Consider the following 72089-nt stretch of genomic DNA (forward strand, 5'->3'; position numbering starts at 1 on the left):
TAACACAAAAAACGTGTTGTCAAAAATCATCCCCAGCCTCAGACCACTTACATCTGCATTTGCGCCTTGTTTCCCCAGAGGGAGTGGAAAAACTGAGCAAATGTAATTGCACAAAGGAGCGTGGAGAGGAGAGGCCAAACGAGAAGCAAGAAAATCAACAAATCACTGGAGGGTAGACTAGGGCACATAAAAAAATCTGTTAAGCCAGCAAAAAAGACCCCAAAGACACACTGAAAATATGCAGCGATACTTCATAAAATTAGGTCGCAGCGTGTTGGAGAAATAAAACACTTGATATCATAGACAGAAAATGCTGGTACGGGTATTGAGATTAGAAAAACATCTTGTCACGTGAGCTTTTGAGAGGTTTCCTTAAAATAATTTGTTGTGAGCAAAAGTTGTCAAAAAGAAAACAGTGGTTTTAGGCTAACAAAGAATGCTAATTGGCATTGCTATTAGCACTGTTTAAAGAAGTTTCAACATTTTCTAGATTGTTCATCTGGCAACATTTTTGTTGCCCTACAGAGCAAAAAAAAAAAAAAACACTGTCAGAGAGTCAAATGTTTTTGCCCACGATGGGAAAACCATGATGGACTAACCATTAGCTGCCACCAACTACAAGCTACTTCACTGTTTTACAGGCAATCTGAAATCTTTTGCTGTAAATCTACAATATACTTTGATCAAACCTGAACCTGATAATACAGAAAGATCCCTTAAAACCGTGTTAATTTATGACACCTTCATTTCATATATGTAGACATTTTGTAAACGTTTTACGAACACCCTTAAAAAACAATTTTTATATGGACTCACTGAAGCTGTTCTGAATGGTACTACACTAATTACAGATTGTCATTTATTGAGGTTAAAACTCAACAATGTTTATCATCTTTGTTAGCTTGATGCATCATTATACCTCTGGAATAAAGATTACATGAAATTCTATTTATAGAATAAGTATAGAAATATTATTATAGAATAATTTATATATAAATTTCAAGAACTGATACTGTTTTGGCATTATTTTTTTTTTTAAAAATGGGCAAAACTCATAATTTTCTTCTTATTGGCACAGAAATCAATTAGAAACAAGGCTGTACTCTTCCATGACAGGGACCGCATTAAAGACAACACAACTGTGGAGCCAAAAGTACATAGCTTTGTACAATAGGTAGATTAAAATCAAAGTCATGCACAGAAGGTGCATCATAAACAAGTCCCGTAATTCACAGAGCTTGAGTTGTTGAAAAATGGCCCGTAGGAGGAAGAAGAGATCAAGCAGGTCTAACAGGCTTGGGAGCGCGGCGCCAGCAGAGCAGCGGGCTTATCTTCGTTTTAGAAATCAAAATAAATAAATAGGCTGTTAAAAGACCACTAGACACGCTGATGTTTGTAAGATGAATCGTTTCGTTATAATGTGTCAATCTGGCAGAATAGAGCCTCCAGTGTGAATACATGGCATAATAACTTGTAATTTTCCCAGGCTGTTGCATAATTGATCACTGGTATGAAAATATCCTGAAGGTAGGCGCTGTGAGCCAGACAATTGCTGTCTAATCATGCTTGTCATCGCTCAGCTACTGGAACATACTTTTTTTTTTTTTTTAATTTCTGAAGCGTGAACTGCACCTTTAATGTTTTGACAGGATGCTCACAGGTTTCAGTGAGTCAGCGTGAACCGTGTCAGGTCAGTGAAACTGACCCACTTCAACACAGTCATTTACAATATTGTCAATATCATCCTGAACGTTTTCCTCCAATTACATGTGGAAAAACAAGATCACTTACTGCAGTTATTAAAGCCTGTTGACTCAACGCAAAGGTATCTCGGCACCAAGGGAAAAAAACACAATCTACATCTTACATGTTTTCCTTGTAGAGGTCTGACAAAGTGCATTCCCGGTTTATAGTGACGGATTAATGAGCAACTAAACTGCAACAGAGCGTTGATAAACACAAATGTCGAAACATGCGTCTGAAAACTGGCTGTGGTTAAAGGCAGGCGTTATAGTTTGTATTTGATCAGTTGATTTTTTTATTTTTTTGGCTAAATGGGGGGGCGGGGGGGGGGGCACACTACGCGACTGAGTTGGGGGTGAAAATCTGCAGCAGTTGGGGCCCAAAAATATGTCGGTGTGAGAGGAAGTGAAGAGGGGAACAAACTCTACACAAGTAGAGACAAACATGTTTGAATCTATTTTAGCCAGAACTGGACCCGGTCGGGTAGTGTGAACTAAAGTGCAAATGTGCAACGCTGACGACCAATGAAAAAGAGAGGCTGAAGTGTGCCTCAGGGTCGAGCTAACTTTTTGTTTTGAATTATTTGTAACCATAAGAGCAGAAAGAACAGAAGTTCTCAGCTGTTCAAGATAAAACCAGTAAGAAATGAACGGTACTATTGAAATAAATCAAACAGTTCACACATTGTAAAGATAACGGGACTTAAAATAACACATTTAGATTTCTAAATGAAATATTTCCCATACAGGATATTTATAATAAATCCACTATGTTTTGAGTGACTCACAACATGACATTGTTGTTTGTTCAGGTAAAACACTGGGTTTCCCACACCTGTGTATTATAGGCCTGGTGGGCCACCAGGCTTTACTTGCCTCCCCACCAGGCTGAGCGTTGTTTGTTTATTTTGAATAAGGTTTTTTGGATTGTTTTAATCTAGGTTTATAGATGACTCATTGAACTGGGTGTGCACCAGTTGGGCTGTCTCTGCGCCTGCATGTTGGCCTCACACGGTATATCTCCAAATTATGACGCCTCCTCGTGTATCTCCAAATTATTGTTAAATAAAATTATTTATTGGCTCTAGTAGCCTTTATTTGATAGTGAATTGACAGAAATGTGGGTAATGAGAAAAGGGGGAAGAGATGCAGCAAAGGTCAACAGACCGGGAATCAAACCGGCAACGGCTGCGTCGAGGACTAAGGCCTCCTTATGTGGGCTGTGCTTAACCCATGCGCCACCACAGCACCCCAAATGTTTGTAAATGTTGACATTTTTAACACAAAAACACGGTGGGCTGCTAGTGGACTGCCATAGCGCTGCTACCACTTAGCAGGTCTTCTGGGGGAAAACCCTGGAACATTTAAAGTCCAAACTCAAGCCACCTCGCACCCACCAATAAATGCTCCAGGCTTTCACACTGTTAAATGCATTATATTTTATTCTGCATCTCTTTCATTTTAGAGGGAACAAGAATAACACGTTCGAAGTCTAATTGCCAAGCAGTGGCACGTTTGTTCCTGTAAACTCTCACCATCTTGAGATAAGCGTATTTTTAAGTGTGCAGTCCCAAGTACTTTAGTCGTGAAGCAGAAACCAGTCTGTCAGTGTGAACACCTAGTTAGATCTGTGATGACTAAAACTGTCGATTTTATTCTCCTCCTTATACAGATCGATTACTAAAGAAGTTTCATTTCTCGATAATGTTAACATGACATTTATTTCCGTGCCATAAATACATTTAAATCTCACTGTGTTTAAAAAAAGCGTATTAAAACCTCACTACATTTAAAAAGAAATGTCACTCACTGCTGCTGCAAACCACTACTTTACCCTATCTGGTTTTTCTGCAGGACAGCTGTGAAATGCAACTTCACTATATTAAGAAAACTACAACAATATTCAAACAGCACAAACCCTAAACATAACATCGCCGCATCAGTTATTGCTAAAACTATATCTGACAACACGTACAGCCAGAACTTTCAATAAAATGACATTTTGCTCAAACAGTGAGCTAATTACTGCTCTGCTTTATACCAACTTGTTTTAATCAACTTGCTGTATATTTGATCGTGGCTCCAGGTAATTGTGTTTTGACAAAAAATTTCTTCTTGTGTGAATTCTCCTTCGTCTGTTTTTCCTATTAAACGTGTTTTGACATGAACATATTGAAAATGTAATGAGAAATGTCTCGGCTGTGTTGTGTGCATCCTTCCTTCCAACACCAAGAGGTGTTCGCCACGGGAAAGCAGGTCACATGACAAACCTGAAGGAACCGTCTCTTTCACTTTCAACGTCATTTGCAATAGTGAAACACGGCTATTATTGTGAGAGAAAACACCGTTTTGTTAGATTTTTAAAATGTGCACATAAAGTTTTACAAGCTTTGAACACCAAAATAGGCTGTGATTGTTAAAAATTCACTCACTGATGCACGTCTGATAAAAATCCCAGTCGACAGCCGATATCAGGACTGGAGTTTTGCCAGGGACACGGATCAGATTAAAATGTCTTGATTGGGACATCTCTTAACTGTAACATCTGCCACGTGTCCAGGACAAACAACTTTGCTTTTCTCCTCGTCTAACAAAGGATAAAGTACGTCAGGATGTTGCAAAGATTGGACAACATTGAGAAATTAAAACTCAGAAAAAAACAATCTTTTGAAGCCAATAAAAGTAAGTTATAAAGCATAAGATGTGCCTTATAAAAATCGCAACGCATCAAATGTTGTTGTTTTTTTTTTAAATAGTACTTGAAACTCACTGAAAGAGGACAGCTATAAATGTAATTGAAAACAATTTTTTTTCTCTCTTTTGTCACAGGTTTCAGATGTTGAAGATGCCAGGAAGGTTCGGCTTGTTCCCACACGTACCGCAGGAAATATCTGAGATTCTAGGTAAAACGAAACGCTTTCTCTGATTGCACCTTCCCGGACAAGCAAACCCGTCTTTCCACATTGTGTTCCTTCTCCAGGGCCTTTAACAAGGCTGCCAAAAATAAACTAAAGACAGAGCCATGGGACACGCCATTAACCAGCGTTCACGACAGAAGCAGACCAGCCTGTTTGAAGGTTGATGGTGTAGAAGCTGAACGCATTAACCCAACGCCTCACCTGAGTCAGCACAAACACCGATCATTTAGTGCTTCCAGTAGTTTTGTTACTTCATCACTCAAACGAACAAGTTTTTATGCTGTATATTGGCCGTATTTCCAGACAAGCTTTAAGCAGGGCAATGCCATTCATGTGAAGGGGGAACGTTACAGATCACAGACGGAAAGCAGGAAGAGATTAGGAAAAACCCACACAAACAAAATTTTACTTGTTAGATTATAATCTGACAATTTGGTGCGTAGTAGTTACTGGTTTTACTTGCAGAAAACATTAAGAGTTTTTACAATTAAATGACTTTATATGTACAAACAATGCGTTAAGTTGAACACGTCACCAACAAATTGGAGCAAGATGTTTGAGGCGGAGTAAAAAGTGGCATAATTAGGTTGACCGCTGAGATGCAGGTTTATCTTTATGGACCAATTTCTTTAACTAAGAAAAAATTGCAAAGAGTCCAAATGTTTTTCCAAAAGTCACAAACTTGTTATTAATCTAGTCTTTGGTCTTAAGACGTCATTGCTGGGGATGAAAGAAAAAGATTGTAATGTCTTCTGAGCCTGCCAGATCTGAAACTAGAGATAAACACTCAAAGTGTCATTTCTTGTCCCCAAGCTAAAACTGATTTATTTTTTTTAGTTCAGTACAACAGGATAAGTGTGGACGCATGGACAGAGGCTGGACAGCAGAGACATGAATTAGCCAAGCAGAGCTTAGCATAAAATAAAAAATAAATACGCCATCGCTTTGTCACTAACAGCTGGAAGTAAACAAGCGCCTGCTTTGTTTTTGTTTTGTTGTTGACCGTCGCCTTGACAACGTGCCCAAAGTTTACCTGGACGTACTTGCTATACAAGCAGGTAACCTTCTTCCGCTTATGAAACAAACCCACTTGTCAGTTGTGAAACCTGAAGGCCGAGCTTCTGATGAGCGTCTGAGCACAAACCTTCATGCTGTCATGAACGTATTGAAGACTACCGCCAACCGCCTGGGCAAGACAAGATCACGTTGCCATGACGAACTGGCGGATGGACATTAAGTTGAATTCAAATTCATTTTCACGCTAATAAATATCTAAATATGCAAATAAGACCAATGGCAATGAAAATAAGAGGATTTCTTGACCAAAAGCCTTAACCAGACCAAACTCAGAGTATGTGGTCACAATCTGCCGAATTAATACATTTGGTCTTTATGAAGAGAAACAGGGTGAATATTTTGTTAATTTTTGAAAATTCAAGGATTTTGAAGTGAGGATAAATTAAGCAGTTAATATCCTACCTGCTGTAAGTCACTAAGTTAGATGAATTGTTCAGTCGTCTGCATGTTTTTAGTGGGTGGTTAGCTACACAGAGGCAGACACTTATTTAAAGAGACAGTACCAGTAGCCAGTGTGCCATTTTTGATTTACCCAACTTTCAAATCAAACAGCAACTATTTACGTGTTTTGTTCTCAGTATTTGTTTCACACAGGAAGACCGTCGTAGGGCTACGGCCTCCTACTCCATTTCCAATCATCAGCTTCTATCTAAATGACCACCAATAGCAAACATGACAATGTTTTAACGTTTTATGAGACAGTTTTCACCTTAACCACCACAATGTCTTTGAGATCAGAGTTGGCTTTGTTTTAGTCATGTTTCCTCTCAGCCTAAAGAATCAACTTACAGAGGATTCATAATAAATGAAGATGCCAAGCTAGGTTTATACTACAAATCATAATTAATTAATTTAACAAAATCTCACTTAAAAAATTCAGAACAGTCGCTAGAAGGGGCTTTCTATGCTTTTCCACTGACATGATTTTTCTTTTTTTCATTCCTGGTCAAGTAAGTAAGGCCTTTTTACAAACATTTACCTCATTCTCAAACCTTTCTGAGATATTGTGCCTTATTAATGTCTGTCTTAACAGTTTGCCAGTCTACTTATGTGCACAAACAGGAACTAAACAAAGAAGTATTTAGTTAAAATTCGTAGTGACTGGCAAGAAGGTTGTTGTTTTTCCCCTAACAAAATGCTAATATCCAAACTGCACCAGATAAACAGATAACAGTTTACCTGTTATCTGTTTATAACAGATAGATAAACAGTGATCAGGTTATATTGGGATGCAAAACGACAGAGATAAGGAGATGCGTCTCTTGACAAACAGGGTCAAGAGGTTGCATCTCCTCCCCATTGCTCCCCTGCTTCTCCCACCGACTTCTGAAATCACGTCAGGCCCGCTGCACCAACGAGGGAAGGATCCTGCCTCCGTGTGAGAGACGGAACATCCGCATTTGCTCTGCGTGCATTAAACAGGGGGTATCCATTTCTGCCTCGCTCACAGTCCACAAAGGCTTAGTTAAGCCTGACAAAACAGCCTCCGAGCCAGAGGAGTCAAACAGGATGCCAGGTCGTGAGGAGGAGCGGCTGCTTGGGACAAAGAGACGAGCAGTGACAAAAGCACAAAGGCATGTGATGAGCAAAGCCCTCAGTGCCCAGAACTGATTCTGCGAATAACTGAAACACAAGTGTGTGTGTTTGCTTGTACGTGCAATTAAGAGCAGATGTCTTATTAACAAGGTTTAGTAGAATATCGGGGCATTGCTTAGTTCTTGTTTTTAGTTATGCCTTGAAAGGCTTGAATATGATTTTTCTCAGGTAATACAGAAGTGCTAGCTTTAAATCCAAAAGTAAATGAGTGTTACACCATTGTCTATGTTTAGCCATCAAAACATGCCTGTAATCTGAATTTTGTGATGATTACCGATCAGATTTGATAGTTTGAAAAACTAGTCGATTCTGACCTCTGGCTGACTGCCTGATGCGTGAACTGGAGATATCCGAGTAATCCCAGAAGAAAAAATGTAAAACAAATGCGACCTCTATAAATGAACATGTTTTCTGTTGCGGTTCTTTGAAAAGAACAAAAAATAACTAAAAAATAGAAAGAAATCAGAGAAAACCTCATTTGTGCATACTTTAACAAGACTACCAGCTACATATGATGTCTCATTTCTCTCAAATGTAGCAGAACATGAGAGGAAAAAAAGATAATTTGTAACAGTAACAAGCAGCAGAAGCAGGGTAGTGTGGATCAGGAGTAACACCAGTTACAGTTTAGGAGCTTGATCCCGGCCTGCATGTTGAAATGACCTTAGGCAAAATACTAAACCCCAATCTGCCTCTAGACCAGGGCTGCTCAATACGTCGATCGCGATCAACCGGTCGATTCGCGGGAAGGTTTTGAGTCGATCTCGGCAGTAGGTGACAAACTGAACGCCGCCAGGACGCTGAGACCAGCACTTCCTCTTCTGACAGGCTTATCAAAATATTCACTAAGATCCTAAATGTTTGTAGCTTCATTATAGAATAATAAAATCAACAAAACGGGTTCAAATTAATAATCTCAGTAATTATTGTTTCAACAAGGTGTTGCGCAATTCAGTGCATTTCGGTTCCATTAACAAAAAAAAAATAAAGGCGACTCAAAGATAGACTGACTAGCAGAGCAGGAGTTTAAATTAGCCAATCAACCATCGCTGTGTTCAGGGAAATGCTTATTAATAATCGAGGAATAAATATCAAGCCTGGAAACTTGATATCGTAACGGACTGAATGTTATGTTTTTAACGTAATCTCTGCTGGGCTTGCGGGGCGCAGGCGGTTGCCACGGTAACAGGCTGTGCTTAAACTACAGAGAGAGAGAGAGAGTAAAAAGGTAGGAGTGGTTTTGAGTTGATCACCTGTTCGGGTTATTTTACCTTTATTTCCCTTTGCTGTGGCTCATTACAGCCGCTGTAGTTTCTAAACGTTGGACTAATTACCTCTTTCGTTTGTGAGTTTACGTCATTCACAACAAACATCAAATACAACAAATATTTTTCATAAAATCTTAAACAAACAAATGACTTTTACCGCGATAATTATGTGAAATTAAATTAATTATATCCCAACTTCAGAAGATTTGCCTTTACCTTTACAGAGCTCTTTGGTTCCTCCTGTCAGTCTGTAGCTTCTCATATTGACGTCATCAAACCAAATTTCAGATCTACCATAACTGACTGACGCCTGCTGACCTCAGGTTTGCAACCAGCTTGTGACTGAGAAACCAGTAACCTCCTCCCAGTGTCAGAATCTCACTGAGGAAGAAACTGTGTTACAATTTTTATGTCTCCGTGTCATGAGGTAGAGCTCAGCCGGCTGGTGAGAGAAAAAGTAGAACTTGGTCTCAAAAGGTTTGGGCTCCCCTGGTCTAAGACATTCAGAGGCACTGCGCTTATTCTCACTGCCCATTATCAGAAAGCCCTGTAAGAATAGGTCTGTGCAGGTGTAATGCAGTCCGATCTCTAATTGAGGTGATTTCATTGCACTTGTACAAATACAAAACTCAGCTTTATTATTTCAAGGACATGACTACGTTCAGTGTTTCTTGTTAAATAGTTCACCATCCCTGCAACCACAGCCTGTCCTGTTTGCATGTGCTACCATCAAGTGATCGGCACAGAAAAAGGCAGCTCCTCTCTGAGCAGATGTTTCCGCTGTATCCTCCAAGCAAACCACAATGCCCCCAAGCCTGTATTGACACAGCAGTAACTGTGGGCGGATAATGTTACCTGTGCTCTAAAGCTGCGCTGCCTCGACAAAAAAACAAAAAAACAAAAACACAACTGCAGACTGGGTGACTCAAGACTTTTGCAACCAGTGGAGGGAACATTTCAAAACACGGTCATGCGCTCAGAGTCATCGTGGGTCCGGTGTATCGGAAGATGTTGCGGTTTCAGAAGGTCGAACGAAGGCAGTTCCTTTAAAGCCTCACATTTTCTAAACGTGGCTTTTATTGACGGGATGTGTGCGCGTGCCGTTAAGGCAGGCACCTTTGATATCTCATAATTACAGACTTTAGTCTCAGCTGTGCACAACATAAACAGACCCATTGCCAGGTTGAAGCCACGGTAACCAGAGGCGGCTGGATGTTGTTTTTCAGGTCAAGGATAAGGTAGGATAAAAATTAACAGGATCGGGAGAAGAAGAAAAAAACATAATACTAACAGACATAATAGTCCCTGAAATGAGGCTTTATGTCCAAACTTAGCCAAATTACAGTCCTCTTGCTCTTCATTTTAGAAATAAAGAGTCGACATTTTAAAAGTTATTGAACAAAGGCATGGGCCGACTATCAGAGTCAAGTTTGAACTTTTAGGCTTTAAAGATTTAAAATCATCTAAGTGAGAAAGTATGAGGATGAGGTACAAGCACTAACTCTCACCCACCTGTTCCTGCACACTGCCCATCAGCTGACTGAATGAACAAAAAAGGACTGCCACTCGTTTCATTCCCTCGCAAGCAGAAAATAACTAAACTCAATTATTTGGAAATAAAACACATATTGATCATCCTGGTTAAATAAAAACAACAATATTATTATTATAATAATTATTAATAAGAAATTCTGTGCTTGTTTTTATAGAGAAGAAAATGTATATCTGGTTTTATGTGTCGTAATAATAATACAGCACAGCAATGTATATGTAATAATAAATTATATGTGGTAATGCTACTGTTCTGTTTTGCATAAAAGTCTTTAGTCCGTGTTATGTTTGTTTTGTGTAAATACTGATGTTTTTTACCCAAAAGGTCGAGTCTATATACTGCTCAATCTAAAGAGGTTTATTTTATTTTTTTTAACCAAAATACAGTAATTTTTTTAAGGAGACTTTATTTTATGAGTTTTTTGTTTCAGCTCGAGTTCTTCATGTGAAACAACAGACAGCGCTACCAGGGAACACGACATCTCACCACAGAAACGTTTCACTTGGATGTCACATGATTTATCACAGTCTCTACTCGAAAGTTAACAAACCAGCACAGCGAGAAGAACCGAGAGAGGAATTTTGCTCTCTCTTTTTGCCACGTTTTGTTTCGCTGTGAAGCAGAGAAATAACAATCTCTCAACAAAAAAAAAAACTGTCCTACATAAACACGGGCTTGTTGAAACCCGCAAGCACAGGTGGATACTGGACTGTTGTCCCAATAATAAAAACACCGACTTTTAAGTTCCACTAAAGACGGAAAAAGTTCAATAACTCACCTCTCTCTTCTCAAACTGTGGACCGACTTTCTTGGTCTTGAATTTCTACCAAATTCAGACTTTTCCCGAAATCCCCCGTCTTAATTTAGCCTGCTTGTGAGGAAGTGCCTCAAGTCTCTGCTGTCCTCTCAGGATCCTTTGCGGCTCTGACTGCCAGCTCGTGCCGCGGCTCATTAGGAAGGAGCGCGCGGCGCGTGACGTCAGCCAGGTGAATTCCCGAAGACTCGAGACGCGCCGGCGAGCACACGCAATGCGCGGAAGGTCCGAAGCGGCGACACAAGTTCCCAGTTCGCTTGTCTTTGACGTGTGCCGGTCATTTCATTTAACGCCTTGGTGGGTTTCAGGTACTGTATGGAGTCACCTGCCACGAGATGTTTAATACCATTCCTGTACAACGTTTAGATAACCGATAAGTTATTAATAATCTATTCATGTTCTAAAGTAAGCAAATTGAGTTATACAACGGAAATAAATTATATTTACCTTGGTGGATTTTATATTATTTGGGTCTGATCAGTGGTAGCCAATTCAACTGGCTCAAGTCGTGGTCAGAGCCACAGGAAGTCACAACACAAATAATATTTTTAGAAAAAGGTTTTTTTTTACCATCTCCAAAATTAAAGCACGGTGGACCTCTAAAATGTATTATTCAGCATATCACTTATTTGCTTATTTTCTTCATTCGGTAATAAAAAAACAAAAATAAAGCTTTGAAAGCTGAAATACCTCAGCACAATACCACGTGACACACCATGACCTGGTTACATTGCAAACCAGCCACCAGGGGGCGACAAGGAAGACTGTAGTGCGTATTAATGCATATTACGGTACATTTGATGTTTGAGCTATTAAAATAGGCAGCTATTAAGGTTTTTCGAAGCGTTCTCGTGTATTTCATGATTTTGTCTATTTGCGGATGGTTGTGGTCCCCTAGCTCCCACAAACACCAGGGGTCCCCTGTTACCCTTCTAACCAAAACAATCTACCAGACAGAGCTTCAGGTAAATGGGTCCAAAATCATTTATGAGAACAAAAAGTATTTATGAGTCTATTCATTAAAACCTTGCTCATTTTTCATGTTCTTCACACTAGGACTCTATTGGCTACAAAGGAAAGAAAATGTTCTTATTCTCAGAATTGGATCCATTTATAACATCATGGTTTTAAGATACTTTATTGTGTCAAAGCTTGAGTTTGATACAACACGAGAACTTTAAACCCACAACCAGATTGAGAATTTATGGTTTTATTTTTTTTTTATCTTTCCATTTAAACAAAAAATAACAATAATAATTGGAGTGTGACTGGCAGACAAAAGAAAATCCACCGATGTCTCTTAATGAATGACTTCAGCGGTCCACATGTTTCCTGATTAGTCCAGTTGCACCTTGACACAAAGTGGCTTGACCACTGTGCTGCCAAATGATCCGGGGCACAAAACTGAACGGTCATCCTAAGCTCCAAAAGACCTATTTAAGGTTTCAAAGGAAGAAGAAAAACAAAACAAAAACAAATGACGTACCCGGTGCAGAAATGAGGGCCTAAAGATTAACGCAACAAAACCCTGGCATTACTCATCAGGTTACTGCCGTCACAAACCGTTGGAAAAAAGGGAGCTTAAAATAGCAACTCAGTCAAATCTTTTTCAGTCAAATTTGACCTGTCTGTTTGTTTCTTCTTCTTCTCCTTCTTCTCTAATTCGTCACAGTCCCTGTGTCTGCCGAAATCCTTAGCATCCTTCGCAACTGGAAGAAGAAACCTGAAAGTCATTCAAAAGGAAGTACTTCTGCTTTCACTTCTTTGAAATGTTTCTATCGTTTACCAGTGACTTCATGTTTCTGCACCGGGAGCCATAAAAAGAATATTCCATTGTGTAAAGATTCTCCTGCAGAGTTAATTAGTCACTTCTGCCACCACTCCCACCAGGAAAACCTGCTTCTTGCCGTCCAACATCTAGTGGATACGTCACACGCCTCCCTGTGTTCAGTCAAACCTTTCTTGCTCTTGCTCAATGTGAACGATGCTGCTTTAGCAGAAAAACCCCCCAATAAACGTTTCACGATTTCCTCCCGAATGAAGAAATACAGGTTATGTATTGCTTATATAACACCTGAGCATTGCTGTAAGTGGAAAAAAAGAAAGAAAAAGAAACTATCTCTTGCATCTTGAGGGCTTAAAATAGAAACCCATTGTTGGCAGTGGGAATTCCACCTTGAGGTCGTACCTGCTGGTACACTTCAAGAGGAAAAAAACTCTTGAATCGCTTGCAAAAGTATCCGTAGCCCTTCATCCGCTTCGCTTTTACTCAAGCTTACTCCACAAACTTCAGGATTTTAGACAGTGCACCGTCAGAAAATACTGGATGGGTGAGTGAGAGATAAAAATCAATCCCTTCACAAATAATCAGAAAGCAAGCTGGCACGCATTTCCATTCAGTCTGCTCTGAGCAGAAGGCAGTGCAATCAGCTGGCTTCAGAAATCACTTAATCAGTCCGTTTTATCCACTTGGGTGTAATTAAATACGACGGAAGTGTTTACAAATGCTAAATTCATTCATCCTAATTGAGGTTGAGCCAATTTGTAAAGAAGGAGATATGAATATTTTAATCTCTTATCTGTGCAAAGTTGGCACAGACGCACCTAAAAGGAGCTGTAATTGCAACTGAAGGTAGCTTTATGAAGAATTGACACAGGGGGGTAAAATACGTTCTAATTTTTCCGTAATAAATCTAGAAAAATCATGTCTAATTTCCTTGTACTTCCCTAGTGAGCACTGCTTTGTGTTTGTCTGTGCTTGTAACATGAAAAAAAAAATGAGAAAAACTTCTCAGGGTATAAAAAGCTCCATCCGGTGACAATCATGATGTAGTTTTAGAGCAAACAACAGTGAACGAGGGACAAACAGAGAGGAAGGAAGGATGAAAAACAAACCACTGAAAGAGGAGAGAAATGGTCATCTTCATCTAGACATGTACCACTGATTAAATTTGTTTTTTTCTGTCATGTGACGGCACTAAGTTTGTGAAACACTCAGACGGCTGATTTTTTTGCCAATCGAGAAAATTGCTGCACTGTCACAACATCCCACATCTGGCCCATCCAGGGTGTTCGTGTCGTCCTCTGGAACTGGAGCGGGACTTTTTGGCCGCTCGTGAGAAGCTGTCACTCATATTTACAGTAACCTGCCTCGTGTAACAAGCTCTGAAAGTCATCCTCTGCAAATGACTGTCAGACATTAGCAGGAATCATTTCCCCTTCAGAAAGTCTCCAAACCTTTGCAGATTGTGGTGTAGCATCCTGTTGGGGCGTTGCTAATTCTTCAGGTGATATCACTCAGAAAGGAGAGTAGAACAGGGATTTTCCGCGTGAAGCACACTTAAATAGTTATCATGCTTTCACCATTATCATAAGCGGTGAGCTCTTATGGTTCAGCCTGATGCTACTGTCAGGTTTATTGTGTGAGCTTTTGCCTCTGTGAGAGAAATGCAGAGAGGCAGTGCAGAGAGACACCCGTGTTAAATTTCCGACTCACTATTAGCCTCTTGGATATGGATTAGTTTGCTTCCATCGGCACACAAGGAGACGCCGTCCTTCTGCTATCTTTAGAGGTCCTTTGCTCACAATATGCTGAGGCTATGAAACCGAAAGCTGCGGGTCTCCTGGCTACTAATGGAAAAGTTTTGTGTGTGTGTGTGCGGGTGTGTGTATGAGAGAGAGAAAAAGAGAGAGAGAGAGAAACTGTGGTCCCACTATCTAGCAGGTCCTAGAGCTTAAAGCAGATGAAAACCTTTGCCTGCTGCCCCTGCCTTCCCCCCTACTTTCTTTCTTTTGTTCCCTTAAGTATCGGGTCATTGACCCTCCTGGGATCATGGAGCCGAATCTTTTCTGTTCTGCCTGCTGCCTCACCATCATGTGTATTTATCCTCTCGTCTTGGCTAAATTAAAATCTGTATGCGATGGCAGTGACCTCAGCTGCTGCTCTGCTGCCTCGCTCTCTTATTTTCAGTCTGAGGAATGTCTCAGATGTATCGATTAGATGCTCCGAATGCTGCTTTTATTCAGTCTTCCTTCAGTAAACTTGCCGATCACAGGTCTTTGAGGCCTTCGGAGAAAATGTTTTTGTGATGTTTCCTTGTCTTTAAATATTCATGCAACGACTTCACGCTGCTGTAGAAACGACCGATTAGCACAACTGAAGTAGCTTTCTTCTTCGCAATTGTGGTTTTTTTGGCAACATTACATCTGCATCAAAGTGAACAGTCGTCGTCTGTTCGCTTGTAAGACACATCGGTCTTATTTCCATAAAATGTACATGTCTTCAAGACTTAAGTAAGGCCAGCGAAAGTGAAAGTATTTCCAGCCCTGGCAGCCAAGGACCTGTAGATTTTCTAACTGAATTCATATCTGGGAAACATTTTGTTTTTCTTCTGTCGGATAGAATTACTTGAAGCTAGTTTACATTACGTTTGCATTCAACTTTAGATCACTTAAGGACAAACAAAATCAGTCTGAATATGAACTAAATGGTTTTTGTGTGTCTTAAGTAGTTTTTTAGGGGCCCAAAAACAAGTGGCTCCTGGTGAAACATTTTGCTTTCAAACACAGTAACTTGCGAAAGTCTTCACACCCCACAGACTTTTCCACATTGCGTCACATTACAACCAGGAACCTCAATATGTTTCACTGAAAGGTTAAGTGACAAACATAGAGCAAGCTAATGAAGTAGAGGGGAAATAATACTTAAGAAGAAAAATAGTGTAGCTCAGGTATTCAGGCTCGTTTAATCTGATACATACAGTCTAATCAACTGCCTACATGCAAAACACCAAGAGTGAAGGGAAAACGAAGCTGCGCTTCACCCTGACTGCATGGGGCGTGTTTGTGTGAGCACCGGTTGAAACTAAATACAGAAACGTCCCGGAAGAAAACCAGGAAGATGCTGCAGAAGTCTTGAGACTGGGACAGAGGGTCACCGTTCAGCAGGACAGCAGCACTCCACATTCAGAGCAAAACTACAACGGTTTGGTTCAGATCAAAGCGTACAAACATGCAACATTCAGCCTGAGTCAAAGGCCAGATGTTAGATGTGCAACAGTGGCAATGGAAAGGATTTCCATGGCAACAGCCAGTGATGGTTCTACAAAGTATTGACTTGAATCCATTCCGAATTTTTCAGTTTCATTAGCAAACATTTTTGAAACAACATATCATTTTTGTTTAGCTTCACAGTAATAAAACACTTTGCACTGGTCTCTTAGATAAAATGTCGCTAAAATACACCACCATCTGCAGCTGATGTATTGTTTTGGCAATATGTAAAAAAAAAAGCCATGAGGTATGATCACATCACCGAGGAACCGCAGTAGAAAAGCGATGGCTTTGAATCTGTTGTGTAAAGAAAACATCGCTGAAACAAATACATCCTAATATTTAACATTTGTTGCTCCGCCAAACTGAGGCAACGCAGACCTGCTTCACGCGTGTTAAGCCCTCTGGGTTGCCGTAGTTAGAGCCGTTACCCCCACAAAGAAACGGGTTTGAATGTCGGCTGGGCAACTTAGTAAGGTTATATTTCCTCCCCATGCCATTCAAAACTGTATTCGGTTTATTGGTTACTCAAAGGTGCCCTTCTGTGTATTTCCATTTCCTGTGTAAAACAATAACCACTTCCTGTGCAAAGAGTATGATGGTTTATACGTTTATAAAGCACTGTATGCGTCAAGTGCTGATATTCTTCAGATTGTGTTTAGCCCCTCAGATTAGCTGTTAGCTTCAGGACCAACCGATCTGAATTCATCCCTCATGAAGATGCTACAGAGTGACATGCCGCAGGTGATGACCGCCTATGACCTGAACAGGAAAACGATTCGGATATCCATGAACGGATGATGCAAACCTGCCCCCTGCTGGTGAAAGACATACTTACCTCACCTGTGTTTGCCTATTCAAGACACAGACTGTGCTCATCAGCCTCACACCGGCATTTATTTATCATCAGCGGGGTAAATACCGCTTCTTTAAGTGTGCACTCTGTTAGACTGAGAGATGTGATGCTATTATCCACAACTGCATCATATTTCACCAAAGCAGCAAATCTCTTCACGCTGCAAAAAACGACGTACATCTTTAAAAGTTTATTTCATAATGCTTCTATGTACACAAACATTTACAATGCCCTATATGACTGAAATACAATCCCTTATCCTAACTGATGTAAGGAAACAGGTAGAAAAACTGGAAAAAAAAAAAAATGTTTTAAAGATAAAGCTGTGAGACGGCTTGGAGTGTTACAGATAACTGCTTATAAATCCATTAATGATGAAAGATGCGAACGTCTGTGTTAGTTACAGCAGAAATAAATCCAGGGTTCTTTCTTCTGATGAAGGCAGATCACTTTGCTCCTGCCGATAATACTTTACAAAGAAAAATGCTTCAATAAAAAAAAATAAAAAAAAGCCACAATACTATATTCTTGTGTGTTTGAGTTTCAGTAACTGAAACAAAAAAACAAAAACATGTTTTCATACAGTACTGTGATAATATAAAGGATAAGGAACACATTTGATTTCAGGCACATTCAATAATAATTATAATTATAGCAAATGTAACTGCATTCAACTGAGTTGGCACTTCAGAACAATTAGATTTTGTTATGTAGAAACTTACACAATGAAGTTCAAAGCATAGTTCATAACTTTTGTCAACATACTTTTGATATGGAGGCATGCTGAGGGTCATGTTTTTTTTGTTTTTTTTCACAATGAGTTCAGTAAAACTTCACATGAAACACAATGTTTTTATACAGTGAGGAACAACCCTTACTCAGAGTATCATATGACGCCAACTTTATACAAATAAATCCGATATTTCACCGTAATATTCGGCATATTTATATTCATAACCGGAAGTAAAATGGCGGTAAATAGTTTCTCGTTTACACCGTATGGATGTTGCTGTGCAGCTGCTTTTTACTTTCTGCTGGTCCAGTCTGATGCTTTTTTAAATTTTATTTTATTTAAACTCTGAAATAAGCTAAGTCTTCTCCTGCAGAGAGGTAAAAAACCTTTGGATGCTTTTAGAGATTAAAATACAAAGTAATAATCTAAAAAAAAAAAAGTTGGTAGATCTGTCCAGTGAGCTCTGTCGTAAAAAGGTGAAACGTAGAAGAAAATAGCTTCTGTCTCTGGCTTCTGCTTTATTCTTTATTCTGAAAAGAAAAAGGCTCCCATGGGTTTTTTTTTTCTACTTTGTTTTGCCTGAAGAGTTTATAATTCATCGTGCAAAAACTCATCTTCTTCACAGGCTGACACTTTCAGATCCTTGCCACCGGGGGGCAGCCTTCTCAGGAATCCAGTGATTTTGTTTTTCTTCCATTTGACATCAGACCATTTCTTGGTCAGTAGGTAGTTTTGTTGTGCTAGCAGCTGCACACAGCAGGTGTGTTAGCCCAAGGCAAGCAGGTGCTATAAAACTGTGGCCTCCTCGATGGCGTTGACCCATCTGAAACACAGAAATGAAACATTTAGCATTTTTTAAAGACAAGTCTCCCTGTTAGTTTGGATTGTAATATTTAGTTTTAACTATGTGATGTAGTCAGTTTTGGTTCTGCAGCTGTGAGGTTGGGAACGGGAAGGGTACAAGTAATATTAACATGTTAAAACTGCCCAGTCAGACTTGAATCTGACAGAGAACATATGTGGAGGGAGCTAAAAGATTAGGGTGATGGCAAAGAGGACTTCCCACCTCAAAGACTTCGACCTCTTTATCTTAGATCGGTCATAAAATACCAAACGGTAAACGTGCAAAAAAAGCTGGTGGGTGATTATGAAGAGCTTGCTTGTCGGAGAGCAAATAAAAGATTTTCCATTGGTTGCTGAGTGGGGGTGTGAGTAATTATTCATTTTAAAGTTGACATTTTTAAAGAGAATGTAATTAAAATATACAAATAGCGTTTTCTTCAAACTGATTTACATGGTCTTGTTATCTTTTGAAAGATGTCCGCCTCATTTCCAACCAGAACCTGAGCCTCGATTCGAAACAAAACAAATGTCCATATGTAAATCTGCCAGGATTATGATTTTTGTCTCATTCTTTATCATATGTTTGAGTTTTTGGAGAAATTTAATTGGATTTTTTTTCCCCACAAATTTGAACATTTTGGTTTCAGTTTTCATTTATTAAACGATGAGACCTAACCCCATCTCTTAACCCTAAAACAACGGTATGTCAAAAATGACTTATGCCCTATTAAAAACACATGTAAAATAAAAAATGTTCACCAGTTTATTTATTTTTTTGTTCATCTTTATGCTTTGAATATTTGACAATTTGATGAGATGCAAAGAACTTCTTTGCCAACACCCTAATTTTTACATCTCTCCACAGATTCCACATCAGATTTAAGTGAAGACTCAGAATGGGCCACTCCAAAATGCCATTAGTACTTCCTGTTAGTAGAAGTATGAAGGTAAAATAAAAAAATTAAAAAAACTGCTTCAAACCAAAACCTGCTGGCAGTATGAATGAAATTTAACTTTACTGCATGACCACTGTTGAAAAGCGACGGCGATTAAAAACATGCACCAATCCTGCGGCTTATAAAACACATAAAACAAGTTTTATCATCATTTGTGAATAAAGGTTGAAACAAATAAACAAGTTGTTTCATTTAGACATTTCCAGAAATAAACTTAGGAACATTTTCAAGAACACTGTTCCTTCATATTTCCTCTTACTGCTTTCATTTTCTATCACTTAAAAACGTAACTTTTAGAGTATAACTTTAAATCAGCTTTTTTTCATCTAAATATTTATTTGAACAAAAACGCGACGTGGCTGCAGAGTTACATACTCGAAACGACTGCATATAAATGTATCTACAGAAACAAGCCCCTCCACGCCTCGGACGGCGGCGCCGACCTGCGAGCGGTGTGCTGGTCGTCGGCTCTGAATGTGTAGTAGAGCGTTTTCTTGTGGTACAGCTGGAACACGTTGCTGCTTTCTTCTCCGTCTGGCTTCTCCGTCAGCTTGACGGTGAAGCCCCGCAGAGGTAGACTTTCCGAAGCCACTTTATCCTGAGGAAAAGGCACAGTTGACAACCGTCAGACGTGGAGCAAAATCACAAGGAGCGGCGAGCGGCGCTGCTGGCGAGAGCGGGAAGGAAAGCGGCTGGTGTTTTACTTTTTCCAAGAAGAGCAAAGCGGTGCAAACAAAAACAGCCTGGGCATTTGCGAGGAGAAAGAGCGAGAGAAGAGAGAGAGAGCACAGAGAATCCCCTCCATTAGTGATTTACCGGCGAGACCAAAAGAGCTTGAAGAAAGGTTGAGAAATGGCCCCAACATCAAGAGGAGGGAGGAACAGATGTTGCAAAGAAAGAGCATGTCCTTTCTGACTGAGCCAGAATGGATTTAGATAATGATAATGGGATCGTGGGAGTGTTCTGGGGCTGGTGCGGGAGACTCTGTGCCCCCTCACCTCACGGGTTGTGAAGGTGTAGAGCACCTTATCTTTGAGGAGGAACCACAGCCTCTTCCACTTCCTTTTGCTCTTCTTCCGGCGCTGCAGGCTGCCGCTCATGGTGGAGCCATCCACACCGAGTGACGCCTGGCGACGTTGACGCGGCAGCGACAGAGAAATGACACAAACATTCAAGTGAAACACTAGAATTGGGTGTTTTATGCAGGATGACTTTACATTAGAGGTGTCCAAAGTGCAGCCTAGGGTATTATTTGTACTGACCCTATATAAAGAAACTGATGAACATCGAGACTTTTCTGTATGAAACTTTCAATGCCAAAATGATATCTTAAATAGACAATTTTAGCTGCTAAACAAGTGTTTTTTTATGTCAGTAGAGCCACAAATCTTCAGCGACTTACTTAGTCACATCTAGTAATTAAAACGCATCAGTTAAGGGTTTTCAAAGATCTCATTTTTGTTGCCAAGTCTAAACTAAAAATTATATTGTGACCAACAAGTTAGGAAACTGTACAACTTTGAAAGCTTTTGTCAAACATTTCATTAAAATATCACATGTTGAATGAGACAGAATGGCAGGGAGCTAACAGGAACCCGGCTGACAGCTGCTCAGCTCAGCTGTCAAGAGAGCCAGACATTCCAGGTGTCAAGGGAGCAACTCAACTCCAGAGCTCCCTGGTGGTCTAGTGGTTAGGATTCGGCGCTCTCACCGCCGCGGCCCGGGTTCGATTCCCGGTCAGGGAACATTTTCTATTTTCTGATATCTAACAGGCTGCATATAGTGGCAAACAGTGAAGTGGACAAACAACAGTTGGCCACCTGGCTGAGGTTGGAGCTGCTCTTCCTGGACTTCCACAGACTGGGAGGCTGCAGACTTTGGAAGACAGCGGAGAGCGGCCGACTGGCCCGATGAGTCCGAGGGCTTGAGTTACCACACGCTCCCGATATGCTGCCGCCTGCAGACGGCATGCAAAACATTTAACGTCCCGCCGACTCCGTTCTCAGCTATGATCCTTAAAAAACAAGGGGTCACCTCTTTTCCTGAGCTCAGCGTAGCAGTGGTCACACACTTTGGCCATTCTGTCCTTCAGGTACTTCAGAGGGTATCTGTTCCTGGAACAAGCGCGACACACCACCTGCTCAAACACATACAACAGGATCAGTGTGCTTTATGTTGAGATCCTCAGGACAAAATGGAAATAACTGCAAACCTACACAGCTCATTATCAAAACATTAATAATCTCCTACATAGGCTGAGCTCAAACAGTAGCATCGACAGAAATGAACCGTCAATGTTGTGGTTCATTTCCATGGCACTGATGAAACTCTTGAAATAAACTGTAAGCAGATTCGCACACCAACAAAGCGCTATGATAGAAAGCATGTCTCATTAGAATACATACTTCAATGCTCTTACTTTCTGAGCAGTTTATTGAAGCCTGGATCTCTACTGTGAACTTCTATCAATGTTTTTTGAACTAGAATATGATACTGAAACTCGCTAAAAAGTTAATTCCTGCCAGTTTTGAGGAGAAATTAGGGCCAAAATGTCGGCTCGGTATGTTGTCACATGTTGTAATTTTAGCTATTATATCACTATTGTGTTTAGAAGGAGAATTGATTTTCTATGGTATCTTTTTATCATGTTTTATTGACGCATGCTAATGTTAGCATACAGCAGCTACTCCGCTGCAGCAATGGTGGTTTATCATCTATTATAAAAGAAGTGAGCGCAGCATTTGTAAGTGATAAGAGAGCTTTTAGCCAATAGAGAATGAAATGCTAATGTGGCTCCATGTCACTTTAATGTTAACATATGCTAACATGAACAAAGCTGTTTGTTTTGAAGAGACTGTAGATCGTGGAAGCTCAGCTGAGAAGTAGTGTGGATGATGTCATCAACCTTAGCAGAGAAAAAGCAGTATTTGACATCTGTCTTTCATATAGCTAGCATAAAAAACCCTATCCTTTCTTTCTTTTGTATGAAGATGCGGCGTACCGTACCTTCCCACAACCATTGCAGTGGTGTCGTCTGAGCGTGAGGCTGAAATCTGTGGTGCAGTTCATGCACATCATCACCTGGGAAACTGGCAGAAGCACAGGCGCAGCCTCACCAAGAGCCATCCACAGTTTCTCACGGGCCTGTGGGAACAGCGTTGGAATGATCCCCAGATGTTACAGCTGAAAACGCTCCAATTAATAGAACTCATTTAGCTAATTCCAGCAGACAGATAACCCAGAGACAAATTGCAGGGTTGTTGTTGTTTTTTTTGCCACTATCTTTAGGGTCTTTCATCTGTAATAGTTAACTGAACATTTAGAGGTTAATGCATGTTTGTAATATAGAAAACGATTTTATTTCATAATTTCCTACTTTACCTCACTGCATGGACCACCAAAGGTGCAGAGTCCTGCAGCGTGGTCTGCGATGGCTCGACTCAGAGTGTGAAACCAATCCTCTCGCTCTCCAACAGAACTGAGAAAAAAAAATATATATATATATATATATATATTTTAAACATAAAAATCATGTTTTTGACTCATTTAGGTTTCTAATAAGGCTGCTACAACACAAAAACTATTATTCTTAGGGGATTTTCTGCTATGAAGAGCATTAAAAAGTCAGCTGGTGACTTTTAAGTTGCCCCAAGCCAGATAATGATGCCTGGAAATTGAATAAATGTAACATTTTCTGATCTTGGACTATAACAAGATAATAACAATAATGTGGAAATTGTTATTGATGGGGGGAAAAAGGCAATAAAAATGACATTGTATTTTCTAAGACAAGCCTCCTGTTCATGTCGATAAGAGAAAATGAAAGACTTTCAGCGGAAGGCTAAACATTTTACAGCACAGCTCCTCTGTTTGTGAAACGTTTGTCTTTTATGGAGAACGCTGAACGTGGAAATGCTGGCAACCTTTTGAAAATCTCCGTTGTAAAGAAAGGCCCTATCCTCAGAGACTCCCGGTTAGAGATGCTAGCCAAGCTAACTTTACTTGTTGCTAAAATAAGATCTGAATAAAATAAGATCTGAAAACTATTTAGTTTTTGCCTTGAAGCACAAGTACAGGGTGACTGCTTCCTCACACACGGCTCTCTGCACTTAATATAAATAATCGATGACCGCTCGCGGTAGGAATACTAGAAAAAAAAAAAAATTGGAATGCCATGTCCTTACATCGCTCAGAGAGAAATAAAAATAAACCAAAACCTGCAGTTGCTGGCGTCGCTCACCTGGCAGAGAGAGTGATAGTGACGTCGGACACCTCGATCCGAAGACAGTTGAGCACGTTGTCCACTACGGGTTTGCTGACCTGTGTGCGCACAGCAGAGAAACAAAACAGGGAAGACAGTGGGCAAGTGTGTGTGAGGAAAGCATAAATGAAAATAAGTCATCAGAAAAATGTGCTCACCTTCATCCCTGACAGGGACAGTGTGTTTTTAAGTCTGTATTTTCCGTCTTGTTGTGGGTAAGTATACAGCATAATATCATTCATCTGTTTGGGAGAGAGAAAAAGAGACAATTGGAGGAATGAGATTGAGATACTTCTAATCGGACAAACGGGAAGACTTAAGATTTATCAATCATAACGTATGTAATGCATGTAATACCTCCCTCCAACACAAGGTGGCGGTGCAGCTCCGCTTCAAGAGAGTCTCTATTTAAAGAGGTTGTTCCGATTTTTTTGGTTGTGTTGCAGTATTTATGAGCAGTCAGTGTCTTACCTGCAGTGGTCAGCAATCCGAAAAGCAGGAATCCCTTCATGATACGCGGCTTTCTACTGACTTCTCAAGTTTTAAATGGAACAACAATACAAGCAAATTAAAAAACTATTTTTCAATTTAGCTTTTTTGGGGTGTTTTCTTTTCAGTGGTACTTTAAATTTCCCATTCCCATGGCCGCGCACGGCAGAACTTTAAAGCAAATGTTTGTTTGGATACGGGAATAAAGAGTTCTAATAAGCCCTGCACGCCATTGTTTTATGAGAGGTATTTCATAACACAGACAAAAGAAATGACATCATTGGTCACACCTAATGTGTGCTCTAAGCATCTGCTGGGGCCCGACGGCCAGCATCCAGAGTTCCCCACCCTGCTCCGGACCCCCCACCACCCTCACCCTTCAGAGGCTTCTCAGGCTACAGAGGAGCAGGACTGGGTGGAGCCTGCCACCTTCACCACAACAACAACACAAACAGTCCCACTAATTTTTGTTTGTTTGTTTTGCTTCTCTTTTAGCTAGGTGGCCGGAGACAAAACAGTGCATGGCAGCCAAGCCGGAGCGACCTTTGGGCTGCGGCCACCGGGATTTTTTGGGAGCTCCACCCTGCGCTGCTGGTTTACTGAAAGATTCCTTCCACAGGGACGCGGACGGGAGCTGAGCAAACAGACTGACCCAGGAGTACGCAACCCTCTTTGTGCTTCATATTTCATTTTTCAGCTGTCCACTTGCCTTCTTCCTTCCTGCTGTTAATTCCTTGCTCAATCTAAGGGCTTTTTCACACCTGATAGTCCAGTAGTCTCGGCTCGACTGGGGACCAAAAATGCAATGTTTGTTACATTTTCAGCCGGACTGGTTAGCTTTCCTACTGTGTTGAACAATATAAACTAATTGTTTCCTGTTTCCTCCCTCACCTGTGGTGGCGCTGCTCCAAGAACTTACTGAGGACGACGACATAAAAACCTCTGAAGAAGACATGAGCGCAATTTCCTTCTTCGCAAAATGTAAACAAAAGTGGACCAACGTCAGATTTTTAGTGGTTGTAGTTTCTCCTTGTTGTTACAAGCCATTTCTCACACGTTTGTTTTGGTAGTATTTACCCAGAATGCACTGCGCTATGGTCTGCATCCTGTTTCTGGAGGAGTCTCGGGTCCGCTTCCATCCACGTTTGCAATCGAACTGCACCATCCTTTACTTGAACCGAACTAAGACATAGGTTCACACCTCCGCAAACGGAACTGGGCTTCCTAGGCAAACACACTAGAATTCGATTAAAGTGGACTAAGCAGGGCTGGTGTGAACACACCCTAAGCTGGTTTTATTTCTTCTCTTGGCCAAGGATTGGTTTCACCTTTTGTCTATCTCTGAGCAGACTGATAGCTTTCCATCTTCACAGTTTGGAATCTCCATTGCTAAAAGCCCCCAAAATACCAACTAAGCCTCTGGTGACGGCAGACGTCAGGGGGTGGATGTTGCTTTACAGAAAACGTGTTTAGCTGCAGGTGGAAAAAGACAATGGAGGACGTGTCGGGACAGAACGAGAAAAGACAAATTAATCCACGGAGCATCTTTATGTTTTAGTTGGATTAACCAAGAGAAGCCCAAACCCTAAACGCTGCTCCTGCGGATGTCTCGCCGAAGCATATTTCATAACATGAGACAGCGCTGATTGCACATGGAACAATAGAGTGGGCTTCTCCATTTCACATTATGTGTTTGTGTAACACCCACGTCCCTCCTCTGCCGCCTCCTCCCCACATTCTACAGGGTGTCTGGCCTTCACTTCGCTGTCAGTCCCCCTCCCAATACACAGGAAGCCGGCATCCAGTGACCCACACCAAACATCCTGTAAGGAAGCGGGGCCCTTGAAAACAAGTCCTGAGAGGGGTGGAGAGGAGACAAGTGGAGAGGGAGGCCCTTGCTGGATGGGTGTGGTGCTTAGTGGAGGTCCAGCAGCCTTGGCCTCGCGCCCCTCCACCCTCACAAGCTCACCTACCTCCACCCAACATTCCTTGACACGGATAAAGCCAGCAACCGATTTCACTCGCGACTCAATGATTTAGCAGGTGCCTTAAACAAAGGGTCCCTAATCAGACTCATTAGGTCCTGAGATTCTCTACAGAAGTGCGTCCTAAGCATGAAAATGATTATTGTAAGGTCTTTTTATGTAAAAACTCTGAGTTATCTTTTGGTGGGTTGGAAGGTTGTACAAACCACTTATGTGAGGACTAACTGTGGTTAATGTGCCAGGAGTATGTGGTGATAACTTGAATGGGTGTACATCTATGGAGAGTGAAGAGTGCCAAATTACAATGAGCCAATAACTTATGAAATAATTATTCAAATATTTAATGAAGTTATTAAAACTGGAAATAAATTCAGAAATTATTTATTAAATATAGAATTAATTGTATGTGCCTCAATCATATATTGATTTCTTAAAAAAAAAATACAATAAAATATTGACCTCAGAGTCACAGCAAACTTGGAAGAAGTTGCCTTGACTTGCTTTGTGCAGCAACCAATCAGACGTCAGAGTCTCTATAGAAGAAGCTTTGATCCCGCCCACTGAGGTCGATGGTGGGGTCGACCGTCTAACTAAATTTACGATCGGCACGGGAACCTGAAATAAGTGAGTCACTACATAGATATATTGTCTTTATAAGGAAATCGATACATTTAAATAATCCACATATAATTAATTCTATATTTAATAAATAATTTCTGTATTTATTTACAGTTTTAATAACTCAATGACCCATTTAAATACTTTTTTTCTTTTAACCAATTTTTCATTTATTGTATTTTGGCACTCTTCACTCTCCATAATATAATCTGGTCTTTTTTTTCATGGAAGATATTGAGGATATTGTCACAAAATAAGATATTTTAAGTTTACAGATGACATCATGATGCCTCTTTCAAATGTGAAGAGAGTGTGTGTGAACATCAGTTTGCAAGCCTTTTACCAGATTCCTCTGATCTGGGCTTTGATTGGACCATTGTCACACACGAATACTCTTCAATCCAAACCATTTCACTGGCGCTCTGGCTGCATATTTAGGGTTGTTGTCCTGCTAGAAAGTGGAAAACTCTGGTCAATTCCTCACATCTTCCCCCCCTCTGGAAAAACTATGAGCTAATGTGTGTTGATCTGTAAAATCTCAACTAGACTCACTGACAACTGAGGCTGTAATGAGACAGAACGTGAAACAGTCGAAGAGGTACGAATACTCTTTAAATACAGAGATCAGTACGTCTGAATCGGTAAAAGTGTCTTAATACGCCTATTTTCATGATGTGGGGGTAAAAGTTAAGCGGACCGAGCTGTATTACCAGAAACAGATGCCGCGGCTGCCTACTCTTCCTCGAGACCTTCATGAGTGTCCCCTCTTTGACGAATATCTGCCAAGGACAAGAACAGTTAAAAGCTTTTATTCAGATCAAAACAGCCGCGTTCTGGTTTGCTGCCATGCCACTTGGTGATTCTCACCCTTCCGGGCTTCAGAAGGTCCCTCTTCCCCTTCACGCTGTACTCTATGTGGACCAGACGCAGCAGGTTCTCCTGCGGGAGACCGAAGGATGAAACACAGATGAAGATCACCCGACGACGACACACGGACAGTTTATTTCTGAATGAAAGTGCTGGAGGCGGAAAGGGAGGCGATAACTTTGGTTCCCCCCTGGACCCCCCGTCTCTCAGACTGTGTGTGTCCGTATCAGTGGGTGTGCGAGGAGGAGGAGGAGGAGGAGGAAGAGCAGTGTGATAAACAGAGGAGGGAACCTAAAGAGACACGGGGGAGTCTGACAGTGAAAGACCTGAATGGCATTGAGGAAGTGTTGGTCAATTATCTCCACCAAGTCTTGAAGTTTAAGAAGAACCATAAGTCATGTCCAGCATTACACTGCCTTCTTTGTTGTGTCACATAAACTTTCCTCAGTTAATCGCCAAGTAGGGATCGACCTCTTTTTCTCTCTGGCATGCCATCATTCAGGAGACAGATTCACACGGAGGAACCGCTCTTTGAGGCAGGACTTAAAGACCTTTGGAGACTAAAGCTAGAGTGTTACCAGTGAATAGGAGCGCACACTATTAACCCAGGTTTAGAAACTCACCCCTTGTTTCAGGTCGTCGTTGGCCTGGTCCGCCACCTCAGACACAATCACCAGCACAGCTGCAACAGAAACAGAAAACAGAAAACGAGTTGAAAGCATTCGATGGGGCGACACGGTGCGTCGGCGCTAACGCATGCTGATCAGCTGCTTGTGAGCTTTAAGATGAAAACATGTCAGGAGGCGGTTGAATTACCCTGAGTGCCCTCGTATTCTTTGGAGTCAGGAGAGAGGTTGTTCAGATAATCTGGAGAAAGCAGATTAGGAACGAAATACGTGAGCATCAAATCAAACGAAACGCATTTACTGATAAATTACGCCAACTTCTGAAGCACTTTTTCAAGTTTAAAGTATTAACTCCTGTTATTGTAATTATAGATGTTAATTTGCAGCATTACAAATTACAAAGTTACTGATGAAAACTTTTCTGACTTTGTTTTTTGGAGATGACTTTTTCACTGCGGTGCAGTGAGAAATTACAAATTTGTTCTGTTTCTTAATCTTACATCAGAACAGATTTTAACACCAAACAATAACAACCTGAGCAAAAGATTTATGGTTTTCCAATACTAATTCCACTCATTAATGAAATAAGAAGGGATTTAAACCAGATTAGCTCTTGTATGTAAAGAAATGATGTAAAAGTTGCTAAAATTTTAAATAAAAACTGAGAGATGATACATATGTATAAACTTAAAGTGTAGGCCAGACTAATGATTGGTTTGCTTTTGAGAACATTCAGACTCTCGGGTTTACAAGAAAGGCTGAGGGTCACAATAAGGAAAAGCTGCCTCACCATATAGTTTAGTTCTCATTCTAGATATTAAAAAAAGATTTTTTCCATAAGACCCAATGGGTTTGGAAGGAATGCAGGACAGACATAAATCTAGGCAATAAAGTGGGCTAAGACTACTAACAGTAAAGTTTTTCTCACATCACAACATTTTAGCAGCAACGCGCTTATTTGCAGGCACTGGCATCCTCGGACAATGCACAGTTGGCTCCACCAGAGATCGCACAGTTCATCAATAGTCAAGTTTGTCATTCGAAAGTGCTGGATCTATGGTTCTTCTGCAAAATCTTCCATTACACTTTCCCCAAAAGTGAAATGGCCGCACATGTAGCCACTCCCAACTACAAGGAGTTTGTCGCTCCAACGCCTCGAAGGGTCGCCGACGTCTATTCTGATGGCCGATGACGATCGCGACTGCCAAAGCCGAAATATAAATATATCTCATGTGAGTGTTTACATCATAATTTATAATGATTTATGGTACAAACTTATTCATGTGCGATTTTAATGGGATTTATTATTTAACGGAAACGCCGCAATTGCAAAATTACGTTTTTTACGAAAACATTTTGCTTACGTTTGTAATAAAAGCGCAGATAGTGACCATTTCTAAATTTGGACTCTTTCCAAACCGGACTGTAAAAAGCGACGCAAGTGTGTGTAACCTTTCTTCCTATGTTTTCGCATTGCAAAGTTGACTTCCTCAAGTGCTGACAACGACTTTATTTTCTGTGACATCTTCCTCTTAGTTTTTAAAATCTGAGCGTCTCTGTGTCATTACCTGTGAGTAGCATTCGATACTGAAGAACTCTCACTATGACCTGGAGCAGCTGGTGTTTCATTGGGACCTCCAGTTCTTCTGGACTTTTAGTCTGCATACACACACAAACACACCTATTACATTTTCAACACATTAAAGAGCACATTCCAGCATATTCCGTTTCTCAAATTTGAAGAAAAAAAGCACCTAATCGTACCGTATCCAATCCGCAAAAGAAACCCTGCAATAATTTCAATATCTTCTTGTCCAACCAAAGCTACGCCTGTACCAACGGAAAAAGCCACGTCTCTGTGTCTTCCAAATGTGGGTCGCTGCTTTAACTCAAATGCCGTGAGACAAGGTCGTCGTCGACGGAAAGGGAAATGTTTGTCAGGGTGACCTTGAGGCACACAAAAAAACCCGGAGAGCGGCCCTATTCTTCTGCTCGATGGAGTCGTTTGCAGGTGAGAAAGGACAGAGAAAGGGGGGAACTATCAAAGAGAGCATTGGAAAATCAATCAGGATCTAATTGTCTGTGACAGGTATTTATGCCCTGAGAGGTTGAGGAGCGGCAGGGGTTCTTGGGTGCACACACACCCACACACACACCATCTTTTCTAATCCAATGAAGTCCTATCCTTCATTAGACAGGCACAGATAGCACCCTGCGGGAAAACAGCATGTTCGTCTTTATTTACACTGCACACACACACAAATATAAAACGTGTCAATGAGACGTTCACACTTTGGCGCATACAGTGCCTCACACAGAGCTTGAGCTGGTGATGAGATGAATGTGAAAGGAACGAAGGTGTTAAAAAACAGTTTTTTTTTTCTTTAAAGAAACCAGGAGTTGGAGCCCTGATCCACCCAGCAGATCAGCTCCCCGTTATCAAGCCTGCTTGTTTTCAGAACATCCGCTCACTTCCAGCGTCGCTTGCAAATTGTCATCCAATTGACACTTGTTCAGAGGAAGTGTCGTTCCAGAGATGGTAATTAGCTTGTGGTTTGTTTGGGTGAGCAAACCAAAAGGAGGGGAGAAGAAGGAGCAGGACGCTTCGCGATAAACACACGCACTTTGTGTACACACACGCGCAGCTGATCTAATTGGGGAGTTGTAAAGGAGGCTGCTTCTCTAATTAGCTTCTGTCCGCCTCATTGCCCAGCTGCCTTTACAAGGAATTCGCTCCATCCCTCTCTCCTTCCTTCCATCGCTCTGTGTCCACCTGCTGCACAGCCTCATCGGACACACACACCCCCACGCGCACACACACACAGAAAGCAAGGGACGCTTCGGCGTGAATGAAAATCCAGGCGGAGGAGTCTGGGAAAAGGGATTTCATGAACCCAGTTTGAGAGCATCAACACAGTCTGCGTGTGGCTACAGCCAGGCAGAAACAACACAAGGGCACAAACACGCTTCGCACGTAGGAGACACACATGGATCGAACGCAGCTACGCGGGTAAACAAGCAACTGGCTGTTAAAGGGGGATGGGGGCGAGGGGTGGGAGTGGTGGGCTGTAATCCGGTAAGGGTTGAGCTCTGATCCAATCGGGGGACTGCGGCTACTTCATCACTGTCATCACCACATCCACAATGAAATTACTACCACTTACACCGCGGGGCTTTAGCTTGCAGCGGGAAAAGGTGAGTGCACAAATGAGGTGTTGAAAGAAAGAGAAGGATTGGAGGACTAAAACGCAGCCAGAGGAGAAAACAACGTTTATCAGAAATAAGCACGTACATGTGGGTGTACTTACTTACGGTATTATGTATTTTCCAGTCACATAGTGCCATTTTATAGCACAATCAAGTAACTATGACACCTTCAGTTGTTCTAAGGTACGACTTAAAAGAAGTTTGTAATGACGCCTTGAAATTGGGCTTCTGTCTCTTTAAGAAGCCCCTCCTCTTTCTGACAACATCGCTCCTCTATTAAGCCTTTAACAACGTTTCAACCAGCCTTTCACAGACAACTAGCTTGCATGATAACCTCAGCAGACGAAACAGCTCCACCAAGTGTTTGCTAATTGCTGCTGCTAGTCTGAAGGAGCTGAGTGGTGAAGTCGCAGGGGAGTGACGCTCTGTGAGGCGGAATAGCTGCAATGGGAGATTAAAGGATTCCTCAAGCATGCATGAAAGGAATCAGAGCAAAACGTTTAGAAAATGTAGATTGACGACAAAAACTGGGTAATAGAGATGATTTTATCCGGAAGCAGCTAGTGACGCAGCACTTCTGCAGAAAACATTGTTGGAACATGACGACGAGACCAAACAGTATTTATCACAATTTCCCTTGTGTGAAGTTATTCGATAACAAAATCTGTAATGCAGTCTAGTCCAGTCCTCTTTTTATCTTGAGCATACTGAAATCTATGCAGAGGTCTCACATTTGGCTTGAAAGTTTCAGCGTAGACAGTTTTTTTTTGTTGCAATTTAAATAGAAAACATGCAAACAAAACTACAAGAGAATGCACTTCAAAGAACATGCAGAGGTAATCATGTGTAACAAAAAAAAAATCAAAACATAGAAATACAGACCATCACATGGAGTTTGTTTATGTGAGACATATTATATTTTAATCTGAGTTTAGGTTGGTTTTACAGAACATTCTGGCTGGTGACTTCCATGAACACATATTTTCTGAGCTATTTCCCTGTCTTTACTCCTCCAATTATAGCCGGGTCAGAAAACCAAACCAACTTCCAAAGCAATGCTTCGACATTCGAGGACGTCCATCACATTAACACATCACCGTACCAGTGGGAACTGGGACGATCACAGCCAAGACTGTGATTCCTTTAAGCAATTGGAGGAACCTAAGGAGCAGCAACGGAGTCTCATTAATGCTTGATATGAAGTTTCTCAGGGCGAGAAGTGGAGTGACGTCGAGCTGAAGGTTTTCAAACGAGGAAAACGAGCTGCAGGGTACCGAGGGGCCGGCGCTCGGTGCTAACGTGTGACTGAGCTAAGTTTTTCTGAGGAGACACAGCTGCCGATGAATATTTATGAGCCGAGACAGTTGGCAGTCTTGTCTGTTTGCTTTTCTCAATGAACTAGAAACGCCTGAAAGCATTATGTCAGACACTCACGGCGAATCAACACACAAGCAAGGAACCGGCGAATTTGCATGCATTTTGGCAGAGAGGCTCGGTCGCTTCAGCGCTAAACGCAGACATAGACGTAAACCGCACAGATAGTACGAAGACTGCGCTTTTGTTGGTTGTGTGTTTTATAAATGAGATGACCTGAAATAATGTCTTTGTTTTTTGGGGGGGGGTTTTGCACATTTGACTTGCTTTGCTTTACTTTCCTATAATTTCATGTTTTAATTAAACACCTACAACACAAAAAGTTGAGTTTGTTAGAGGGATATCTAAAGTGTTTTTAAAAATGCCTTTTGGGGTCTTCTAAGGTTATGTGCAGTATCATCTTTATGCCACACATGGTGGGATTTAGGCCAAAATTCTAAACCTTCTCCTAATCTGGTCGAAGTATTTGCTTGTGACAAAAGCAAACAGAATTTCTTAAGGCTTTTTTCTCATTAATTTATGTTTTTTGTGACTCTTCCGTCAAGGCCAGATTTGTGGAGTGCAATGACTACTAGCTGTAGGTCTGAAACAATTAATCTGATTAATCGTGATGAATCGGTCATCGAAATAATCAAGAACTAATTTATGTATTGATGTTAAGTCAAGTATATAAAGAGCTGAGCTCTTCACATTCTGAGGTTAGAAGTATTTTTTTTTAGCTGCAACAAATGGTCTACGATTCACTAATGTTGCATTTTTGACGATACAATGTTTATTTTCTTATTTGAAAAATCATTTGTTGATCGTTTAATGTATTTCTAATAATGTATAATAAAAAGGGCTTAAATGAAAAATATGCGGAATGTGGCCGTTTAAAAAAAAAATCCAATCAATTGATAAATCATCAAAAATAATCCAATTAAAGTCATCATTACAGCCTAAATCTTACCACCTGAGCAATATATCTCTGCAGCCCCTCCAGAGTTAGGCTTTTGACTCTTTCTCTTGTTTTCACAGTGAACATTCAGTATTGATTAAATGACAAAATACGTACTTGCTTCAGGATGTAATGATATTCGGTTTAGCTCTAGCTAACCCCTCACTCGTATCCCACATTCCTGGTGTCAATTACGAAAGAGGATATTAAAGTCAGACAAAGAATGAGGATCCATTGCCGAGCGAATATAAAATATGTGAGCATGACGGCAGAAAGGTCAGCTCCACGAGCCGCAGCGGGTCACAGAGGCTGTAGAAATGCCGCTATGATCCCAGGGGCTGCCGGGGGACAAAAAAAAAAAAAAAAAGTGATTCAATGGCTGCTGAAAGGTTTCCAGTACAGCATCATTGCACTGGAAACACACCCACAATGCTTCATGTTCCTTCCCGAGAATGGATAATGTAAGCCTGATAGTCTAAAAATCCCTTAAGAAGACAGTTTAAATCCTCAAGCGAAGTAATAAAGGCACCACAACAACCTGGGAATTAAAAAGTCTCTCTGCCTCGAGAGTCTCACCTCAAATTTCCTGACGATGCTGGCGAAAGCTGGGCAGCTTCTGCAGCTCTGCTCCAGTAAGGACATGCTGCGGTCGAACTCAGAGATGTACGTGTCAAACACTCTGAATTCGTCCCGCCGAGACAGGATCACGTCCACCATCTTCTGGTTCTCCTCCCTTTGAGGTGAAGATTAAAAAGTACATCAAGTGGATTTGGGATTCAGTACAGAGCATCGTTTCACAGAGCGGGTAGATTCTAGAAAGTGGCGTGCAAGACTGAACGTTTCTTTTTACTGCCAGACAAGCTTCCTGCAAAACTAAATAATGTTTAAACTTGTAAACAAGTGTCTGTAAAGGTGTCTAAAGACACTGTTTTAACTCAGTGGGAGCCCAATGAAAGACAATATGTTGTCACTTAGATCAGAGGTTGATTTTTATATTCAAAAACTGATAAATTATGTTCTAAGGAGTGTGTTCTTGCAAGGCTTTTATCTAAACAACATGGTACTCATAGAAGTACTGCTGCTAATACCCACTTATTAGTCCTTTAGTGATTGAGTCAGTGAATGAATAAACTACTAGGTTAACCTTTTGTTAAAGAAATAAAAGCCCTGTTTGGTCCGCTTCAATCGAACTCTGGTTCATTTGTCTAGAAAGTCCCGTTTATTTGGGGAGGTGTGAATGCGCAATCGAATTCTGATGCGGACCAAAAATCGAACTCTGGTCTGACCAAAAACCTGGGATCCCTCTGAAAGCAGGAAGCGGACTATAGCGCAGGGCATTGTGGGTAAATACAACGCAAACAAATGAAAGTGTCTTCCGTTGGGGGGAGAAATGTCTCATGGTCATTTTTTCAAAGACAAAAGAGAAAGCCTACAACCGCCAAAATCCGTGTTTACATTTCCCGAAGAAGGACGTTGAGCTCTAGTCTTCTTCAGAGGTGTTTCTGTTTTTTCCTTCTGTGGTTCTTGGTGCAGCGCCACCAACAGATAAGGAGGTAAACAGTTTTTTTTGGTTTTTTTTTAATGGTTTGTTTTGTTTGACACTGTGCAGTGTAAAAACTAACTGCAGCAGCTGAAAATGTAACAGATGTGGCCATTTTAGTCCCCAATAGATCTGAGTCTACGGGAACTGTCAGCTGTGAAAACGGCCTAAATCTCAAACCGTGGGGATCACGGAACATCCCGCTCCTTACCAATTGCTAATGCGCTCCTCCAGCTCCTCCAAGATGCTGCTGTGGAGGGTGTAAACCTGTGGGAGCACCCCTAGTATCTCGCCCAGCCGCTGCTCGTCCAGCACTGGCTGCCCCTTCTCGTCCACTGCCTCGCTCACCGCTGACCTAAAGTCCTGTGTGAGCCAGGGAGAGAGAGAGAGAGAGAGAAAGAGAGAGAAAAACAGGATTTGTGAGGAGAGATTTTTCAAGAAGACAATGCGGTGGGACTCGTAACGCAAAAACAAGAAATAAAGGAAGTGCTTGTGAGGAGGATGGAAGGAGGAAGGGAGGGCAGGAGAAATGAAAGGTGCAGAGGAACGGGGGAATGAAGAGAGAAAAAAAATGGAAGGAAGGTCAGATCCTCCTAAACATCCTTCCTGACACCCTCCCTTCATATCATCCCCTCACTTTGGGCTCCGTCCAGGCATTCAGGAAAGGTGGCCCCCGCCTGCACGGCACACCAGGTGTTGCTGCATAATGACCTAACTCCATGATATAATGCAGGTTTGTACTAAACCCGCCGCCGCTTTTCATATCTCTGCAGACAAGAGCCCAAGAATTTGCTGATATGCGGCTATTTTGGCTCTATTGAAGAGTATTCAGTGCACATAAAGAACGCACAACTGGCATTAATAGCAGCGGCGTGAGTAACTAAAGGGGCTCGTTTGATGAGTTATGGCAGGAGGGAGAGGAAAAAAAAAACAGGAGAGAAGATATTTATCTTCTCAGCAAATTAGCTCAAAAAGAAACAGAAAGCAGGTAATTTATTAAGAGGCGTTGGCGTGATGTGAGAAGTATTAGCTGCCTCTTCGACCAACACTGCTGTGCAGCAAAGAGCTACATGTTGTGTCTCTAATAAGGCACGCGTGTCAAACTCGGGGCCCGCGGGCCACGTCCGGCCGCGCCGTATCTGTTCATTGGACCTCTAGACCAGAGGTCTGCAACCTTTACAATAATAAAAAAAAACAACATATATTTTAATCCTCAATCTGGCTAAATAAAATGTATTACCTGACCTTTTGAAAAAAGACATTTTGATGAAGATCCACTACAGAAAATGTATTGTATTTTTAGTTATTTTACTCTTAATTTTAGGTTTTAATAGAAAGAGAAACATAAGATGTTTTCAAAAAGCTTATATCTACAGTTTTTGTTACGGGATGTTGATATTTGCACATCATTTCCAGTCTAACAAATAAAATAGATTTAGATCAAAATAATATTTTTAGAAATTTAAATGCAATTGTTTCATAAAAAAAAAAAAAACTAAACTAAAAAATAGTTAAAAGTTGCAATTGTTGTTATATCTTTTAAAACGGTTGTTTTGTTATCGTTTTTAGTCAAAGCTCGACTGAAGAGGAACACAAAAATATAACTGTAACAGTTGTGTGCTTGGATATTATTTTATCAGTCAAATCATACACGTTTTGATTTGCACAGTGCCACATTGTTTGCGTCATTGTGAAAAGATGTTAAATATTTAGCAAGTACAAATCAAAGGCAGAGAAAGATGCAAGATCTTCATAGTCTCATAGCACATTCTGCCACAACGTGAGGACATTCAGGATCTTGAAAATGAGTTTGACCCCCCTGCTCTAGGGGACGAGTGAATGGGGCTCCTCAATTTCAGTTTTGTGTAAAAAAAAGACACAGAACAATCATCGATGTCCCGATCCGCATGCGAGATACTGTCAAGAAGGCGGCCCACTTCAGAACAAGAGACTCGAGACCCAAGTTCCCCTTAACCACGTCGGCTGGTTGAAAGAGCGGCCATGTTTCTGCCTGACTCCGTCTTCCACGTCGCACGGCTTCGACTCTGTTATGGTAACTGAAGCTTTCGGTTGGGCAGTCAGTCACAGCGGGCTGATTGCTGCCTCTTTTGGGCCAAAGGGGTCGCGGATTAGCACAGAAACGGCCCGAGCTTCATGTGCTGAAGCCGTTACGGGGGAGAAGTCGTTTAGAAGAGCGCGGCCTCCCTTCCTATGTGGAGACAGGCTCTGGAAATTCTTTGTATTCTTGTTATTCCTTATCAAACAATGGAACAATAGCTCATGTGCGCTTCTCACTTAACGCTGCACCTTGTTTTTTTCCCAGACGGTGTGTTTGTACATGCCGTGCCGCCTCTGTGTGTACCGCCACCTCACCCCCGACCCCCGCCGCCTCGGCTGAATTACTCACTTTCAGTTTAACGACGACCATCGAACAGCCGCCAATAACTTAAAAGATCACAGTCTGAAGATTGACAAGCAATAACAACCTGATGCATAATCATATCTCTGAATCACCAAAAGAGTGAACGTCACCTTTAGCATATCTGGAGATACCCTTACCTCTTTATTCCTGTCTTTTTTAAATATGTTTTAAGGGTTTTTGATCCGTGGGTTCTTCAGGCTTTCTGGGAGTTTTTATTGAATACTTGCTGTTTTTTTTCAGACGCTATCATTCACATTAAAAAGTATATTTATATATCTGATAGGTCATACAAATAAACAATATCCCAAACTTTTGAACCCCCATTAAATCGCGTTAATCCATCACCTAAAATTGGAGAGGACAACAGCTGCAGCTAATACAAGCATACCAAGACACGACCGACCAGCTGAACTAAAGATTGGGCAAGACGAATAATAATAGTAAAACAAAAAACACTTGTGTATTGTGGAGGAGCTGCAGATATCAATAACTCAGGAGGGGAAATCAGTTAATTTATGATGAACAACAATGAAAATGGTGGCAACATGCTGTGGGGACAGGGAAACTGGTGAGAATATAGCCGTAACTACAAATGAAAGGGTTTAAATCAGAGCGTATTTCAGTATTAGAATGGCCTAGTCAAAGTCCAGGCCCAAACCCAGCTGGAAATCTGAATTTAGAATTGCTGTACACGAAGCCTGACCTGTTTAGAAAAAAGAAGAATGGAAAAATTTTTTATCCGAATAACCCAAAGTACAGGGGACTGAAAAAAAGGCAAGCCACACTTTTCAGAATCTAATTAGCTAAAACATTTTAAAACCGTGCTTTCACTTAAAAGTTATGATCAACAACTGATTAACTAGACTCCTGTTTTAAATGTGAACAGGTTCAACGGGTATGAGTATCTTTGTAAGCCACTTTAAACTTATTTACACCTGTTGCTTGTTTTCCAGGCAACACAAAAGAATCAATTGTGCTCCAGACATTTGAACAATATTATTACAATTTGTACAATAAATGCTCGAATGTAAACTTTATCCATCATTGTTCACATGAAGATGTAGCCTCTGGTTCTGTCTGTGCTTTAGCAGCAGCTAGTTTGTAAGTTCGGCTATTAGGTTGAAGCTCCAGGTTTTTGGTCTTCAGATGGGCCTGTTATTGTTGTTGTAAATATTTATATTAGTTCATGTTTAAAGGTATTAGAGCTAATAAATCACTGCAGTGAAGTCACAGGAAGTGTCATGAAACATAAATGTCATTCTTTACTTATAAATCTGCAGTTATTTGATGTTGTTTTGACAGGAAGTGAATGAGAGGATGGAAAAAAAGAAATATGGTGTGTGTGTGTGGTCTACGCAGTAAAATCCCCCTCCCGTCTCAAAAACACTAACAAAACCCCCCCAAAGTTCTCTATTTGACTGGCCACATGGTCACCAGAAAGATCAACTTTCTTTTAGTGACATTTTTACTCTGAGGGATTTTTACCCTATTCACAAAACAAACATACAAAACAGATTTGTGGTGTGGGGACGTTGCGTCATCCGACAACTGACCACAACATGACAACTTTGTCAAGACCAGGAAGTAAACTTGGCTGCAACAACACTGATAAACTCAAAACCGAACATTACCAAAGGGAGAAGGGAGGAGGAGGAGACAGAGACTGGATGTGACACACACACACACCCACGCGCCCACACACACACACACAGGATAAGATACAATGACCAGATCTTTAAGAAATCTTTAAGCAGGAGAGATTTGAGGTCCATTTGACCCACTTTTGATCAGGCAGAGAAGATTTCCTTACCTCCTGAATGTGCTTGAGGGAGCTAACATGTCTGCAAAAACAAGAATGTAACAAGATTATGTAAAAACTGTAAAAAGAAACCCTTAAATAAATAGGTTTTTTTATTTTTACTACAAATTTAGCAAATTATTTAAAAGGTTCTTAAAGAGGAAGAAAAATACAAAGCCTCGCAGAAGTGTTCATACTAAATTAATCTCTTTACAGTTTTTGACATTATTGGATCAGTAAGGAATAATGACATTTGTAGGTTGTGATGTAAAAAAACAGGCATGATTTTGGGAAGTTACTCCAGAACTTCTGATGAATTAACACTGAAGCGCCAAACAAACAAAAAAAGAAAAACAACCAAGACGAACTGATTCTATTGGGCTTACCCACAAAACCTAGCCACTTACATTCTCTCCGAGTCGACAAGCTCTTTGGCAACGTAGAACGCTCTTGAACGCCCATCAATCTGCGTGACAGGAAGGGAAAACTGGTGGGAGATTAATGAAAACAGTTCATGTTTAAAGGCCTTTTGTGGAGCCCTCTCGAACATTCATAGTGCCAGCTACAGCACTGCTAAGCAGGCTGACGAAACACCGAATAGACTTCTTTTTTTTTTTTTAAGATTCACGCTGTCAACATAAGACTGATTATTTCATTACTCTGCAGCACCGACTCGAAAGCCTTCTCAAATTGAACATGTTTAAATTCAGATGCATTATTTATGAGAGGCTGTATGAAAAACCGCCCCATTGATTTAGAGGCTAATTGCTGCGTCTCAGAAACATGAGAGCAAAAGCAAAACATTGGAGCTTTTATGGTTTTTACCAAGGTGACCATGTGTGTGTGTGTGTGTTCAGAGTTAAATTTGCTCGTTTAAAGGGACACTGATCTTTTTGTAGTAAAATCAAGGGCGCCCTTCCTTCTGAACTTTTTCTTTCTTTGTTCGATTTATTGTAACTTTGAAGAGTAAGAAAACAAGGAAATGCGCGTCACATGATCAGTACCGGGGGTTGTTATTGTTGTGACAGCAACAGGATGGGTGGGGTCCGTCTTTGAGCTACTGTAAAAGGTCTGCTCTTCGTTGCACAAACACAGAGGGGGAATTTCAAGGCCCATCAAATCTGTTAAAGCAATACAGGCTGGAGAATAAGCTCCGACACGAGGCTGAAGAGAAGAGAAGGGTTCGGCCACTAGGTGCTCATCTAATGGTGTCAAAATGAAAATCCCATCTACGGGTCTATTAAACACGATTATGAATGCAGGCTGTAATGATTCAGGTGGCTTCACCCAGCCTGCAGTGAACGTGCAGGGTTCCATTACCCACTCTGCAGGGGCTGGTATGAGATTCTCAAAGAGTGAGGACCTTGGATGAAAATTACCGCGGTTTCACAGTATCGAGACAAAGCTTCAAAACAAAAATGTGTGGAGTTTGAACGTGCTGAAATGACTTAATTTAAAACTAATACTGCAAAAGTATTGCAGTGAGAGCGTATTGCTACTTAGGCGACAATATAGAGTAGCAAGCTAAATTTAGGAGTAGTTTACAAGTAAACCTGAAAACTATACCTTTGTTGTTCTGTCTTTAAGGCAGTGTTGTGAAAATGTATTTGACCCCTTGCAAGGTTTTCCTTTTTAGTTACTTTTAAGCTTTTCGGATCACCAAATTGTTTTTAAAATCCGACAAAAGATAACCAGGTTAAACACAGGATGCCGTTTTCAAATGACGATTTTATTTACTAAGTGAAAAAGCTACCAAAACAAAACAAGCCTTTTATGAAACATTATTTGCTGCTGCTTGTCAAACCATAACGTTTCTGTTCTTTCTTACAAAAGCTGAGCTTCCTTTAATTACAGGGCTGATTACTGCCAGAACAGCAGAGTCAAAAATAGCATAAATATAACTTTTCCAGGAACGCAATGTAGATAAAAAGCAGAATCTTGTGCTCCAATCTTAAGAAATCCTAACAGATGAGAATCAACGTCGTTGGCATGTGTCAATCTGGAAAACCTTACAAAGGGTTGGGAAAATATTCTGTGGACCGAGGAGGCGAAAATGAAACTTTCTGAGAAGATGAGCGTCGTGTAATATCTGCTCTACAATTAAAAACATTTTATGGTGGATATGACCCTCTGCACGTGACGTCACTGTCTTCAGGGGGGAGTAACAGAAACACGTAATTGGTAAGTCACATTATTGCTTGGATTTTAATCGGTGCGTTTGGCATCCAGTGAAAACAAACATGTTAACAAATAAACTGCACAGTATGCTGTAAGTTTAGTGATATTTCCACAGTTGCGGTCTCGAATGATCTCGAAATAAAATCCTGAGTCCTCAGCGCCTGAGACCGAGACAAGACCGAGACCAAATGCGGTCGAGTCCGAGACGAGACCATCAGAAAATGGTCTCACTGGGACTTAAATCTGATTGACATGTCTTCGTATGCCCACAAATGCTGTTTATGCTAGAAAACTCTCGGGAGAATTTAAACAATTTTTTAAATAGCGGGTCAAAATTCATCCCCATTGAGAAAATCTTTAGGCCACATATCACTAAGTTTTGAAGGGAGTCTTTTTACACTTAAGGAGCCAAAAACAATCAGGGGTTCTCAAGAAATGTTTTATTTTGTTAAGGAATTAGTTGCACACACACTAATTAAAACACTGCCTGTATCTGAGCTGGCAACATCAGGGAAGTATCTTTTAGTAAATAAAGTTGATTAAACATATTAAATTGAAAGTTTTATTTTATGTTTGGCTGTTAACATATTTATCACTGCAGTCCTTCCTCCTTGAATACAAATGACAAATACATATTTTTCAACATATATAGAAATCGTGCGTTCCTTTGTTGAAGTAAAATAACTTGTAACTGACCCCATGTCTATTATACACCTGTTTTTCTGGATCTTGCCACTCACCTGTCGGTCATAACTTTGCTCCAAAGCGCCGTCTTCCTCTTCTGAGGTACGACCGTGGTCTTCATCAGCTGACAGCCCGGCAGAGACCGGGTTCATGGGAAAAGGTTCCGTGTAGGCACTGCACAAGACATAAAGCGACACATTTAATATAGCAAAACCTATTATCACAACAGTTTCTATAGAATACAGGATCACTGTATTGGCAATATGGGACGATGCTTTTTTTTTTTTCTGTTGGGAATGCAAAGTAGCATAAAGTACTCAATCTCAGACTCAGATTTACAATGAAAGGCCACTCACCGCATTCCCAAAGGGCACATTCAGACGCGGTGCTAAACTCCCAGTCCCTTATAAATGTATGTTTTTCAGGCTTCCTTTAAGTGTCCCTAAGCATTTCAGTTTTCATAAAGAGTCCCTGGGTGCTTAGAGTGTAATAATCCCTTTCCTGATTAGGTCCTGAGGAAATGGCAAAGTTGCTAGAAATCCTTTTGTGCGCTGCAGGAGCAGAGGGGATATGCTGCAGACGATTTCTTGTGTAATCCCTTCTAAATGCAACCTGCACTAATTAGCGATGCCCTCTGGCCCATTATGACCCTTTAAGTATGTCTGACAGCATCACGTCATCACAAAACTGTAAATACGACAGGCGTAGGTCGATAGCTCTAACGTCGATACAGAGCTGCTGCAAAATTAGAAGTCCAGTGCAGTGCCTCATTGAAAAAAGAATTTGTTATTGACTAGTGAGGAGTAGGCTATACCTCCAGGAGACTAAAGGTTATAGGAGTTATCTTTTGGACTCAGTTTCCATTCAGACATACTCATACTTCTTGAGGATCTCTCTCTCTCACACATCCAAGCAGCCACCTATAACAGTCTTATTGGGCGGGCCAGTGGAAGCACCTACGGCCCATTACTCACGGTTGACCTCAGAGTAGTCGGGTCGGCGTAGCCGGGGCTCCCGGGTTTGGCTCAGAAGGGAAAAAAAAGAACTGCGGGGAATTGCTCTTCTTTAAAGTCATTCTGCTGCTCTGATTTATTGAGCTATCTATAAAACGACCGAGAGCAACTCCACTGAGGACTTTCACCTTCACCTTTTCGTCTTCAACCTACAATAGCACTCCAGTCTTCAATTATTCAGAGGAACGTTTCACACAAAAGAAGAAATATAATCAAACAAAAGGAAAGAAATGATTGGGTTTGCAATATATGTTAAGTTTAGCAAATGAAACCAAACAAACCAAAACCTTGGACAACTATGAGAAACATTAGATATGGGCCTGGAGAATGGCAAAATAAGACTTTTGAAAAAGTCTATTAAAGCAAAGTTATTATCACAGCTGACTGTGTTGGTAACACGACAAAATTAAATCTAGTGTGTCAAATTTAAAGGCAGGCACAGTAACGGTGGGAAAAAGATACGTGTCTCACCAGCCTCCGCTAAATTTGATGGTGCTTGTAATACACGATTCAATAAAGTAAACACTCCGTATCAAAATATATATTAGAAGAAGTCTTTTTCCACTTATAATGGCACCATTATGAGAAAAAAAGTCTAATGGTGCAGGTTCATTAGCTTGCTAACTATAGAAGAATGGGATACTAATGGGGGATTTGGAACATGTGTTGGGAGTGTTCGCTGTCTTTAGTGAGGAAGGTTATTTGTTTACTGATGCGGAGGTGGCGTCTGTACAAAATAATAATACATTTTCTTTATGATTGCTACGATGATACATGTGGTCTGTTTGGGATAGATTAAGGATAATTTTTCAACTGCATAATGAGTTGGGAATTTGGGGTCACAGATCCAAATTCTAACTTTTGAGTGCTGCAAGTGTCTGTGACTTTTTTTTGTTTTAATTCAAACTGAAAATTGACTTACTTTTAGCAAAGATACTGAAGTTTTCTCTATTGATTATTTTTAAATGCCAGATCTTATTTTCAGTCACAGAACTAAACATAAATTGATCAAATCAAACAGAAAACTGTTCTTGACATAAAAAGAAACATATGACGACTGAGCATATAGCTAAAACTTGCGTGAAGACAGAGTGACCATTAAGAAAGTAAAGTTAATTTCAGCCTCAATGAAAGTACCAACCCAAGACTGATGGACACAAAACAACACAAGGCCGTTCATGTCTTGAAAAAATATCTCCAAGAGAATCAGCAGTCAGACCACTGAGGCGACTGCTAGTGTTGTTTGTCAGCATAACGTTTTTCAGATACGGAGGTTTTTATTTTCAGATATCTTCATGCGTGTTAATGTGAGCAAATCGCACTATCAAATTAATCAACTGCTCTCTCCAACCACTGCTCCTGCATGCCTCACTCATGGTAATTAGCTAGTTACTTGCTTTTTCTCGGTGTCTAAACCAAATGAGTGATAGGTTGAATAACAATATTTTGTTTACTTTTCCTTTCACCATTAGTTCTAAGTCACTTTTTTTTTTTTTAATCAAACCAAACGGCATATAGTGAGAAAACCTAACAGTAGAGAGTCTTACAGAGTCTAAGTGATGTGACAGATGGTGTCCTTAAAGTAAAGCTTTCACAACCATTGCTGTGGTGCAGCTATACCCGGACTGATTATGAGCAGAAAAGCACTGCTTCCATTCACTGCCACAACATTTTAAACAAGCACTGCATGGAGTGCCGGTGCTTTAGATGCTGGCCAGAACCAGAACAGAAATTACATCTACCTGGGTTATGCATGAATTTGAGATATAATATACTTTTATAAAAAGAAAATGTAGCAAATTAATGGTAAGCTGGACTCCTCACAATTTCAACCACTGAAAAAAGAAAAAAAAACAACAACAACAAATAACAGCCAATAATTTAAAGAAACTGGCTTGAGAAATTTCTGCTGCACAGCTCGATGGTGAAGGCAGGCTTACAGTAACACCTGACAGTACTATAATTAAAGGTCTAATCACAGGAATGGCATTTTGTCAGCGACTCCCAATACTGATTATTTTAAAACCGTCTTGATCGTGACCCCATTAGTTACTTGAATCGAATCCCATCACAAACTCAGAAATTTCAAGGCAGAGACTTTTGATTAAAGTTTTGAATAAAATCAGCTTACAGCTGGAACGCGGTGAAACTGGGTGTAATGTCATCCCCAAGTTGTGATTACCAAGGCAGAGAGAACCGAACTGCTCTTTAAATATTCAGCTACTGTAAAACCGCTTTCACTGACGGAGGCTGTACAGCACAATCAGTGTGATTGATATAATGACACCAAAGCTGTCAGAGGTACACTTAAACACTTTTTATTGAGTCTCTGATGCGGTTTAAACATGATACAACATAACGGATGACACCTTTGACGATTGCAAAAAACCAAAAATCCAGCTTTCCCTCTTGGAATTTCAGTTTCAGGAGGAACATTACAGTCGATGCTTTTAAGTACAAATAGAATGTAGTAATGGTCTCTAGGGTTTCTTATGTTTAAGTGTATTTTAAAGAATATAGGTTAGCTCTTTAAGCAAATTTAAAAAGCTAACCATATGTGTTTTCAACCAGAAGTATACCTTACAAAGATTGTTTGTGACATAAAGCTTAAACTAAACAGACACAATTGAGCTATCCGTTGTTATAGACAACTAATAGCAAGCATAAAAAGGATGCAAATAGTTGCATTGCTATATTACATTCTGACAAACATGAGGGTACATTTAAACTAGTTCGTAGAGTCAGGTGCTTGTCTGGCACATCCAGACCAGAGGATTGTTTGCTGTAGCTTCAGTCCTGTACTGTATGGTTTGGCAAATCATAGCAGACATGAACTCACTTTTTAGCTACAATAAATCTAGCACCCATAAATCTGTTAGCTTGTTCCTGAAGAGAGACTGCAGCAGTTATTGGTAATCTCAAGTAACAGCGACAGCAGACTTGACATTCCTGACTGGACCACACCTCATTCTGTTGTTCCAAGGGAAAGCAAAACCCTCACCCCGCCACAGGGGTAAGCCCATTCCTCCCATTTCGTCCTACCTGTCATGCCGTTTCTGCGCCTCTCTACCTCCCACCAGCACCTCACCCTTATCCCGCATTTCCTGTAAACAGGCTGGTGGGAAGCTCCTGGGCTGGATACTTCCTCCCTTGGGATGACCTGTTAACGACCTCAGAGCAACTGGCACCGGTCCTGGCGAACCAGGGACACGCCTTGCCCACCGCCTCGCTGCACAGCGCACCACCCAGAACAACAATGTACTTAAGATGGCTCCCTCATCACTACTAATGCTAAAAAAACAGTGGGTGGAGGTGCCGTTTTAAAGGCGATGCCAGGGCTTTGTCATCATTCTGAAGAGGTTTTTTGCTGAACTGGAAGAGTGATGTACAACTCTGCTACACATTAGCAGGACCCCATTATACGTGCTAAAATAAAACAGCGTCTCAGCTGCATAAAATCCTGAACTTTCTTTGCTAAAATTAGCTGGTTTCCTGAGCCCATTTGTAGCCATCTGGATTTTTCAATGGGCCTGGTTTGCTGAGACAGCATCCTCAGCTGGACCATCATCTAGTTGATAAAACAGCACAGAGATGTAACTCTGGCCACTCGCACGTTTGCGCATATAATACGCAACCCACACACCTACAAAAATAACACACCCTGATTGGGATTGGGTTAAATCGCAGCGCCTGTTCTGCATTCATCTTAGACAGCAGTGTGCCGCTAATGAACATGTTTCTTTGCTTAGTCTGAATGTGTGTGCTAATGTGGCGCCTTAATGCTGGCGTACATTAATCACAGCCACAAGAAACAGGGCAGCCGTGGTGGAGAGCAGCTTTGTAAGCTCGCCTTAAAATGCACGTCTGTGGCTGCAGGCGTTTGTTGAGAAACTCCCTGAGGCTATCGCTTGTTTCCCCTCACAAAAATCAACTTGTTTCTCCGAGGAGCTTTGACCGTGCTGGGTTGAATGTGTTCTTAATAAATCAATGTCATCGTCATCTCCGTGGTCTGGGACTGCGGTAGTGTCAAGATTTCGAAGGCTTTCACTGTGATATGTGCTCACAAAGGCAGAGAAATGCCTCTCTGTGAGTAAACTCTCGCACAAATACATATTCTATCGACCTAAATAAAAAATCCGCCCTGAGGCAACTCAGAGTGACCCTGGTAACAGGAACCTCGGTGATGGGAATGCGGCTAAAGGAAAAGCAGAAAGACTGATATGTTTTTGGCATCCTTGTGGCTGGTGTGAGATCTGAAGCACAAAGCGAAGCGCACTGATACCATCACTAGGACACAAAGCATCTGCAGTGGTCAGGTATAGAGCTCTTTAGAAATGCTCAGACACATAAGAGTGCCTTGAAAACATATTAACACCCTGTAGGGCAGAGGTGCCAAACTCATTTTGGGGTACATCAAGATCATGGATGTTCTCTAGAGCCATTTGTTCAAGAAAGTATTGATGAAACCAATTAATACACTGTTAAAATATTAGTACATAGCTGCCTCTGTATCCAAACATTTGAAATATTGAACATTTGTTCAAATTAATCAGTCTCAGGATTTCACGGTTATCGTAAAAGTAAGAAAGTTAGCAGTCACTTAAGCCAAATGTTTTTGACCATTTTTGCAATAGCACATATACTGTACATTAGTGCAGAAAAAAAAAAAGAAAAAAAAAGGGTACCGCCAATGTCTAAAACGACAGTGGCGGTAAGTTAGGAACGGAGACGGTTAACATTACAAAGGTGGAAGAAAGCAGAGCGGTTGATGTCAGTATGAGCTGTGAAAGGGAGGATGCTGGGATGACACAAAGACTATTGACCTGTGGTGAGAAGAGGACAGTGGATAAAGAAAATTTGCTAGATTTGCGAATTGTGGACTTTGTGCCAATAAGAGGTATTTCAGTTTTATATGGATTAAGTTTAAGAAGATTATGAGAGGGATGAGCAGGGATAAAGATGTGGTAGGTCTGGAGGACAGGTAAAGTTGGATGTAACCTTCATAGCAGTGAAAATTGATACATTTTCTGAATTTACTGCCAAGAGTGAGAAGGTAGATATTGAAAAAGAGTGACACCAGGACACAGCCCTGGGGCGTGCCACTCACTCACTGCAGATACTTGGGATTGGAAAGGCTTTAGCTGGTCAAGGTGAGAGCCATGAGAGAGATATGATGATGAGAACCAGGATAAAGCTGTGTTGTTTATTCCAAGAGAAGCTGGACAGCTAAGCAGAAGTCCAATGCCGTCAAGAGACCTTTTGTGATTTTGACCAGGGTGGTCTCTGTGCTGTGACATGGCCGAAAACCAGACTGAAATTGTTCAAACAAGTTATTGTCACAGAGCTAATTATACATTTGGTGAGCTACAATTTTCTAAAGCTTTGGACAGAAATGGGAGATCGGAAATTGGTCTGACTCAGGCTGTATTCTGGAGTGACTGTAGTACAGTTGGGATGTTTCTGTGCCATCTCAATATGGTGATTCCACACTACATCACACACTGCAGTAAACCCTGCAGACCCACAAGAGGACAGTGACAGAGAAGCGACCAGGAGAGAGCCATTTTAATAATAGTAATAAAAAAACTCTTAAACACAAGTGTCTGGCATAGTAAAGGAATTACGCCAGAACTGTTTCTTTTGTCTTTCCTTTGTTCATGCAAGACAATCCATTATTCCACTTTATCATTACAAACCTTGTTTTCATATTGATCTGCCTTTTTCTATTAACACTTTTCCCTCCTCTGATGCTCTCACGTTTTCGCTTATCCTCCACCACTTCGACGTGTGAAAGAACCCCCCTCGCCAATTTCATCACTTTTAATTGCATCCATAATGACTTTCCCTAATGTGCAGAAGCTGCACTCGCTGAGCTTCCTCATTGCCAGTACCTGTTCTACTACATCAGTCTTGCATGGAAAAAGCACCACCAGATGTGACCTCGAAAAAAAAACAAACAAAAAAAACAGGGATAAGTTTTCTCAGAAGAGCTGTTGGTCTTTTTGAAGCCTGACCGGGCAGGCTGCTTGTTTCTCAGATACGTCAACAAACATCACCTGGTTGAGTAAAGTGGGATCCCTCTTACTGGAAAGTATCCTAAGACAAAGTGTGAGGATGTTAGCTGTTCAAGAATTTTGACTGTATAGTGTGCATTGAAATAGGATTGTATCTGCATTGTTTTGGCCGCAGTTTATGCTTTAGATCACATGTGTCAAACTCAAGGCCCGCGGGCCACATGTGGCCCGCTACGTCATTTTATGTGGCCCTCTCCCCCCCACCACCGTTTTACAGCCCCATTGATTGACTTAAAATAGGTTTTGAGCACGAATTGACTACAAACTACATCTCCCATAATGCCTTCCGATTCTTACCAGCCAACATTACGGCTTCTCGCCACTAGAGTGCAGCAGAGTCACCTCAAGCTGATTATTAATTTTCCCAGCGAATAAAACTGAAACATCGACAAGCTAACAAGCTAAAGAGCGAAGTCCCGTGATGTTTCAATCGAGGACTTTTACCGTCTACTGCCCCCTGATTTGATGCCACAGCTTCGACTCCACGCAGCTCGTGTTTTTTGTCCATGTTTGGAGGCACCTATCTGTGCGAACAGATGTTTTCAATAATGAATTTAAACAAGACCAAGACCAGGTCGCGCATTACTGACGAAAACCTGCACGCCATTTTGCGGATTGCCACAGAATAGAACTAAAACCAGACATGGACGAACTGAACAGGGGGAAACGGCGCCAGACATCCGGCCAGAAAACATTGGTGAGCACAAACAAACTAAATTTAAATAGAATGAATGTACAACCAAAACTCAGTATACTGGAATATGCATATAGTTTATTGATTTTGCTTGTGTTGTGTTTATTTACAGAACACAATGAGGATGTGTGTGAGTTGGTGACAGGGTGAAGAGGATCAGCTTTGTGTTCAAGGACAGGCAACCTCATTGTTTTGTTCTTATGTGAAATGCATGTTCGTTGTGTAATAAATAACGAAAAAGTTTTGTGAATGAAGTTGAGAGTTAATATCAAAACTTGTTTTTATTCTTTGTCTGCTTATCTTCAAAGCAGACAAAGATGAATTTTCCCAGCGAATAAAACTGAAACATCGACAAGCTAACAAGCTAAAGAGCGAAGTTTAGCCGAGCAGTTTAAAAATACTGAGCATATTTTTAAATATTCTCAGTATTTTTAAACTGAGCAGTAATTTTACATCTATGCAAACTCAAATGTAATATTTAAAACTTGAATACATAAAATCAGTTATTTAACAATATGAGGTGTTTAATTTATTTTTAACATTGTATTTTCATACATTTATGCTAGGGTTGCCCAAGTCTAGTTTTCCAGACCTATCACTCTGCAACTTTAGATGCGTTCCTTCTCTAACACACCTGGATCACTGACTCATTCATAGGCCTCTACAGAACTGAGTTGCTGCTAATGAGGGAAGTCAACTTTTTGTCTGGGGTATGTTTTAGCAGGGACGCATCTAAAAGTTGCAGTCTGGAGGACTGCACTTGGGCATTCCTGATTTATACCGTCAATGTGGCCCATTGAAGGTGGCCAATATGCTGAAGTGGCCCTTGGTGAAATTGAGTTTGACACCCCTGCTTTAGATCATCAGACAAAACTTTATATTATGTAATGATAACTTGAGTGAATACAAAAGCCAGCTTTTAAGTTACAATTTCATTTGAAAAGGGGAAAAATAAATAAATAAATTAAAATTGGCTTAGGTGAGAAAGCAATCATCAGGCTGGTTGAACCATGAATTAACTATGATTAAACACAGCCTCAATTGTAATACACTAGACTGTTTACTGCCAAAACGATATAATCAAGAAATCACCTAAATAGCTGTTATCTACTCTATGCCAGATAACAGAGTAGGCCGAAAGAGCAATACATCATTTCCCAGTGTAAAAAAAAGGTGAAAGAACAAATGAGATGAAAACAAATCTCCAGCATCTATCTGGAAAGGGTTACAATCCCACTTTTAATCTCCTAAGACTTCAGCAAAACTTAGAGAGAGCCATTTTGGGCATTTTTTCTGTTTTCTCCACAAATAGAAAAATGGTTTATGTTCCCACGAGTCAGAGCCAAAATTATTCTGAATTATTATGCACATTCTATAGAAGCTTTATACAAGAACCCAGAACAATGACTAGTGCAGGGTAGAGCCCTACTTGCCTCATGTCAGGCGTGCATTCATGAATTAACAAGATACTATAGAAAAAGCGCATCCGTAGGAAAGTTTAAAGCCCAAAACCCTCGCTGACCAAAGAGAGTACATATCCCAACACTTTTGAGAAAATATTCTGTCAACTAATGAAACTGGTAACATGATGGTGGAAGTTTAATAGTCTAGGGCTGCTTTGCTAACTGAGAACCTGGAAATTTGGCTGATTTAGAAGAAGGCTTGCCAAAAATCTGTGAAAGATCTGTGAGATCAAGCTGTGATTTTGTTCATTAATTAGGGTACCTGATACTAGAAGCATCTAGAGTCAAAATTATTTGAGCTTTCTGAAAATTATGGCTAAGACAATAATATTACACCAGACATTGCTATAAATAAGGTTGAAATAAACATTTTAGATTTGTTGAGGCAAAAATCAAAGAAATACTTTGTTCCTACCTTTCAGAGTCTACTTTCAATGTCTGAGGCTTGCTGTCAATCCCAGGAAAACTGTTCATATCCACATAACCATCATTTTCATTGGACATCACTGTGGTGCGGTTTGGATTTTCAAAAAATTCTGTGACCGTGTGGGATCTTGTGGGTCTTCCTGGGATCTGGATGTTCTCATAGTCAGAGCTCATGGCTGGAATATTTTCATAGTCTGAGGTGTCCGCACTGGGGAATGAGATGGAGCGAGGTTTGGTCATTGGAAGCGGCATGATGGGGCGGCGAGAGCGCTCTTCAAAGGATTCCACTCTGGACACGCCCTTGCCATCAACTTTGAGGTCTCCTTTCCTCCTGTGGGGATCTTTGCAGAGAATAAGAGAGGATGGCAGGTTTGAAGGATGTTGCTGGGGGCTCAAAATGGCAGATTGAAGCTGAGGTGAGCTGCCATTGCTTCGACGATCAAGCTCTATGAGTCTCACGCCATGATGGCTGGACTCGGAGGAGGATCGCGAAGAGCGGACACTTCCATCACTGAAACCCTTTGGGTCGGTCTTCCTCTTGAACTTGAACGCCAGAAAACGCTTAAATGAGGACTTCTTCTTCTTGGGCATTTCACTCAGTTCATGCTGGATCAGGAGGGATGGTGAGCTCTTAGTGACAGGTCTCTTGGTGATTGGAACCAGCTCAAAGGGTGGAGGTATGTCCGCTAAAGAAGTTGGCGTGGAAACACCACTTGATGACTGATGGCTACGCTGAGAGAAGCTCCCAGAGGAAGTTATGACGCATGGCAGAGACAAAGTGTCATCCTTTCTCCTTATCCTGATCTCATTCTGAAGTGATTGGTCATTCTCCGGGGAAGTGAGAAAGGATAATCCTGGGCCATCGGCAGACCGAGAAGAGAGCAAGAAGCGACGAGACTTTGTAGATGGAGTTATGCAATTAACTGCTGGCTGTTCCAAGGGGCTGAGAGGTTCACTGCTCTTATCCTCCGGTACGGTGCAGTAGTCATGAGTCTCTGTCCCCGTTTCCTCTGGTACAGTTTCTGGCACGTAATTTGAGACTTTTCCAGAGTAAGACCTTGATCGTGTGACAATGGTTTTTCGATCAAGAGGCATGACGTTCTCCCCTTCTGATTCAAACCCAACCTCTACATATATGTGCTCATCGCTGTCTGAGTCTGTGTCTTCATAGTAAGGCACAATATGGCAGTCTAGTTCTTCAATGTCTTCTTCAAAGGCTTCAGTGGTGTGAGCAAACACCACCCTATTGGTGAGCTCTGGGGTGCAGCCGAAGTCTAGGTCTGCTGGCACTGTGATGTTGCACAGCCTGAGCCGAGGCTGGCAGCTTTTTCTCTGGCCGCGCAAAGCCTGTTCTCGCTGAGCAGTCCTCTTGTTTGCACTCTTAACTCGGATATGCTTCTTTTCCACCTCCTCTTCCTCATCCTCTTCACCTATCTCGACATAATCTTCTGATGACACGCAATCGGAATGCTCAGCGTTATCATCTTTTAGGCAGATTGAATCATCAATGTCCGCATATTCATCAGCTGACTCGATGTCTTTTTCTTTGTCTTTATGTTGAAAAGATTGCTCCGTGGCGTCCTCATTGTGAAGCTCTTCTGAGTTGGCTTGCTCATCTTCGAGCTTGTCTACGTCATCTGATGACACGTAGTAAGGTTCCTGGTTACAGACATCCTGGGTTTGAGATTCATTTGCTGATGAAGATTTATCTTCCTCTCCAGGGTTCCACTCAGGATCAGCAGTGCTACTCGTATCTTCTGGGACCGCTTCTATGACGGAATAAGGCCCGAACACGTCTTCTGTGCTGGACGTGAATCGAAAACAACCAGAGGGGTCTTTTGTGGCTCGCTCTGGCTGCCAGACTTCTGTGTCCCCTGTTTCAGCCGTGTCACACGACTCACATGTATCGCTAGCATCATCAGTGGGGCCGATCAAATCATACGGATACTCCTCAGTAACAGTGGGAAGCATGCTGAATCCGTATGCAAATCTGCCATTTTCCAACTCTGCCTCATTTGGGAAAAAGTCACCAGGCAGCTCAATGCTTGTTTCGTGAAGTCCAGCATTGTTGTTCTCACCACCAACACTGGACGATTGTGTTTGCTCAAGATGTGACTCCACCTCTGGTTCATATAAGTGCTCTGTAGAGTCACAAGCTGTTTCCGTCTTCTCTGCCTCTTCATACTCTGGCTCCGCTGGAGGATGCAATGACATTACTGTACTCTCATCATCAGTGTGGTCACCATCTTCAGGCTGAACGGAATCAGTGGTTTCTTCCTCTGCAATGTCAATCAAATCATCTGCCTTGATGGTGTCATCAGAGGCTATGCTGTCCACATCACCATCTTTATCAAACACTTCTGCTCCTCCATCTGTTCCCGCCACGGTTTCTCCCTCTGCCGTGTCCTCTTTGTCGCTCCCTCCTGCGCTGTTATCACTAACCCCACCCTCTACTTCTTGTCTCTCCTCTTTATTGTGGTTCCCCTCAGTCATTTCAAGGAGATCTCCCGTCTCCCCGTCAGCGTGGGGCAGCTCTCCGTTGCTGAGCCTGTGCTGATGGTGGGTGTCTCCCTGTAGGTGAGACTGAGAGAGAGGCCTGGGTTTGGGGGCCACAGGAGGTTTCAAGCCATGGACAGGGGGCCATGACTTTGATGTCAACTTTGACTGCACCTTGATAGTGAGGTGACTGCGGACCCTTGGTCGAGGGACTTGCAGTGGATTTTGAAACTCTGTGTGAAGAGAATGAGAGAAAATTAAAGTTAGCATGACACAAATCATATTTTTACAACTTTTTGTGCTTTTATATTTTATTGTTCTTTTACAAGAATAATTATGTGCCTCATATTTTTATATCTAATGGCATCAATTTTACAGACATTCATGAGCAGTTTATGTCTTCCCTGCAGCAACAAATATCACAGCAGTTAATACCAATATTATTTTACTAATGCTTAACCTTTCTCACATCTGAATTGGGTGGTTAATTTTACAGAGGCTAATAATATTTTTAAAACTGTAAATAAATTTATGCAGTGTGTCACCAATGATCTTTCTGTGTTGAACACATGCTGAGAACAAAACATGTATTGTTTGCAGTCATAGTAATTGATATAAAAACAACTAGCAAAAAAAAAAAAAATCAATAAAACACCCTTCACTGAAACTGCTGAACGATTTGTGATATTTAAGCAACTTTACTAATTTTCCATGTGAATAGTCACCAGCTTCTGTGTAAATACCCACTGAAATTTAAAGTCAATTTAATGGTTGAACAACTTCACCAAAACCACTACCACGCTTTTTTAAGATTAGAGTTGTTTTAAGATGTCGCTTGTCTCCATCACCCAACAATAACCACCCTGCACCCTACCATAGCCCCTCCTCGGACCGGTCATTAGTTTCAGCACTCCGGACCAATGAACAGAACCTCATTTCATAAATCTTGAAATGACCCTTTAAAGAAAGCCGCGTCCAGTGCAGATGTCAGCGACCAACAGAAAGCTCCAAGGGACGTTATCAGCAGGAAAAACAAAAGAGCTGTGGGGTACTTAGAGGAGTGACAATATCACTGCCGTATGGGAAGTGGCACAAGTGGATTGGGGATTTGTGGTAAGACGGCACACAAAACAAACTAGGATCCAAACTTTTCTAACGACTACATCAACAAAAGTACTTATGTCTTCGGAAAAAGCCTCATAAGCTACAATTACAAGAGGCTTAAGGGTATACTCCAGATTTTACGACGCTCTGTTAAGTCACCATCAGTAACAGTTCCCTTGCTTGCAGCACGTCATGTCAATTTGAGTTCTCAGAATGGTGGGAGGCTAACAACTAGTGGGAGTGGGCCGCTTTAATCATTTTCAAAATAGTCAAACAAAAGGATGCTCATATCCTTGGGATGTTCGTAAATGTTAGCACTTAATTAATCATTTACAGCATTACTAGAGACTGCTGTTATGTTTGTCGTCGTTTTCTTCACTGAACAACATTAGTGTCGCTACATAAAGTGGTTGACTGTAGGTCTGCTAGAAAAAGTTCCCAAAAACTAAGATACCAGGAAAAACAAGTATACAATTTTTAACAGTAAAATTTTTTTTCTACAAGAGTGGTATGGCTCACTGCCCTGGGGGCCATTTTGTCAGGGGGCGGTACAGACACCCAACAAATATTTTTTTAATTAAATTGCTCTTTTATTACTTTCTAACAAAATGTGGACTGAATTTGATCATTTCTAGTTCAAAATATAAAACTTGAACATGCATAATTTACAATGAACAGGCCAAACTTAGATTGAGAGTACTATATATATATATATACATATATATATATGTCCAGGATGGCATTCATTCAACCACTGTCACTGATCACAATGACAGCAAGTCTTACTTCTCTACAGATAAACTAACAGCTGACAAGGTCGGTCGAAAAAACTCAACCAACAAAATTTTAGGGATTAACACTGACCTTGTTAAAACATCTCGTAAACCTGTAGATTATTTCAGTTAACATAAACTTGCTCAGTTTCAGTTACTAGTAATTTTCTATAGTCCCAAATAAATCCAAAATCAGCTAAAATGGCAAACCTGTCTGGCTAGCTGTTAACCTAACACCAGTCAGAGAGTTAAATCAGTTTTCACTGTGATATGATGTTCGCAAACTACAAGGTAAGGGAGCTATTTCTTATCATTTCGCATTGACTCACCTCTACAAGTCTGTCTGGCAACAAGCTCATCCTGACTTTCTCTTTAAAATTTACATTGTCGGTACTGAACATTGTCGATAAAAATTTAGACTCGTCATGAAACACACCCATTCTTAACAAAGTGTGTACACCCCTGGTCTCTTCCTGTTATTTAGTACCTGTCCTGACGCACATCCTATTAAACCCTGCGTGCCCTCTGCTTATTCCTTAGTATTTCCTTGCTCCTTCTCTCTGCAAGGAACAAGGTTTCTCCTTATTCTTTTTCTGCTTCTATAAAAAATCTCAAGAAAAAAAATCCCTAGAACGTTGTTATTTTGTTTTTGTTTTTTTGTTTTTTTTTACTTAAGACACATTGCTTTTGATTTCAAATGTTAAATCAGGGCCAGTTGAACTTTTGTGAAAAAATACAGACAGGATATCTCTGGGTGGGAAGGACATTAACAGTGAAGCCCCCCAATCACTCCACCACAAAAACCTCTCGAGGAGTTCACATTTTCACAGCACAAATGGACTTCCTTCTCCCCATTCTTCAACGATTCTCACGCACAACCACATGCTTTTTTTTTCTCCATTTTTTCCCCCCCTCTGGAAAGGACTCTTTGAGTGCGCCAAAGAACAATAAAACAGGGAGAGAGAAAAAAACAAAAAAAAACACGGGTCCCAGTCTGACAAAGCACCCAACTGCGAACAACAGGATATGAATTATGCAACAAGAATTCAATTAAAATAAACGTTTTGCAAAACAAAAGGAAGAGACAGACACTGGAACCTTGACTCTGTCAGGCGTCCAGGATGTGATTTCACACCGTGCTTCAATTCTGAATGTCAAACCATAACCACCTGCCTAAAATCTGATTTTACAAGGTTTTGGATTCTTCAGTGTTATAAGAAAAGCAAAGCCGGTCCAAGGCATAAGCGATATGACCAGCTGATTGAGGCTTTCACACCAGCAGGGGGCTCTCCAGAATGAATTGTCACAGCATAAAGTTTTGCAAATCATTTCCACAAGCAGAACATATAGTTTGATTATTTTTAATTGCCCTGCTTAGAATCAGAATTTTTGAGCCACAACATTTCCTTAAAAACTGCCAAAATCTTTTTAAACGTTTAAGAAAAAACCCCCAAAACAACAAAAGAAACAGGTTAACCATTTACTCTCAGAACCTAAACAATTTTGCATATTATTTACAGTTGAACAATTACATTTATAATAATGTAAAATGCACTAATGTTCACATTTGGACAATGTAAAAGAGATAAACTGTCCCAAGTCAGCTTCAGGTCGGCTACGTCATTCCAATTCTGTTTGAGAAATAGTCTACAGCTTCTCGGGCTTGAAAGCAGAACCAGCACTTCCAAACACACACACTTCCAAACACACACTCCCATTCATATCCGCCACGGTTTTATTTCTCAGACAGAATTAATAAATCCAATCTAGACATAAATCCTCGTACATCCCTTCCATTTCTTATAACTTTCAAAGAGATGGACACTACTGAGTCCTCTTCCAAGGATTTCAGTGTTATTCCTGGATATGAAAACACACAAACACACACACACGCCAACTGCATACAGCGTACACGCCATTCACCATCATCCTACTACAATGTTTACCACGAGGAAACGCATATATCCCGTAGATAAAAATGTAATAAAATTAGTAAATTAATTTATGTTTCTATTAGGCGCAATGTCTCCGTTAACGCACCTCAACATCGTTTAATATTGACGATCACTGGGAAAAACATAGAAAACAGTAACTTTCATAACTTGACATCAAACCTTCTCGTGTGTCGTCGGTGCCAAACTCAGACACGAAGCACTAAAAGTTTATTCTCCGGTGCAACAACGTGATAGATTTACGACCAACCTGCGTTCATTGTGGGACATCATCATCCACGGAAACCGACGGCTGTCCTCATTTTTCTCCGCACAGATAACGGAGCCCTCCCGCAAAAAGCGCCGACTTAATCCAGATGCATTGCGAGCATTGAGAGGAATTCAAGTTTTGAGAGTAGAGACATCCTTCTCGGCGGCGAAAGATCTTGTATAAGGTGTTTTCTCGTCTCACAACTGGTAGCGGATCTCTCTCTCTCTCTCTCTCTCTCTCTCTCTCTCATCCTCTCCCTCTCTCTCCACGCGTGATGTTCCAGCGCACTGGTGCGCTCCTGTGTGGAAACGGGAGGTGCTGCTGGGCGCTTCCTGTGGCTGGACCTCAGCGCGACGCGGAGAGATGGAGAGCGATCCATTCACTTCAGGCCACCCATTTCAGCTCACCTACTCTTGAAGCAAAAAAATAAAATAAAATAATAATAATAATAATAATATATACAGTATATATATATATATAGCATTTAAAAGAGGGAAATGCATTGGAAACATATCCCAATGCAAATCAAAACCTGAAAAAAAAGAAAGAGCTCATTTGTTCCCACACCAGAGAAAGTGAGGGGCATTCACGTTTCTACAAAACCTAAAACACGTCCAGATTCTTAAAGATTTAGCTTCCAGGAGAATCACCGACTAATCATTTACTTTTATAACCTCTGCTTCCGAAAACTGCTACAGCTCAAGTAGCCGTGCACCTTTAATTCCCCTGATTAAAGATTTTGAGGTTTTGACTATTCTCAGACTTTTATGCACTTAGCTGTTTGATTGTTTTTTTTTTTCTTGCTGTTCTTCTGAGCGATTTATGGTGCGACTCATTTTAATCTGATTTTCAGACAGGAATGCGCTGTACCTAGCATGGACAAAATTCCCAAACAGGTGGCACCTGTTTGGCACTTTCCAAATTTTCAACACGCCTCACAGAATCAGCAATATGACTGCTGTTACATTGACATTTACTGTTGATTTATTTGCTTACAGTGGCTACTGGTGTGGGACTGCTATCATTTTTAACTCAACCTTAAATGTGTTAAATTACATTAACTTTTTTAAATACACAACTCAACGAAAACAAGTAATGTATTTCTTAATTCAACTTCTACTCTAATTTAGCTTCTTTTTCTTTTTTTTTGACTAACTGTAATTAGATATGACAGTAAATATTTGTCAGCTCATATCTCATTCAGCAAACACACCTTGAAAACATCTGCCCGACTGGATGAAACGGTTCACAAACAGCTGGATCATCGCAGGTGCTTTCTGTTTATCAGTCCGTCATCGTCCTAAAACCAAATGGAAGAACAAATCATGTGTGACGCACAGAATCGCTAATCAATCATCGCTAGTGTGCACTAACAAGTTTTTATGGGATGTGAAGGATTCTTATGAATCCTGCCCAACATGCATCCTCACAGTTTTGTCTGGTTTTGTTCTCCGTGTCAAAAAGAAATGAACAACTCTTTAAAAGCCTCGCCTCAGTTGCAATGACCGCGTCAGCTTAGGAAGCTATCCACCTGGCTAGCATGCTAGCATTGCTGTCACCAAACCAGCTAACTTTGGATACAAAATACTTGAATAGAAAGAAGGAATTCAGCCAGCACTGAGTATTTTATCTACCAACTAACTGGAAGTTTGTTTTATAGCTATGATTTTTAATACCAAACAAAATTTAATTCTCAGTTTCCAGTTGGATCTTATTTTGTCGCGTGACACACGTCTTCAAATGGCGCAACGTAATTTAGCAACGACACAGTCAGCTCGAGGGCAACAAATCCACTAAATACGAAGGATTTGGGCGGTAAGTATTAACCTTTAAGCCACAATCTACGTGCAGCTCATTGTTTCGTGGCCAGCTTTAGGTCTGCTTTTGCACGGAAACAGAATCTTATTTTCTTAAGTGACAGCTGTCCCACGTCTGAGTTTGTGGAGCATGTCAGACATCCTGAAACACAAAGGATAACCGTATGAGACCCGTGCAGTTGCATAAGCTGCTCAGCTGACCTTGATCCCTATAATGACTGGACATCGACGTATTTTGGATGCTGCTTTCTTAGAGGGTTAGAAATCAGGCAGATGTTTTTTTTTTTCTCACAGCCGTCCTCACACGGTTTTGCTCGTGGACTATTTCCTGAACAGAAACGGCGCATTGAAAGGCTTCTAAAAGGAGTTTCCAAAAACAGTTTCTCCAGGACAGCAGAAAGCATTCGCTGCTGGCCCGGCTTCCTGACCAAGCATCTGTTGTAAGGCTGAATGAATGCAACTGTTGGAAAAAAAGAAAGAAAAAAAAACCCTCTCTCCATAACAGGAAACTGCTCTCCCTGTTTCCTGCACAACAGGCAGCACTTCCTTAGCAACAAATGAGAAATGCCGGTTTCAGAGCCGGACGAAGATTGTTTGGGGCCCTAAACAAAATCTGATTGGTGGGGCCAACCAACTACCATGATTCACCACAGCAATACTACCTTTATATCATCTATGTTTAAATGGTCATTCATTATGCTATTAACCATTATAAGAATCTACAATTCTCAACCTCCATTTTTATCTTTCAGATCATTCATCAAGATAATTATTGGGAGGGCCAAATCTTCTGTTCTTATGTTAATGTCACTTAATGTAATTTGTCCTTCTGAATTCTATGTAATCATTCAATGTTTGACGAGTGAAGCTTAAAAAAGCATATTAAATAAGATGATGTTTTACTAAAACATCATCAAACAAGATTTACCAGCTGCTGAAGCTGACCAACATTCACCAGCCACTTTACTATTGGTTCAATTTCCTATTAATACAGATAGTCAACCGAGCATCAGATTGGAGGAAAAACTGTGATTTATTGGACTTTGAAGGGCTGAACAGTTTTTGTTTTTCAAAAAAAAAAAAAAAAAAAAACTGGCAGGTGGTCACAGTTTGATGAGAAGACTCCAAAAATGACAAATTAATTAATGAGTAGCAGTTGTGTGGATGAAAATATTTTGTTGATGTCAGAAGAAAAAAAAAAGAACGTACTCACTGGGTCGAGGTGATAGAAATAGCTCAAACAACTTTCTATAACAGACGTTTGCGAAACCTTGAAGCACACAACAGGGTTTGCAATAGCAGAAGACTAGACCAGGTGTCACTCGTCAGCTAAGAACTGCCAACTGAGACTGAAAGTCAAATAGGTTTACCAATATTAGAAATTTGGTGAATACGTTGCCTGGTCAGATGAGTCACAATTTCAGCTCATGGTTGGGTCAGAATGTGGATGAAACAACATAAAATCTTGCATCCATCCTGCATTGTGTCGACAGTAAAGGCGGATGACGGTGATGCCATGGTGGGAGGAATATTTTCTGGACACACTTTGGCCCCCTTAGTCTCAACTGAGCATTGTTGGAACACCACAGCCTATTGAGAGACGATTGCACTCCAGTGGTCTGTGGAGTGACCAGGTCTCATATCAATAGGCACCAATTAGGAACGTGTAAGATTTGCATCATTGACATTCAGCTGACAAAATCTGCAACAAGTGAATAGAGGACAACATTTGTGGGGGACGAGCCTCAGTAACCACTGTAAGCAAATAAATCAATAGTAAATGTCATAATAACAACAGTCATATTGCTGATTCTCTCTAATGAAGTGAGGCGTGTTGAAAATTTGGAAAGTGCCAAACAGGTGCCACCTGTTTAAGAATTTTGTACATGATAGATATAGCGCATTCCTCTCTGAAAATCAGAATAAAATGAGTCACACCACAAATTGTTCAGAAGGTCAGCAAGAAAAAAACCAAACAGCTAAGTGCAAAATAGTCAGGGAATAGTCAGAGAATAGTCAATGACTTGTTAACATTTGAAACATTGTCATGGTTTGGTGTTTAACCACCGACTGACTGATGCTGCTTAGTTTTTGAGAGCTTGACGAACCTCTTGGTTTGGAAAAATCTTGCGGCCTCAAGGATGAAGCGACCTCACTCAATAAAAGCCCCAGTTGTATAGTCCTATTGGGGTGCTTAATTTGACAGCCTTCAGCACTGCTTAAACGCCCACTTGTCGGGCAGAGACCAGTCTCACCTCCCTTCTCCTTCTCCTCTGCACACTTGAAGGTCAAACAATGCAGGAGAGACGTAGTGGAGATGAGGCAGATAGTGATAGAGCACGGAAACACATTAAATAGAATCCGAATCGCCACGGGGCTCCGGGCCTGACTGCTGCAGCGGCATATAGACCCATTTATTACACAGCAGCAAAATTCCCATTCCAGATGGTTTGGTGCAGGAAGGACTTGGCTTTGAGGCACCTATAAAGTGCAGACAGACTCCAAGAGGTGATTAGAGAGAGCTCATGTCCTCTCATTAAAGACTAAATGTTTTGGTGCTTGTAATTATAGTCCTTGTCAATTATTTAAAGAGGGCATTAAATGTGAAGTTGCTTCTGTTAAAGATGTGACTGCTACATTTAAACAGTTTCTATAGGGCGCTGACTAATCCTTGCGTCGTCATGCACGAAAGCAGCTTTATTGCTATTTGTGTGATTGTTCTTTCTACTTTTTAAATGTAAATGCTTTAACAGCTATAAAGTGTTGAGACTGTAATATTTTTGTATGGCAGTAGCAGCACATTTATAGCTGCCATAAAGTAACCCTTTGTTTTTGTATCGAATGACTAAAGATAGCTCAGTTTCGGTCGTTTGGCAGTTCCAAATCTACCGCTCTCAGGAGTATATCACGCACAATTGATACACATGACCTTTTTTTTTTTTTTTGCTTTCATTTAAACAAAATATGTTTTGCTTGTGCTGGGTGTGCAAACAGAACCTGTCAAGAGTATTGTGTGATGTAGCCGGAGAACAGAATAGCTGTAGGAGTAAATATCCCTCCAGATGTGGTACAGGCGGTCAAAACATGTTTTTTTGGACAGAGGACAAGAGTTTCCTGGACAGCCTGTAGCTGTGAGCTGTGCTCTGTCACCCCACCTGGAACGCAGCTTGACTGGAAGGGAAAGGGGGCCTGGAGATATTAGGAAAAACATGCGGTAGTAGCAGGGAACAAACTGCCGTTATCTCCCCTCCGCTCTGCTCCGCACACACACGCCACACACACACACACACAACACCAAACAGGAAAGGGATCGGGAAAGCGGTCAGCAACTTGTTCCCAGAGCTGGTAAAATCCACAACACCTGCTTTAGCTGTGGAAGTCGAAGTGGATCTGCTGGGTGGATTTAATATGGTTTGAGATCAATTTTTGTGTGTGGTGAACCTAGGATGAATCTGATTACTAGAAAGCTCATGTTGACATGGGCGATGGGTCATGGAGCGCTAAAACTTCTAGCTGTTCTTCTGAGGAATATGTGACAATGCATACACCTCTGGTGGTGATTTTGGGGGAGTGTTGGGATTGTTGCCTTCCGGTTGTTCCTGGACTGGTGGGTGAGCTGGCAGGTCATGGTGGTGGGGCCTTACTGGATGGTGTACAGTCAGTCAGCGCATTAGGGTGGACAACTGGGGATGGGCTGAGGGACTGGTGCATTTGCTAGTTCCTGTGGTTCTTGCTGGTCGTGAGGTCCCTGTGTCCTGGGCGACTAGCTGGATGCTGACTGTGCATAGCTCGTATGCGTTCTCCTGGATTGCATCAACCTTTCGGTGACTTTTGCGGAAGCCTTTCCAGCGTTGTCGGGGAACTCTGGCATGGTCCCTTGCTGTGGTCTCTGCTGTACTTGTGTGAGTGGGGTTGGGATGGGCCAGGGAACAATTGGGGAGCTCATTCCTAGGAGAGGCTTCAAGCTGCTGCCTCAGCACCCATACTTCCCCCCTTAACATACGCAACACTGTACAATAATATGCTTTTTGGAGCCTGGGCTATAACACCTTGGTTGCATGGGAGGAGTATATGGCAAGGCTATCTGGTCCCTGCTATTCTTGGATGCTGAGTGTGTTGTTCAAGCCCTTCTTAACATTCTAACTTCCTCTCAATTTCAGATGACAAATTAGCATACACATCTACAGCACACACACTTGCATAATCGAGAAGGCCAGAGGTCATACTGGCACTGATTCACATTTCATCGTGCAATCTGTCAACCTTGATGGCAGAGGCCACCATGATTTAATTAAGTCAAACATACACATAACATTAGGTGTTCTTTGTGAGCAAAAAATGCCCTGGTGTACATGTAGGTATCTAAGCTTCTTCATATGGTATGTCTGGAAGGTTAAGGAAGGACATTTGGAAATAAATAAATAAAATGAACTTGTTTTTATGGTCTTACTTGGTTGGTTGGACTGTGCTCTTTGAGCAGCGATTACCCTGTCTACCTGGACCTAGACACGGGGTGCAAGATTGTAGCAAGATGTGGCATTTGTTTTCTAGTTTCTGAAATCATTGGAAAGCCAGGTAAGGAGAAACTTAGGAGGATCGTAGTTGACAAGGATTTATGATTGTCAGAGTAGAAGTATTCCTTGACCAAAAATCTCAATTTAGGCATAGAAACAAGGCATTTCAAACATGAAAGAATACTAGCAACAAATGAGCAACATTGCCAGATGTAGTTTGGAAGCAGTCTGCGGATCGTCCTCCTGCTCCTCCCCTGGTGATGCACAGCTTGTAAGATTAGCTTGACGTGTCCCGAAACTCTTAGATGTATTTCTTGTCCAACACACTTGAATCAAATGACTAAATTGCCACCTCAGCATAAAACCCTGTCCTACACTGTCCCCAAGGACGAAAGTTTAACACCCCTGATAGCGATCTGAGCCTATTCACGCATAATAATGACCCAATTAAATATAAGACCTAAATCCAATAAAAAATCGGTTGTTTCCGATGTTATCCCTACGATCTGACTGAGCTGGAAGGTGGTTCTATAAAATATCCGTGGGGTTGAATATAAATGCAGGCAGCATTTTTATTTTTTAATTGCATTTTGATGCAAAAAGTAAAACCAAACCTCCCGTTGCTTTCAGCGTTACAATTCCTCTCTACTTGTGCGCCATATTGCAGTTGTAATGTAACGAAATGAGAACAAATTCAGTGAATATTTTTGTCAGACACAATCCACCAGTTTGATCACATCTATCTATGCCTGCACATTAGTGTTAGACACAAATTACATACATTTTCATAATGTTCAGTTTTTGAAGCTTGACAATGTGACACAAATGAAAACACTGAGATATTGTGGGAACTGTGGCAGCTCAATCGATTCATCCACAGCTGTAAAACAATCAGGCAAGGGTCTTCTCCCTTTTATGGTGACCTTAAACACCTTTGTGATTGGACGGCAAAGCATTTGACCGTTGCAATAGATCGAAGCATCATTGACATGTCGCAATTGATCCCCAGCTGTGCTCAGGCCTGTAGGGACACCCATGTTACTCCTCAAGAAATGTATGTCGTCACTCCAAGCTTTAGGTTCTCATTAAGAACCTTTGCAGGCGACGAGGTAGCGTGACAGCAAAACTGTATTAAAATGTCAGCGAAGTGAAGGGTGTGGAGATCATTTTAGGACTAATAGAGTTTGGTTGTTTCCAACATAAAATCCCGCTGTCAGCAGCGTATACCAGATCCCCCATCTAGCGCTTCTGTATGTTCCAGAGCTTCACGCTGAAAATGTCGACCACAGAAATCAGCACTTTAAAAACATTTCCCCCCTCCCAACCCTGAGGGGTTTGTGCAAATCAAACTATCATATGTCATTGTTGTCACATGAATAATAAATGTGTAATATATCAAATAATAAAAAAAAGAAAAGGACAGTATTGTTGCAGTGTAGCTCTCACCAAGGTGTGAGTTTTATACGTGTGAACACGCTTTAAACGTTTAGAATAAAGAGGAAAATGTGTGTGAGTCGTACATGTGGAACATCTCACCTACTATGGATGGCGGCACTTGTTTGTTTTCAATAGAGTGTTATTGCTCTGTGGTAAAATTTACTGGCTATGGCACAAAAAGCTGTCAAGAATATGGTTAATTAGCCCCGAACTCAGAAAGTAGGCCAGACGCTGTTAGCAGATGAATATGTTATTCTTTTTGTTCTAATAAAGCAGAGACAACTAACCAATGCATAAGGTACAAATAGTAACCTGCTAAAAACAAATAACACAAGTAGTTATGTCAAGAAGAATCATAATTTGCCCTTGTGATCCTTTTAATTGCAGGAGAATAATGAGTTTTTGCAGCATTTTTACTTCATTTCTTCTTTTTTTTTAATTCCTAAAAAGTACACAGGCTAGCTTTTTTAAAATAATTTTTAATAAACCTAAACACCCGTTCTGGGAATTCCCAGCCCGGAAACTCTCGTTTTGTGCATATGCAGATGCGAGCTGAACGTATATCTGCGAATGAGTGGACCCAGAAAGTGTGTGCGTGTTTGAACATGTTTGGAAAGAAAACAATGGGGTCTTGGAAGAAAAAAAATCCCTCAAGCTAAAATTTACTCTTCCTGTGAGTGTTTTCACATTTCCTAGCTGAAGGAGCCTGGAAGGTTGCAGATACTCTTGTAAGTGGAACGCATGTCGTCAGGGATCTTGTGCAAGTCTAATTAAAAATGTGCACATGATTTGATGCATGCAAGCAAGAGTCATTTGGGAAAATATGGGCAATTCAAACCAAAAGAACTTAGATTTGTCTGAATGTGTGTCTTTTGTTGCACAACATAGACAGTGAGGGCACTAAGGGGGAGAAATAGCCACCCTTATCAATGTGTTGAATCCCCAATGACCGCCCGTGGCCAGACAGAGAACATTATATGACATTCAATAGGACATCCTTTCATCTGCTGCACGATGTATTTATTTATGTCACTCTCAACTTCCCCCCACCCTTTTCTTTTTAAATATGACGAAATCATTCTAACTTAAACTCCTAATTTTTTTTTGTTTTATTGTGCAACCACAAGTAGACTCCATCTGGAAATCTTTTTTTTTTTTTAAATAAAACTTTCTGGAAGCACCCTGAACATATATGAAACGGTTATGTTGTTTTTCTCCAAAATGTCAGGTTTGCAAAGTAAAACATAGTCCCCAGAGGACTATTGCGCAAACTGTTTAATGGGAACGTGACGCTCGACCCAATAATAACAACCGAACATAACTCAGACCTCTGATAATTTTTATAGCAAGCAATGACAGGTACATGAATAGTATGTTTTATAAGAACAATGATGCTTGGCACACGTATTACAAATGAGATAACGTATCGGGGTGGGGGTTTCCAATTTCTTCTACAATGCATTCTTCATGATATTACCAACGTTTCCAGATATGCGTGACTGACACGATATCGACCTGCATCCATGCGAGCGTTCGCTCCGTGCCCTAGATAGCAGGGACTAGTCCCTTGTGATCGTGGAAAACACAGATGGCCGTTCCTTTTTGCTTCTTCCGCCAGATCTGTGTGACCTTTTCACACAGAGATAAAAGGGCGGACTCTTATCCCCGGCACCCCCTACCCACTCACGCCTCCCTCTTCCTAAGAACAGCCAGGCCTGGCAGCTCAGACGGAGGACTTCCTCTGTTCGAGCTGTCTGATGGAACAATATCAACAGCGAGTGCCACAGCCTTCCTCCTGTGTCTCCAGTGGGCTTTTGTTTTGGAATTATTAGCTTCTTTCTAATCATGACGGATCCCTGACAGACAGGAAATGAGAGATCTATATTAACGCAAGGTCTCTGAGAGGGAGTAAGACGAATTTAAAAACCTACTTTCATCCAGCTATTTCCCACTTAGATGTTATCGCTGATTCTTTTTTTTTTTTTTACATATTAAAAATGAATAACAATTGCAGAAATTTGTCAGATGTTGATTAAAGTGATAGGTTTAGGATCTCTGAAATGAGTTTCTATTGCTGCTCATAAAAGGTTATGAGCAGTTCATAGCTCATCGTCAGTAGATAACTCCCACTGTGTCTTGATTTAGTATAAATCCACATTAGTTCGTTCTATTGGCTCAAGCTAGCGCGAACTAGCTTGAGCCAATAGAACGAATAGACCGTTTACAGTCCAATAGAAAACGTGAATAAATGTCCTCCTCCTTCGAAGGATGCAGCCCCTGAATTTGAAGGCAGTGCGCCACCATAAGTCTTCCTGTGTGAAACAAATTCTGACAACAAAAAAATTTTAAAGACATTCCGATCATGACATCTGCATGATGCAAAAGGAAAGTTGTCTAAAACAAAAACCTGTGAAATAATGTTCACTGAAACTTCAATCAATTAGCATTTTAAATAAAGTAGAAGACGGTGCACCAGCAGTGATCTTCCTCCCTGAAACATGTGCTAAGAATTTCTAATATAAAGTTCTTACAGGCAGGCTAATTATACAAAGAAAGCAGATGAAAAAACAAAAATTATGTTGACTCTAAGCAAACTATTATATATATTTTTTTACTAAAGCTCTCTTTTCTCTCTTACTGGGAAGGCTTTAAATGTTCTTTTGTCAGGATGTGTTTCAAGCAGGAAGATCACTGGTGTTGGATCGCCTCCAGGCTCCATTGTCTCTCAATACAAACTTCAATACAAACGGTGTACAGTTCATAAATAGCGCTTCCATAATCCACTGAGACTGAATATGTTTTTAAAAATACCATCAACTGTTTCTTAAGTTGATGGTATTCTTCAGGTGATCTGTCCCAAACATTTCAGGTGACTTTTTTTTTTTAAATGTGAATTCAGTGTTTGTTATTGTGTCATCTCTTCCTCTGCGTTATCTTCTCCTCAAGTCATCGACTGCTTGTGTGATTTTTTTTCTGCAGCAGGACAATCATTTCCCCGGAGAGCATTGACGAACCGTTCTGTCAACCGTCCTGTGTTTTTTTTTTTTTTTATCTCTTTCTCATGAGGCACACCCAGGGGACACAGGTGGCCAAGCTGATCTGTCCCTCTGCTCACAGATTCTGCTGAGCTGTTTGCAGTCGAGGACTCCTGTGGATTCTTGTGTGCTCTGTGCCTCGGGGCTTGGTTGTGAGATTGGGGGGTGGCAATGTGCTACACATGCAAACTGGTGGGATTTTTTTTTACTACATCAGCGGGGGCAAAGTCCGGTCAATTATCATTTGCGGAGACTGTGGAAGCACTACACTGTGGAAATATGCTTCAGCATGTAAACCTGATCATGTGGAAAATGAAAGACAAAATCCTCCCATACTTAGATTAATGGCTCTAATGGAAGAGGCTTTGACCCAGATATCCTAAAAACAATTTAGTTTTATGTTTTTTGAATCAAGAGCTTGAAAACATTAAATATTACCCATTAAATTATAGTTATTCGTGATTCAACCTTAACAACAAATTATGTGGTGGGGAAAATTCTGTTGTACCTATTAAGTGAAATCAAACTCTAGACCTTGGTTTACTACTAATTATATTTTCAGTCTTTGTGTGTTGGCCAACAGAAAATAATGAGACTAACATTGTTTTGTAAATACATACAGACGTTTTAAAAAATAATGACACCCCATTTAATATTCAGTTCTTTAAAAATGAGGATAAAAGACAAGATGATCTTGGTGTTGGCTCAGCCCAGTTCTTTGCGGATTTACTAAAGGAACTTCTTTTCTTTAGTTTTTCAGACCCTTTTGCTCTGGAATCACCTTCCACCTTTGGTATGGATCAATTGGACACACTTCAAGATTTTAAAACATGACTTAAAACTTATCTCTGTGATCTGCCCTTTAATTAGTTGTAAAATAGGTTTTTAGTCTCAGTCTACTGGGTCTTTTATTTTGAAGATCAACATGGGCATGTGACAGGAAGTCAGCCATTTTCTTTAGTTTTCACTCAGGCACATGTGGGAAGTTCATCTATTGTAATCTGCTTCCCGTTTATGTCATCTACCCCACCGTCTGTACGTCTTAATATTCAGGAGTAGATTTTATTTAATGACTTATTGCTGAAGAATGTTTAAAGTAAATCTAAAATTAGATTTCTACGTGATGCCTACGGGTTCATGTTAATTTATTTCAAACATGTCATTCTAATTTTCTGTGTTTTAACTTTTTCTATTGATGCTAAATAGAATAGCTATTTTATTTCCGTCCTACAGTTTTACCCCATGTTAAAAAATGTGGTTCACCAAAATAAAGTAGAGCTAAGGAAGATGCATACTGACTCACGTATTTGTTCAACTGGGGTTAGGCTTACTGCTAAATTGTGTTAGAAACACACAACTAAAGCAGAATACTTTGACAGAGCTTTTATTATTCGCATTGCAAATTTTATCTAACTGTTTGCGTAGTACATTTTTTGTTTTGCGGATCTTACCCTTTGACATATAACATTTTTTATATCATATTTTTATGTATTTGTTGTGCAAGTCTTATTCCTTGTGAACTTTTTATCCTTTCTGAACATGTTTCATTGTCTTAATTCAAAAGCTGTGTTTTATATTGCGCGTTTGTTCGATCAGCACTTTGAGTTTTGCTTGTGTCTGAACGGTTCTTTCTGAAAAACGCTGAATTGACCTGGATTGAATTACATAGTGGCTTAAGACACAATAAGCGCGCATTTGTAATAATAAAAAGCCTTTAAATCCATCCAGGAAATCATGTTTGTGACCTTGAATATGATTACTGAAGCCTTTCGTGGCTCATGAGAAAAACAAGGGTAGGAGATGAAATATGCCAGTGAGACAGGGTCGCTCTCCGGGGTGCATAAACGAATCTGGGAACACTCGAAAATAACGTTATCTATAAAGAACATCAGCCCCAGGTGACAGATGTAATTCTTTACATTGCATCAGCTGATGTCAGTCAACGACTATCACTCAGGGACTTGATGTGTATCCATGGCAACATGCCAGTCAAAAGGGTCATCCTTGATAAAGCCCCACCTCAATCAATCGCTACTGTCATCGCAACACATTGACGGTGTGATGTTGGTGGAGGGTTATTGTTCTGTCATTATTCGGAGCGGTGAGAATCCCTCTCGCTCCCTCTCCTGGGACGCTCTCCGCCGCTCACCCCTCATTGACCCAGTGACCAGGGTGTGTTATGCCCACAGTTGTTTTCTTTTCTCTTCTGTGTTGCAAGGTTTTTGAGTTCAGCTCTCCGGCAGCAGTGCAATAACTATGTTTTAACAGTCAGGTGATTTAGGTCTAAGTAGGCAATAAAGATATATTAGTTTGGCAAAGGTGGCCTTTTAAGCATCAAGAGGTTGAAGCATTTCGTCATATATTGGGTGTCTGTGTGTGTATTTGGTCAGACGAGGTTAAATAGCTCCTGGTGCTGATGAGGTCACAGCCACAATAACAGGTCAAATATTATGGGGTATTTATGATTTTCCCTTTGAGACCCAGCCACACAATCAAAATACTATTAAGCTGCAAACACGTCATTTTGTAACCAAGAAAAATCAAATCTAGTTCATGAAATGTTTGGGGGTTCCAGTGAGAATTTTACATTCACCTATTATGGGCATGAATTTCACATGAATTTTGAAATTTCCAAGATACATCAATCA

At 40.9% G+C, this 72089-nt stretch overlaps 2 protein-coding genes and 1 non-coding gene across 4 annotated transcripts in view; 1 reads left to right on the top strand and 2 right to left on the bottom strand.

Moving 5' to 3' along the window:
- LOC116710004 (protein kinase C delta type-like) overlaps positions 1–11093 on the bottom strand; it is a 20778-nt gene extending 9685 nt beyond the window's left edge. The window contains exon 1 of the mRNA XM_032548772.1: positions 10932–11093. The gene's annotated coding sequence lies outside the window, so the exon portion shown is untranslated. The remainder of the gene's footprint in view (positions 1–10931) is intronic.
- A 5957-nt stretch (positions 11094–17050) lies between these two features.
- fgd5a (FYVE, RhoGEF and PH domain containing 5a) lies at positions 17051–58889 on the bottom strand. 2 transcript variants are annotated; one of them, XM_032548762.1, is made up of 21 exons: positions 58639–58889; positions 52053–54792; positions 42450–42567; positions 39939–39997; positions 39544–39574; positions 35523–35674; positions 34348–34504; positions 29822–29912; positions 28444–28494; positions 28251–28309; positions 27628–27699; positions 27471–27539; positions 23827–23910; positions 23648–23727; positions 22789–22885; positions 22414–22551; positions 21442–21544; positions 21228–21364; positions 20433–20534; positions 19851–20005; positions 17051–18431 (listed from the first exon to the last, which is right to left on the bottom strand). In XM_032548762.1, the coding sequence occupies exons 1-21, from the start codon at positions 58646–58648 to the stop codon at positions 18395–18397; spliced, it is 4542 nt and encodes a 1513-aa protein (XP_032404653.1). In that variant the 5' UTR covers positions 58649–58889; the 3' UTR covers positions 17051–18394. The 2 variants fall into 2 exon arrangements, with proteins under 2 accessions (XP_032404653.1, XP_032404652.1); XM_032548761.1 differs by having other exon boundaries at positions 20406–20534.
- On the top strand, positions 21081–21152 carry trnae-cuc (transfer RNA glutamic acid (anticodon CUC)). Its single transcript has one exon. It is a non-coding gene; the product is annotated as a tRNA-Glu (tRNA).
- Positions 58890–72089: the final 13200 nt, after the last annotated feature.

Source organism: Xiphophorus hellerii, chromosome 20 (assembly GCF_003331165.1).
Source record: "Xiphophorus hellerii strain 12219 chromosome 20, Xiphophorus_hellerii-4.1, whole genome shotgun sequence".
Classification (NCBI taxonomy): Eukaryota; Metazoa; Chordata; class Actinopteri; order Cyprinodontiformes; family Poeciliidae; genus Xiphophorus; species Xiphophorus hellerii.

What these genes read in the sequence shown, in the direction of transcription:
- fgd5a (XM_032548761.1), bottom strand. An exon ending in TTGAAAGTAGACTCTGAAAG is followed by an intron (nt 42,568 to 52,052) that starts GTAGGAACAAAG and finishes TGTCTTGTGCAG; the next exon opens with TGCCTACACGGAACCTTTTC. An exon ending in AGAATACGAGGGCACTCAGG is followed by an intron (nt 28,310 to 28,443) that starts GTAATTCAACCG and finishes TTTCTGTTGCAG; the next exon opens with CTGTGCTGGTGATTGTGTCT.